Raw genomic sequence first — 72,089 nt, forward strand, 5'->3', positions numbered from 1 at the left:
AGCTTTAGCCTTCAGCTTGGTGTGTGTGTGTGTGTGTGTGTGTGTGTGTGTGTGTGTGTGTGTGTGTGTGTCATACTTCTAATGAAGGATGTGATACGGACCAAAGCAGCCAAACTCTTCTTATAGAGAATATGTTACTGACCTTCGCTCTATGTCCACATTTACTGTACTTGGTCTTTTATAATCAATGTTTTTAGGCCAAGGACCCCTTAACTGAAAGAGAGACGGAGCAGAGACCCCTACTACATACTGTATATTGTAAAAAATGAAGTTGCATATTAAACTGGGCCTACAATAACGTGTAGGGCGGCCTAAAGCCTTTATGTATATTATATTTGTATATACCTTTTTTTTGCATAGAATACTAAGCCTTCAAATAGCCTTCAAGATACAAAAATCATCTGACTCTTCAGTATGTGTAAAAGAAGATTTATAGATAATTGTATTCATTAAATAAAATACAGCCTGATATATTCATAAAAGCAAATTATATAAAAAAAGGTTTCATGTGTGGGGCAATTCACACTTCTTACACTTTTTAAATCATTTTAAAAATAATGTGGTTACATTCCTCCTGTTTAATCTGTAAAAGAAATGTGTTTTTTCTTTTATTTATTTATTTATTTTTTTAAGTCTGCACAGTTTTCATGTAAAAGGACCGTTGGTATTTATGGGAGATGCTGCAAATAATGCCTGAGATTTGGAGATAAAATAACCTTTGTTTGGATATTTGGTTGCCTCCCATATTTTTAATAAATAAAGAGCAATGTAATCTCTCTACAACCGAGAGTTAGATTGATATAAAAAATGTTGACATAATAATAGAAGCCAAAATTCGATGCACCATATAAGCCAATATATGAAGTTGTTTCTGTGTTTGTGTCCATTCTCAACTTTGTGATTATTTGTGACTTTGTAATATATGAGCATTTCTACATATTTCACAATTCAAACCTGTCATTCAAAAGTCTTTGAAGTTTGAAGCTATGTGTATGTAAACTACAAAAGTTGACTTTGACTCTGAAAATGGAGTTTACAAATCCATTCCTTCATTTATTGTTAATGCAAAACCTGAAATGTCCTCTTTGCCCGTCTTTATAGATATACACGGTTTGGCTTTGGAAAGAGCAAACACACTCTCCTCTGCTGTTATGGAACTATAAATACACATTTGATTCATTTTAGTCTGAATTTTATTAGAAAATCCATCCCCGTCTCTCACATACCCAATTTGATAAATTACTAGCAAACCCTTAGAAAAAGTCAAATCAACATGACACACCACCAACGTCAATTACACTGAAAGCAGTACATCTTTCTTTTCTCTGTTTCTCCTGTTCATGAAGGACTCAAATGCATGTTTACTGCGTGCAGTATAAATAAAATTCACCCTACGTGGTTGTGCCCGGTCACGGATGCTGGCGCACTCGTTTGGCCCTGGACGGCCTTAATTCCTTCTGTCAGCCAGTAATCAGGTCTGTTTCACATTAATCGGGCCATTAGTTTAGAGAGCAAATCTGCTCTCGGCGCTGCTGACAATGGACAGAGTGAGTGAGTAAGTGAGTGTGTGTGTGTGTGTGTGTGTGTGTGTGTGTGTGTGTGTGTTTGTGTGTGTGCACATGTGTGTGTATATTTATGTGTGTGTGTGTGTGTGTGTGTGTGTGTGTGTGTACATGTGTGTGTATATTTATGTGTGTGCGTGTGTATGTGTGTGTGTATGGTGTGTGTGTGTGTCTGTGTATGTGTGTGTGTTTGTGTATGTGCGTGTGTGTGTACATGTGTGTGTGCCTGGTGTGTCTGTGTGTCTGTGTGTTTGTGTATGTGTATGTGTATGTGTGTGTGTGTGTGTGTGTGTGTGTGTGTGTTTGTGTATGTGTATGTGTGCGTGCGTGTGCGTGCGTGTGCGCGCGTGTGCGTGCGTGTGTGTGTCTTCGTGTGTCTCTGTATGCCAAACCTGACCTGACAGGGCTAGCACAGAGGGGAGGAATGTGCGCGTGCAAACAGATAAACAGAGAAGTAGTTGGAAGGAAAAAGAAGGAGGGATGGGCGTTGTGAGCGCTGGCACAGCCGCACTCATCGGATCCGCTGGAGGAAATGAGGCTGACAGGTCAGAGTGTGCCCCGAAGATGTTCCCATTTTAACTCCATTCAAATCTGTAATCACTGCCCTCTGCATGAACCTGCTCCTCTTCACCGCGAAGAGAAAAAGAACTCAAAGATACAAACCTTCAAAAGGAAGTGGCCTGTATGTGCCTCGCCCCTGGTGGCCGCGCACTTGAAACCGCCTCCCGCATGTCGTGCTTCTTCCTTGTTCTGTCCTGTCTGCGCAGACCTGTTCAGCAGAAGCCCAGGGTTTGTTACAAATACAAGAGGACGCGGTTGACAAGTGTTAACAAGAAGATGCTGTCATCCACCTGCCCCGACGGAGCTGACGGAGATGTCACCGCGTGGTCCGATCAGCCCTGGGCCGCCACGGTCCAGCCAGCAGATAATTGGAAACACAGCGCAGGCAAAAAGTCATGCAAATACTTGGAAGAAGTATTGAGATCCTTTGCTCACATAAAAGTACTAGGTTACACTTTACTTGAAGGTATCTACATTAAAATGACATGACACTGTCATGAACATGTCATAAAACATTATAAACAGTCATAAATGTTTATGACATAACACTTCTGTCATTAAATGTCATTCAGTTTTTGTCATGACAAGTTAGGGTTAGGGTTAGAGTTAGAGTTCATGTGTCATGGCAGTGTCATGTGTTCATGACAGTGTCACCCCAAAGAGCTAATGTAACTGTTATACTTTTTTTTTTTTAATTTTTTTTTTTTATTTTTTTTTTAGTTTTAATACCGTGAGTTGTTTCTGTCTCCAAATTTTTGCTTTGATAAGCTAATTGTTTTATTTTCTATTGTTGCACATACACACTCTCATCAGGAGGAGAGAGAGGAGGAGGAGGAGGAGGAGGAGGAGGAGGAGGAGGAGGAGGAGGAGGAGCAGCAGCAGGAGAGAGGAGGAGGAGCAGCAGGAGCAGTAGGAGAGAAGAGGAAGAGCAGCAGGAGGAGAGAGGAGGAGGAGGAGAGAGGAAGAGCAGGAAACAAACAGGTAGAGGGGCAGTGTGCAGGGCTGGGTAGGCAATCATATTAGGCATATCAATCAATCAGATATTTACATATAGGATAAAATGCCAATAGTTCCACATACTAGATAATAACTTGACTGAAGTACAGATTGAAAAAAGGCCTCTCCATCTTAAAGTCCCGGGCTGAATTTCAGTCCCAGTACGGCCCTGGTTACAGGTAAAAGTCATGCATTAAAAATGTGACTTAAAGTGGCTATATGTAACTTTCAGGTTGTGATGATTTCAGCGTCCCCTTTGGACAAAAGCGGTAGTGTTTTTACCACACCTGCTGTCCTAAAGGTCTAGGAGTTAGTGTTACAGGGAGGTCATATAGATGGGATGAATGTTTTGCTCAGATAGAAAATCATTCATTTACAATAAGAGAATAAGATGCATCGTTGCATTTCAAGTGTTGCAGACAGTAACTCAGCCTACTTTGGATGTCTCGTGAGATAAACCGGGTATCACTGTCACTGTGTCACGAGCCAAAGCATTAAAGGTCCCATGACATGGTGCTCTTTGGATGCTTTTATATAGGCCTTAGTGGTCCCCTAATACTGTATCTGAAGTCTCTTTTATATAGGCCTTAGTGGTCCCCTAATACTGTATCTGAAGTCTCTTTTATATAGACCTTAGTGGTCCCCTAATACTTTATCTGAAGTGTCTTTTATATAGACCTTAGTGGTCCCCTAATACTTTATCTGAAGTCTCTTTTATATAGACCTTAGTGGTCCCCTAATACTGTATCTGAAGTCTCTTTTATATAGACCTTAGTGGTCCCCTAATACTTTATCTGAAGTGTCTTTTATATAGGCCTTAGTGGTCCCCTAATACTGTATCTGAAGTCTCTTTTATATAGGCCTTAGTGGTCCCCTAATACTGTATCTGAAGTCTCTTTTATATAGACCTTAGTGGTCCCCTAATACTTTATCTGAAGTGTCTTTTATATAGACCTTAGTGGTCCCCTAATACTGTATCTGAAGTCTCTTTTATATAGACCTTAGTGGTCCCCTAATACTGTATCTGAAGTCTCTTTTATATAGACCTTAGTGGTCCCCTAATACTGTATCTGAAGTCTCTTTTATATAGACCTTAGTGGTCCCCTAATACTGTATATGAAGTCTCTTTCCCGAAATTCAGCCTTGGTGCAGAATTACAGCCACTAGAGCCAGTCCCACAATGAGCTTTCCTTAGGATGTGCCATTTCTGTGTCTGCAGCTATTGAGGAGGAGAGAGGGGGGGCAAGGTTTTAGAAAGTGTAAAGGATCCAACCAGTTGTGTGTTTAATGGTCAGCTGGACTTGTAGGCCGTTATATTGTTGGCTAGTTTCATTTATAATAAAGCATCTGTCATGCCTGCTCCTGTGTCGAGTTATTGTGTTACGTTTTGTTCTCACTGTTGTAGGTTCTTTCCATGTCTGGTTCTATTTTGAAGGTTTCTGTTAGTGTTCTTGTTCCCTTCCTGTTTGTCTTTTTCCCTTTAATTGTGATTACATGTCCCCGCCCTAATGTGCTGCACCTGTGTCTCATTGTCTCACCTGTTTTGTGTATTTAAGGTCAGTCTTTCCCTTACCCCAGTGCGAGATCGTCTGCTTCCTTTGTGTTCAGCCTTCAAGCGTGTTCCTAGTGTCCTGTTTTGTAGTTTGTTGTTTCCCTGGATTTTGACCACTGCCTGTTTTTCGGATTACCCTGTTTGCCTGCCGATTTTGACACCTTTGCTTGTGAGTTTATTGAGTCTCCAATAAACTGTTTTTTTGGCATTTTACGTACCTGAGTTGTGCATCTGTGTGTCCATACATCTGTGTGCGTGATAGTACGATCTCGCCACAATATGGACACCGCCGACTCAAACAAGGTACAGAACGCGCTGCGATCTCAAGGACAGCGGCTTCACCAGTTTGAGGAAATGCTGTCCACCATTCAACAGGAGTTGAGTGGTATGGCGGAGCGTCAGCTGGGATTCCAGAAAGCCGTTGGCGATCGAGTTTCTCTTCTGACTACGCAGTTCCAAGCCATCCAGTCTGCTTCTACGTCATATGCTTCTCAAGGCTCCATGGGTCCGGCTTCTACCCCTGGGCCCACGGTGGTTGCTGGTTCTGCTGCTTCATCGGTTCAGCCGCCTGCCAGTTATTCTGATTTGCCTCATCTGTCCCGGCCGGAACGGTTCTCTGGTGAGTCCGGTGACTGTCGAGCCTTTTTAACGCAGTGTGGATTGCATTATGAGCTCCAGTCAGTCCATTATCCCACAGACAGAGCTAAAATAGCGTACCTGATTTCTCATCTGACTGGTCGGGCAGAGGCATGGGCTACGGCAGAGTGGATTCACACCTGTGCAACTCTTTTGCTGACTTTACCCAGGCATTTACACAGATCTTCCAGCATGTCACTCCGGGCAGAGAAGCGGCCCGGGTGCTGGTGAATCTCCGTCAAGGCGGGCGGAGGGTGGCGGACGTACGCGCATTGAATTTTCGCGCACGGTGGCAGCTGAGAGTGGATGGAATCAGACTGCTCTTTTGGATGCCTTCCTGTGTGGCCTGTCTAGTGCTTTAAAGGATCGCACCTGGCGGCTTTGGATCTGCCAGAGGACCTCGACGCTCTCATTGCTCTGGCCATCAAAATTGACAAACGGTTGATGGAGCATGAGAGAGAGAAGGCGCGCCTTCAAGAGTTCATCGCAGGGATTTTCCGGTGGGGGCTTCTCGGGCAAGACAGGATCTCCTTCACCGCCACCTCGACCCGGTGGCTTCTCCCGCAGCCGGCTGGGAGGGAGGAGCCCATGCAGCTGGGTAGAGCGCTCGCTTCCTCCTGAGGAGAGACAGAGGAGACTCCGAGAGGGAGCCTGCATCTATTGTGGGCAGCTGGGTCATTTCACCGGGCGGTGTCCAGTAAAAGAGAGAGCGCAGCAGGGCGGGAAGAGGATCCTGGTGAGCCATACTGTTGTTACTAACATTCCCTCTCGTCCATTGTTTTCTGTGACTGTTTCCTCCACGGAGATGTCCAGGTCTCTGGAGGTTATGGTGGATTCCGGGGCAGATGCCAGTCTCATGGACATTTCCCTGGTGAAGGAGTTGAGACTGGTTTTGATTCCCCTACCCACACCATTGAAGGCTACAGCGCTGGACGGCCGGTTACTCTGGCAGGTAACTCATCGCACACCTCCTGTGGCTCTGGTTTTTCCTGACCTGCATTCGGAGACTCTTTCGTTTTTGTTGGTTGATTCCTCTCTGTCCCCAGTTATTCTCGGGTTTCCCTGGCTCCGTGAACACAACCCTCACATCGACTGGACTTCGGGGGTTGTTACTGGGTGGGGGACGGAGTGTTCCAGTAGGTGTTTCCAGTCCAGACCAGCAGGTGCGTCGGTGGGGGTCGTTTCTGTGCCTACTCTGGCCAGGGTGGCTATGGACCCGGTACCCTCTCCGGCCGGCCCCGGGGAGGTGATTCCTGTTGTTCCCTTGGTGACCGCGGAGGTTGCTGCGGAGGGGGATTTTCCTGACCTATCCTCTGTTCCTTCCTGTTACATGGATTTGAGGGAGGTATTCAATAAGTCTCGGGCTTCTGCCTTACCGCCACACAGACCATATGACTGTCCCATTGACTTGCTTCCTGGGTCCGCACCGCCGAAAGGACGTCTGTACTCCTTGTCTTCACCTGAGACACGGGCCATGAAGGATTATATCGACTCGGCTCTGGAGGCCGGTATCATTAGGCCCTCGTCTTCACCAGCCGGGGCTGGATTCTTCTTCGTGGGAAAGAAGGACGGGTCGCTGCGCCCCTGCATTGACTATCGTGGACTCAATGACATTACAGTGAAGAACAGGTACCCCCTCCCATTGATTTCTTCTGCTTTTGAACATTTGCAAGGTGCTGCTATCTTTACCAAGCTTGATTTGAGGAATCTTATCACTTGGTTAGGATTAGGGAGGGGGACGAGTGGAAGACTGCTTTTAACACTCCTAGTGGACATTACGAATATTTAGTTATGCCTTTTGGTTTGACTAATGCTCCTGCTGTTTTTCAGGCTTTTGTTAACGACGTCCTCAGAGATATGCTGAATGTTTCTGTGTTTGTGTATCTGGATGACATTCTGATTTTCTCCCGTAACCCTGATGACCATGTCCAACATGTCCGTGCTGTTCTGCAGAGACTGCTTACCCATGACCTGTTTGTTAAGGCGGAAAAGTGTGAGTTCCATGTTTCCAGGGTGTCCTTTCTGGGATACGTTGTGGAAGAGGGGTGTATGCGATGGATCCCGAGAAGGTCAAGGCAGTTAAGGAGTGGCCGGTCCCCGCTACTCCCAAGGAGGTTCAACGGTTTTGGGGTTTGCTAATTTCTATCGGAAATTTGTGAGAATCTTCAGTTCTGTTGCTGCACCATTGCATAAACTGACCTCTTCCAGACCACCAGGTTCGAGTGGACTCCTCGCGCCGACACTGCCTTCCAGTCCCTGAAAGAAGCGTTACGTGATGGCTCTTGTTCTGACCATGCCTGATCCCTGCCGACAGTTTGTGGTGGAGGTGGATGCTTCCAATGTTGGGCTGGGGGCGGTTCTTTCCCAACGCCTTCCCTCGGATGGTAAGCTACATCCCTGTGCTTTCCTGTCCCATAAACTGTCTCCCGCAGAGAGGAACTACGATGTTGGCAACCGGGAGTTGCTGGCCGTAAAGTGGCGTTGGAGGAGGGCGACATTGGTTGGAGGGGGCGGAGCTCCCTTTCTTGGTCTGGACCGACCACAAGAACCTGGAGTATCTGCGGTCTGCAAAACGGCTGAACTCCGGCAAGCCAGGTGGGCGTTGTTCTTCGCTAGATTCAACTTTACACTGTCTTATCGTCCTGGTTCCAAGAACGTAAGGCCTGATGCCTTGTTCGTCTGTTTTTCCCCTGATTCCTTCCCCAAGTCGGAGGAGACCATTCTTCCTGCATCCTGCGTTATTGGTGCTGTTTCATGGGAGGTAGAAGTAGAGAGAGAGTAAAGGGTGCTACTGTTAACCTTACCTGTCCCGGTCGGCTGCCCACCGAACGGCTTTGTTTCCCTCCTGAGCTCAGGTCTACAGTGGTCCATTGGGCCCACTCCAGTATGTTGTCGTGTCATCCTGGAGTGAAGAGAACAGTTCATGTGGGGCGTCAACGGTTCTGGTGGCCCGGGTGTGGATACTGTGAAGGAGTACGTGGCAGCTTGTCCAGTGTGTGCCCAGAACAAGTCTTCTCATCGACCCCCTGCTGGATTGCTCCATCCGCTTCCTGTTCCCTCTCGACCGTGGTCTCACTTATCGCTGGACTTTGTCACAGGTTTGCCTCTCTCTGAGGGTAACACCACTATCCTCACCATTGTAGATAGGTTCTCCAAGATGGTTCATTTTGTTCTGTTGCCCAAGTTACCTTCTGCCAAAGAGTTGGCAGAGATTATGCTCTCCAATGTGTTCAGGCTTCATGGACTTTTCCCAAGGACGTGGTGTCAGATCGGGGACCCCAGTTCATCTCAGCGATTCTGGAAGGCGTTCTGCAGTCTCATTGGGGCCCCGCTGAGTCTGTCATCTGGCTATCATCCACAGTCCAACGGACAGACTGAAAAGCTGAACCAGGAGTTGGAGGTGGGTCTTCGCTGCCTGTCCTCCAGGGATCCTGCTAGCTGGAGCAAGCAACGGATTTGGGTGGAATACGCCCACAACACCCTGCCCTGCTTTTTTACCGGTCTTACTCCGTTCCAGTGTGTCTACGGATACCAACCCCCCATCTTTGATGCGCTACCGGGCGTGAGGTGGGGTTCCGGCAGCCCAAGCCTTGGTTCGCCGTTGTCGGAGGACGTGGACCAGGGGCGCTCAAGTTTTGCTTCATAAGTCGTCCGAGTACAAAAAGCTGCGGATCGTCGGAGATCCAAGGCTCCTACCTACACTCAAGGACAGAAAGTTTGGCGTACTCCGGGACCTTCCCCTCCCGCCGAGAGCCGTAAAGTTGGCACCCCGTTTTGTTGGTCCATTTCCTGTGAGGAAAGTCATTAATCCTGTTGCTGTGAGACTGACGCTTCCTAGGTCCATGAGAGTGCATCCTACCTTCCACGTAGCCGAGTTAAGCCGGTTCTGGCGAAGTCCGCTGGTTCCTGAGGCTCCGGCTCCTCCTCCTCCTCGCATCATCGATGGGGGTCCCGGTATACGGTTAAGAAACTTCTGGCTGTCAGGAAGCTCGGCAGGGGTCGTCAGTACCTTGTGGACTGGGAAGGTTATGGACCGCGGAGGAGATCGTGGGTGGCGTCCAGCAACATTTTGGATCCTGACCTCATTCGTGACTTTCATCGCGCCTCCATCCTGAGGGTCCTGGGCCGTCGGTGTCGGCCCTTGAGGGAGGGTTACTGTCATGCCCTGCTTTCGTCCAAGTTATTGTGTTACGTTTTGTTCTCACTGTTGTAGGTTCTTTCCATGTCTGGTTCTATTTTGAAGGTTTCTGTTAGTGTTCTTGTTCCTTTCCTGTTTGTCTTTTTCCCTTTAATTGTGATTACATGTCCCGCCCTAATGTGCCTGCACCGTGTCTCATTGTCTCACCTGTTTTGTGTATTTAAGGTCAGTCTTTCCCTTACCCCAGTGCGAAGATCGTCTGCTTCCTTTGTGTTCAGCCTTCAAGCGTGTTCCTAGTGTCCTGTTTTGTAGTTTGTTGTTTCCCTGGATTTTGACCACTGCCTGTTTTTCGGATTACCCTGTTTGCCTGCCGATTTTGACACCTTTGCTTGTGAGTTTATTGAGTCTCCAATAAACTGTTTTTTTGGCATTTTACGTACCTGAGTTGTGCATCTGTGTGTCCATACATCTGTGTGCGTGATAGCATCAGATTTTATAAACTACATGTGTTCTGTGTACAGAAATCTTAATGTGTAAAGTAACTAGTAACTAAAGCTGTAACAGATGAATGTAGTGGAGTAATTAAAGTAACTAGTAACTAAAGCTGTAACAGATGAATGTAGTGGAGTAAAAAGTACAATATTTCTCTCTGAATGTAGCAGAGTAGAAGTAGAAAGTGGCATGACAAGAAAAGACTCAAGTAAAGTACAAGTACCTCAACATTTGGATTTCAGTACAGTACTGGAGTAAATGTACTTAGTTACATTCCACCAATGCAAATACGTAGCATCGCAGTTTAACACAGCGCCGGTGAAAGTCTCTCAAGTGAAAGGGCAGCTTTGAGCGAGGCGGTATTTTCTGTCTGTCCACGTCTGGCAGAGAGCGGGGGGGGGGCTCCTTACCCTAATAGCTTAAGACACAGCCAGCATTTGCTTTCATGTCTCAGGGGGAGCGCTGACACAAACCATTTTCGTTCCTCTCTGGCCAACCCATCCATTTGCTGATCCACACATGTGCTCTTCTCTTGTTGATTTGTTTTCTCTTACTGAATGCATCGGAGTCAGAAAAGCAAGCGAGAAAAAAAGAGAAGCGCTTTAAAGATAAATAAAAGAGGCAGCGCTGTTAAGAGGTGGTTTCATATCATATATCTTATCCCAGGCTCAATGAAACATGATGTTCGGGAGGGGCACAGGGCTTCTTAATGAGGCAGCTCATTAATTCAAAAGCCACATAGTTTAGTTTGAATGTAGAGTACAACTGAGAAAAATAATATTTGTCAAAAGGTAGATTTGGAAGAAAAGCTGTGTAGCTAAGGATGAAAGGTTTTCAAATAGATCATTTTTGCCACATGCTGTGAAAATACTGATTCACTAATATTACATGTTTGGATTTGTGTGTGTTTGTGTGTGTGTGTGTGTGTGTGTGTGTGTGTCAGATGTTTGTTGGGTGACCATACAGATGTTCTTGTTAATGTTTTTTAATTTCATCTGTTGACTGTTGGAGCAGACGATGCAAGAACATTTTCCGTGTGAACAGACAATAAAGTTTTATCTTATCTTCTCTTTATTAAAAAAAAACGTTGGGTTTTCTTTCTCTTGCTAATTATGGATGTCAGCAGAATGTGCTCGATGAGGCACATTTTTTAGATTTTTACGTTTTCCTTCTCCAGCGTGGCCGGGAAGCGGCCCATGCCTCCAGGCAAACTGTGCTTTCCGGAAGCTCTTTTTCCTCATCCCGCCCTCCTCCAATCCTCCACCCCATCAGGATCACTCAGCGACGACCCCCCCCTCTCCCCCTGCCCCCTGGCCCCCTGCAACCCCCCCCCTTCACCAACGACATGGCATTTGCACTGCTGAGGAGAATGTGAGCTAATGAAAGTGTAAAGCCTGTGGTCACTAGAGTATAAAATTCACATTTGGCCAAGGACCGGCTGTGCAATCTGATATTATGAGCCCCGCCGCACACAGAGAGAGAGGAGAGCCGGGGCTTGAAATAGCACTCAAAAAAACACACGGGCGAGGCAAACACAGGAGACGGACGAACAGACCAAAGTGTGTTTTTGGTGAATTTGATTCCGTGTCATCGACGGCAGGACTCAGATTTAGCTCATTTTGAATTCAACTTTGTGGCGGAATAGTTGAAGATTCGCGGAGGCTGTGTGTGTGTGTGTGTGTGTGTGTGTGTGTGTGTGTGTGTGTGTGACATCCTGTAACGATGCGGAGTAGAAATAACACGCACAAAAAAAAAGGCGCCACAGTTGTGACAGAAACCCCCATCAAGTTGGCTCAGTCTTTGTCTAAAAAGAAAGAAGACGTGCAAGAGATGGGCAAAATGCAAGGTACTGTACGCCGCCATCTTGTTTTGTGTACACAGAGAGAGCAGCCGCTTGCCCTTATCAAATGGAGGTTTGCAAACAGAAAACAAGGTCAGAGGCGCGGCGCAAAGACGTGACGCAAACAGCCGCGAGAAAAACACAAACGATGAGCCTCTTTTCTGTTGTGACAAAGCAGGAAGCAGTGGAGATGGAGAGATTTCTGTACAATGAAGTAACGGAAAGGGAATCTAATTAGATCTCTGTTCTAATTAGACCTCAAACAGCTCTCGCCGCGAGAGATTCAGAGATTCATCTTTTACCGTCTCCTCACTCAAGCAGCCCAACTCGCTTTATTGTATTTTGTAGAAGTCAATCAAAAAAAGGCATACAAGTGATGTTAAGCAGCATAATTAAATGACGGCAGGGTGAGTTTTGTCAGTCTTTTGTCGAAACAGTGGCTCCACTTCACGCAGGTCAAAAGTTCACGCGCATTAAAAGCGGTTGACCTATTTTCTCAGCTGAAACTTGGGAATCCATCTTATCGGTTGGTCCTCTAGCCTCTGTCTGCTCGGATTAACCTCATCTCATGCTCAACTCAACTACTACTACTACTACTACTACTACTACTACTACTACTACTGAACAAGTACTAACCACTGTTGCATCTCAGTATGCCCTGATGTTCCTCCATGCACGTCTTGCATTGAGACATCGATTATATAACTTCACAATTCCTTTTTTTTAATTATTGGTCAGCATGCTTACAAATCATACTTTCATTTTTTTTTTTTAAGATAGTTTTATTGACGTTTTTTGGCAACATATGAAGAAACATATATAAAAATCAACCCCAAAAATACAAACAAAACAAACAAGCATGCACACACACACACACACACACACACACACACACACACACACACACACACACACACACACACACACACACACACACACACAAAGGCAAGGTGGGGAGGTACATGTATGCCCAATTTGTCTTAACCCCAAGCTAAGAAACCAAAACCCAGAAATGTCCAGTAGTATGCATACAAAAACCAAATAAAGACATAGACAAAATCAGAGCACATGCATGAATAAAAGTGGAATCAAAATGTATTCCCATTTATGCTAATACTTTGAATACTTAGTTAACATCCATTCCACAATTTCATTTTGATCTTATATTCCTTTTTAGGGTGAGTATGAAACTGTCCAGTTACTACAGACTACAGCTGTGATCGGGCCCAAAAACAATCCCACCCGACCCTACATTAACCCGCATAGTCAATGCCCAAGCCCGAGCCCAAACCACGGCAGCAGTTTTGGTCCGAACCCGATTACAAATATACGTATTACAAGCTGAGGTCTTTTCAATGCGGTAACAGACATTTGTGACACAATCTCCGCCTTTCCTGAATGTTAGCCACAGCCCCAAAAACTCTCATATTAAATAGGGATTATACACTGTGAGAAAATCAAAGATTACCACTACCTTTTCCGTAAAATTTACGTTACATACATTTCTGTTAATCCAAAAAAACGGAAAAATCTGTAAAAATCTGAGACAGTATATCCTTTTTACCTTTAAACAGACATTTCTGCTAATCCAAAAAAATCTAAATACGAAAAAAACCTGTGAAAAATTACTACAGAAAATTCCTTCATATTAACCCGGAATATTAGCTTGTATTTCTACAGACTTTTCTAACAGTGTATAACATTTGGTCACACACAGTGGTACACAGCCCATGCATGATTCATTACAGTGCACAGACTATACTAAGGTCTGCATTAAAAAAAAAAAAATATATATATATATATAATCAATAATTTCATAGAATCAAAGCTCTGTTGCAGACGTTACATATCAGCCTAAAAACAGGGATTGTGGCTAACACTAGCACACTCACACAGATCTGCATTCCTGTAATGTGCACTGTCCCTGTTAAATAACCCAGTAATTCAAATAAAAGCTACTGCGCCTACTATTACTAATGCACTAACTGCTTCTACTAATATTTGTATGTATATGTATATGTACCTTTACACGTATTCATGTTTCGGCAGACACTTTAAAGGGACACAGTACACGTAGGCTATCCATAGCCGCAGATGAAGGACGAGAGGAAGACAAGGCCGCAGGTGCATGGAGAAAAATATGATCAGCTACAATAATAAAATGCTTGAATGCTAAGATATCAGTACAGAACTACTATGTGTCAGAGACCTTGAATCTGCATATTTTATCATTTTCTTTCCCATAAATCAATGCTGTTGGTCCCTCTTTACGTCTGTCTGTGGGTTTTACAAAACATTTAAACAGTGGCGAGGCGATTTTGTCTGACTTTGTTTGCCAAAAATAGCTTAATGACATGTTTTCAAATGAGCTTTTTTCACATTTTGTCTTTTTCCTGCATGTTTATTTTTCTGTACTTTTCTATTTATTTAGCATGGACCTATGCCACATCAGTACCACAGCCTACGCTAGGTTTACTACACTTTGCTCACATTACTAAGATATTACACTTTTTTTGTAATAGAGTATTTTGAAATTGTGGTATTGTTAGCACCAAAGAAGGCTGGATGCCGAAACGCGTTGAGGTGATGTTTTTAATCTGATTCTATTTCGAATGAGCCAGATGTAATGAAGGCATTTTACCTTCCTCACAATGCCCTTGCTTTTTACCTCCCTCTGATTTTTTCTTGATGCCCACTGGATTTGTTCATGCTTTCCCTACCAAAGAGCAGCATCTTATTTTCAGATAGACTATAGTTCCATAAAAGCTCTCCCGTTCTTCGGTTTTTCACTGTGGTATTGTTACTTTTATTCAAAATACAATATCAAAAAAAGTATCACATTATTCTCTATTCTCTCAGTGCCTGGGGCCCTCTCTGCTAAACCTAACAATACAACTACTAGTACTTCCACTCTCAGCTCACTTTAACCAGACAGTATTTAGTCATGCAATCACATACACTCTCATCAGACACTATATATTTATGGTATTATTATTCTTATCATTCATATGGTCCAAACCTCGACTCTCCTAACATGATGCTGATCGTGGGAGGGGCACACAAACTTTGTAGTTTAGACTATGATGATGATGATGATGACTCATCATCAGTGTGTGTGCTCAGACGATGAGAGGCTGATAACAGATAGGGGCAGAAGTCGCCGAGGCACGCCGCTTGTTTTCCCCCCAACCGATGCGCATCTGTGTGCGGGGTGTGCATCGTGAAGGGCCGAGCTGGCAATTACAATCAGGCAGGAGCAGAAATTACAGCCATACCTATGTGATTGCACGCTATCACGTTTCAGCAGGGCCCTGATCGCCTCAGTCTGGAGCCTGTCTCATACACAAAGTACAAAGTGTATTATATGTTACAGAGTGTATTGTAGTACAGAGTGTATTATATTAAACTGACACACACTCAGCTGTACTGGAGGATGTGAAAGGAAAGTTCACTCAGGGTGTATGTAGGACACCGTGTGCCACAGAGAGCACCGGCCCGCCAGCTATAGGCCTCTCTCTCTCTCTCTCTCTCTCTCTCTCTCTCTCTCTCTCTCTCAATTCATTCAATTCAAGTAGCTTTATTGCCATGAATGTATCAAAACTATATTCTCAAATCATTGTGTAAAATTAATACAAGTAGCCTACAAATTCAAAAACAATATAATCATATCAAAACCAATGTAACAGTAATTACAATAATAATAAAAAGTGTCAATGTGTTCGATGCCTAATGTGTGTGTGCGCCTGTGTGTGTGTGTCTCTGTCTGTGTGTGTGTGTTTATATAAAACTAGTTTTAACTACAGCAAAATGTCTGATAAAGTAGAACAATTATATAGACAAACACCAAAATAAACCTAAACTTCATACAATCAACTTTAAATATAACCTCATAGGATCATATCTTAGAATTGTTTTAAAATGTCAGTAATTATTTAATTTGCATATTTAATCAAAAAGATATTGATATATAATGCTGCATCATGTATACAGTAATATATTTTACCCTCAGGAAAAGATTGGGAGTATATGACTATAAGAGTATAGTTTTATATATATATATATATATATATATATAGTTATTTATAGTTATATATATAGTTATATATAATGTTTACCCTTTTGAACCAGGTTTTTGTGAAATAAGCTCAAATAAGTAAACATACATGTGATGAAAAAAATTAAAATGTTGGTCACCGTTGCAATCTGATTAAAGCGGCGTATTGTAATAAACCTTAGTGGGTTTTTTCTTTTTTTAACTGTGGCCGTGAAAAACGTCCATAAATTACCTCAGTATTAACATTTACCAAGATACATTAATTGTCATTCTACTTCTCTGATTTGAGTGTTAATTTCCAAAATATTTTCTTCATTTTTTTTTTTTGAGGGATACTATATAATTTGGTAGTATATTAGTAGTTATTAGCCATTAAGCAGCTAAACCTCATAGACATAACACATGTCTGGGATTCTCACACACATTTAAACAGTTACAGCATTGCTTTTATAGCGTTATTACTAATTCTTTTCTTTCTTTACGGTTGGGTTTGCGTCCTCTTGTACACTAGGCATCATGGGATTGGAATGCAATTTGTAGGATTTCTGTCAACTTAAGCCTCATAAATAATTGCGAATAGAAGCGTAGATATAAATACATGTATTGACGATTTACCGAGCTCTTGTTGCTTTGACCTGAAACAGAGGAATAGAGCATGGAATTGACACTGGAGTTTCTTTTGTGCACTGTACATGCTTTGCACTTGAATGTCGCCTTGCATAAAACATATATTTTCGAGGCAAAGTAAAAACATTTTAGATTGGAAAAAAAGAAAGTTGATATCTGTGCTTTTCCCCCTGTGAGTGGAGATGTTGTGTGTGTGTGTGTGTGTGTGTGTGTGTGTGTGTGTGTGTGTGTGTGAGGGATCACCGGCAGGTCATTCAGAGAGAGAGAGAGAGAGACAGAGAGAGAGAGAGAGAGAGAGAGACGGATGCAGCGTCTGAGAAATAGACGGGACACTGGAAATCACACTCACATGCACACAAATGCAGTGGTGGATGAAGTACTCAGATCCTTTACTTAAGTTAAAGTACTAATACCACAATTCAGTTTCTACTGAAACATATATATATATATATATATATATATATATATATATATATATATATATATATATATATATATATATATATTCATACTGCCTGTTGTCAATGACAGAGGGAGAAAGTATAGAACAAGAAAATGATATGAAATAAGAACTGAATAAAGATGATAAAGCAGGATAAATTGAGACAAAGTAAAATAATTAAAAATCCATGAAGTGTTGAGTGTATTGCACATACCTAACAAATTACAATCCGCCAATTTTAAACCCTTAACCAATAAGAGGTTAGCAACTTAATTGCAGAGGGAATGAAAACATTGGATTAATACTTAATACTTGAGTAATATTCAAACTAAAAATGCTCCCATTGTAGAAAGAGTAAATGATCCAACCAGGTCGGTGTTTAATGGTCTAATCATCTCAGCTGGACTTGTAGGCCATTATATTGTTGGCTAGTTTGATTTAATTATAAATTAAACTAACATAAACTACATCTCTGCAAAAATCTTAATGTGTAAAGTAACTAGTAACTAAAGCTGTAACAGATGAATGTAGTGGAGTAACTATAGTAACTAGTAACTAAAGCTGGAACAGATGAATGTAGTGGAGTATAAAGTACAATATTTCTCTCTGAAATGTAGTGGAGTAGAAGTAGAAAGTGGCATGAAAAGAAAAGACTCAAGTAAAGAACAAGTACCTCAACATTTGGACTGAAGTACAGTAATTGAGTGAAAGTACTTAGTTACATTCCACCACTATCTCACCCCTTGATGTATTTGGGTAACATTGCAGCAGCGAGGCTTTGGAAAGGGTTTGAAAGGACTGTGTAGCGAAAGGAAATGCACTTTCACTGTGGAATGCGTATAGTATAGCATTTGAGCGAGAGAACAGCTCTGCCCTTTTCCATCACCGCTTTTAAGCCCACACTTGAATTGCAGGGCTGGAGAAGTATTTTCTTCTACACGGTCTGCGTGCCTTTCCATGTCCCGGCCTCGTACGGAGGAAAGTTCACACTTTGTACCAAAGACAGCCTCGAGGCTCCTGACCGTGTTGAGGGGAGAAGAAGGATTCAACTGGTGAACACCTTGGACTCCTTTAGATTGCCCCCCCCCCAGCGAGTCAGGGTTACAGTCTGAGTAAAGTGTTATAGGAGTTCTGATTGTGTGGAGTGTGGTGTGGAAGCAAAGCCAACAGCTTTCCATCCTCACGTAGAAATTCTCCAGGCACACAGTCGACTTTCAACATGCTCAGCAGCCAGTAATCTGAATCCAATGCAATCTAGTTGAATGTAATAGAATTGTACTATTCCACATGAGGGATATTTTAAGTCATAAAAAAATAAATAAAAATAAAGTGATGAATGATTTGTCTATTTTTACTAAATTGTATAAAAGTCACATGTAGATATATAATTCATCTTCGACGGTTAAGAGTCCTTTCTATCTCTTGTAGTGGAGAGTTGAAGTATATACATTTAAATGTTCAAATTATTTTTGATTGTAAACAAAACTTTAAATTCAAATATAAAAATTCAATGTCTCCATAAAAAAAAGCGTTTGAATGTGAATATTTAAATATTTTTGAACTGAGCATTTTTGTGAAATTCACAATTCCATTCCACTGTGGGACACTACATAAAATCTGTTCAACCGCAATCATATTTTAATATTAATATACATTTCTCCACGTGAAGAGAATTGTATTTGTTTCATATTTAAATGCTTTCACAATTATAATTTTTTTATATTATTATAAAAAATATATTATTCTTTCATTCATAAAAGTGTATAATTGAACTGTGTATTATAATTCAAATTTAAAATACTAAATTAAATTTCTCCATGGGAGTTGAACTGCGCACATTTTAATGTTTACACTTAAAATTAAAAATCTAATTCAGTGAATAAAAACCTTTACCAAACTTATATTCAAAAATGAATAAGGCTTATTTAATAAATGTCTCCATGTGAAGCGTCAATCTGCAGACATCTGAATGTTTAAATACTTTTTCAAGTTAAGTTGTATTCATTTATTCAAAATCTCTATCGAATGTCAAAGCAGCCAACATTGTGTTTTTGTTTCAATTTAAAATATGAAGTGCTTGCTTTATGAACTTTAGTCAGCTGTTCTGATACAAAATACGTGATCAATTGCTGCCTAGATTCAAACCTGTGCATTTTTTACTCTAAGATGTCTTTTTTTTTAGGTAAATATGTCAAAACTTCCGGCATTTCAGACACCCCATGCCACGGATTAATAATGACGGGAACAATTAGTGGGGCCGATAGTGTGGTTGGATGTGTGGGCCGTGCCGAAGCGTCGGGGGTGAGGCTTTCAGCTCTAGCGCTTTTTCCCGGCGCCCGGTTTGTACGGTAGACGGCACACTCGCTCCACATTAGATCAGCAGAGGCCTAATGGCTGCTCCTGGATGTGACACAACTGTGGCAGTGTGTGGGCAGAGCTGACCGAACATTCACCTCTCTGCAAAAAAAAAAAAGCTCTTTATTTATTTATTTCCACTCTCGGATTAAAACGTTTTTTTTTTTTTTGTGTGGAGCTAACCTACATAACAGCTTGGTGCAGCGGGCGAGCTCGGCGACCACGATGCAGATATGATAATGGCGGACGGGGGGCTCCCAAAACCGAAGACAATGGCTGCCCCAATCAGTCCCATCGGCCCATATCATTACCCAGATATCACACGGACCCTTGATTGAGCTGTATTGAGTTTAGCCACTGAAGCAAATCATGCTATATAATAACTTGGGTGCCCCAATCCAAACTAAATGAGTTCCCTATCATAAACCGGGATGCCAGACACAATTGGAGTCATCTTTCGTTTCCTGCTTTGTTGATTTTAAGCGCTCGGTCAGGTTGTCTTTGGTTTGTTTTGAAATTTGGATTGCACTACAGCTGTGCAGATGTGACCACCAGCGTCATTCATACAGGCAGAATGCATAAGACTAATTGCTAACTTGTACTGTCATTTATTCTGCTCTGAAAGGGTTTCATGTTGAAACGTTAACCTTATGTTACACTCTAAAAAACATCTGTGTGTTAACAGTTATGTATGACTGTATATTTTAACAGACATTGTCCATAGAACGTGATTCACAGTTGTGTATTTTTTATTTTTTTTTACATTTCGAATAGCATGATTTGTGCTCCGACAACTTTTAGCTGCCAAAGAGGGTTCTGGGATATTAAAGAAGTCCATGTTGTTTTTTTAGACGTTTGACGCTTTATTTTCAACATTTTGGGCGTTTTTTTTCCCCCGACGTATTTGTAGCTTTTTACGACCCCTTGTGACACTTCTTATGACGTTTTTGACACTCTTTACTAACCGAGCAGCTTTGTATGACAGAATTTAATACAGGCCTAACAGAAAATGTTCTGTATTTTAACTGTAGCTGCACACATCATTTCCAATTATTAATCACGGGGAAAAAACAGGGTAATGAGCTGATGTTATTTTTAGCTTTTTTGTTGAATTGTAAATGTCATACTTACACTTTATGTCCATACTTTGTTTTGTGTCAGAACTAGGAAAGTCTTTATTTGAAATGTGTCTGAATAATCCCATAATGGATGAGCCGTGTAAAGCGGCCAGACACAAAAATGAATTATTCATTCATTTATTCATTAATGCTTATAGTTATGTGCTTTTGACAGAGCTATTTGTAGTGCGTTAATACAAGGCAAATACTAATGTAAGTGTAAGTGTAGTATTCACAGGAAGTCCACCTGTTTTATATACTGTATGTGGCTGGATGCAGGAGCAGTCAGGTGTACAGCAAGTTCATCTGAAATGTTTATGCCTTCAAAATCTTTGGAGAAAAAGTTGAATATTTTGAAAAAGTAGAATTACACATTTTATATCACGTTTTATTATAGAATTTCGAATTTAGTAATCTTAAGGGGGTGTGATTTCAAATCACGCCACGGATACACACATTATATTTCACTAAGGGCATAACATGGGGCATTTGGCCTCTCCAGTTGCCCTCCTAGTTTCAGTGTGTTTTAGGATGGGGAAGGTTGGGAGAATTAAGCAAAGCTTGTGTTTGGGGTTAGTACTGTGCGTATATACTGTATATATAAATACATTTTATGTTTTATATATATATCCATGGGTGTATGTATGGCATGCCATTTAGGAAATTATATATATATATATATATATATATATATATATATATATATATATAAATATATTTATATATATATATGAAAGTCTGAATATTTTGAATGAACCTTGAATATATTGAACATTGAATATATTGAATGAATGTCTGAATATATTGAATGAACCTTGAATATATATATGAAAGTCTGAATATATTGAATGAAAGTCTGAATATATTTAATGAAAGTCTGAATATATTGAATGAACCTTTAATATATATATGAAAGTCTGAATATTTTGAATGAACTTTGAATATTTTGAATGAACATTGAATATATTGAATGAATTTCTCCTTAATCCTAACCGAAGTGTGACACTATGAGCAAATCACAATAAATCTAGTGTCAGCAATTTTGAGCAATGAAGAGATTATTATGGCGAATGCATGTACGGGCCAAAACACTGGTAACGGTAACTGTATCCAGTACTCTTCTCCCAATGAAGAAGTTTATTCACTTTTTCATCATGAAAGACTAAATGAAAGGAACCTCTCTGGTCAGGCAGGTCGCTTTCATCAGGCTCACTCAACACGCCTTTCATTCAATATATTCACTTTCATTCAATATATTCACTTTCATTCAATATATTCAGACTTTTATTCAATATATTCAGACGTTCATTCAATATATTCAGACTTTTATTCAATATATTCAGACGTTCATTCAATATATTCAGATTTTCATTCAATATATTCAGACGTTCATTCAATATATTCAGATTTTCATTCAATATATTCAGACGTTCATTCAATATATTCAGATTTTCATTCAATATATTCAGACGTTCATTCAATATATTCAGATTTTCATTCAATATATTCAGACTTTCATTCAATATATTCAGGCTTTCATTCAATATATTCAGATTTCCATTCAATATATTCAGACTTTCATATATATATATATATATATATATATATATATATATATATATATATATATATATATATATATATATATATATATATATTTCAAGGTTCATTCAACATATTCACTTTCATTCAATATATTCAAGGCAAGGTTCATTCAATATATTCAAACTTTACATATATATATATAATAATTTCCTAAACGGCATGCCATATGTATGTTATAAGAGATATATGTATTTGCAAACATTATTTGTAATCTTAAAACTATGCAAATACACAAATAGTTTCCTACAAAAATACTTCTACCCTAACCCACATTTAGCACCAGTTGCTCCTGACTTTCCTTCTGTCCTATTTTAAATGTTTATACTGTGTGTTTGTGTGTGTGTGTGTGTGTGTGTGTGTGTGCGTGCAAACATCCTTCTTTTTTTCTTGTAATATATACTGTGTATATATACACGTTTAGCTGCTGTTACCTGCTGTCAAAATAAGGAGACATTTAATTACATATTATTCACAGAAGTATGGTAATTATATATAATATATACATATAATTATTACACAATATAGCCCATATATAGAGATGACTTCTGGCTAGTTTGTTTTGGTTCGAAATAAGAGGCAGAGTCCGATTTGGTCCTGTACTCCTGCTAAATCGCTGGTCTAAGCTCATTTTACAGACCAACCTTGGTCTGTTTTTATTTCTGGACTTCCTTTAATCACTGCTGTGTGCTTTGATTTCTCTTATGTGGTTTTATATAACGCCTATAGTTCTTCTGTCAGACTCCAAAGCCATCGCTGGTCTAGCACTTGTATTTATCTGACAGCTACATAATGACAGGTGACTTTGCAGATTCATTAATTCATTAATTAATGTTCAATTTCATAAACAAAAGTTAAAAGACAACTACAATCATACAACATAATGCAGATATGTTGAAACGGGACCCCCCTGGCAAGCTATTTGAAGCTTGTGTATCGGGGCCCAGACACTAGAAAAATAATACACATTATGAATACTATCATATTGTTTGGATAAAAAATGATATACCTCCGCTGATAAAATCTGTTGCCTCCTTAGATTAAACCAACCAACTGGTTTTAAAGTAGTTCAAATTAACTTCAGCTATCCAAACGTCAAAAAGTTGCTTACACATTCACTCATTAGTCATATTAATTGTATAAACACACACACATATATATATATATATTGTAAAATAACAAACTATAAGGTGTCATTATTTTTCATACTCTGGGTTAGCTGATTATACATCTGTACTTCTATTTAACCCTCACCCTTTAGATTTTTAATGCAAGACAGTTTTTCTTTACAATGTTGTTGTGGATTTTTGGATTGTAAGTTTGGGGCAAAAAATAGGCCTACATGATATTATACCCAAAGTAATAAATACAAAGTATTCTTGGCCGTTTGTGTTGTGATGCGCTGCTCTGCTCACATTAAACACATAATTTTCATGCACGTTGTCATAGGGAAAAACTAGAGGATTAGGGCCACTTGTGAAAACTGTATTTGGGTCCTGAGTTGAATTCTGACTTTTCTTCCCAGAATTCTGACTTTATTCTTGGAATTCTGATTTTAAACTCAGAACTATGTATAATATAATAATAATAATTCTCACTACAGACAGCACTACAAAATGGCAAAGTCATTACATAGTGACATACACTAGTTAGATACTATGGACCATTGAACCTTTTCAACATATCAACCCTTAGAAAAGTGGATGCAGGAGATCGTTACATGATCCTGTTTAAAACAATCTAAAATAAAAAACTATGAGAGTTGGAGCGGCCATTCTTTTTGCAGCAGAAAGCTGATGTAAGGCTTCTGTCTTTCCTGTCATCACACTCATGATGATGTCATCACCTTAAATACCGGTCCAAAATGGCGTGACACCATTTTCTATTGCTGAGGAAACTATTGAAACGCCTTTACACTCTGCTCATAAAGATGAGCATATCTCAACTAACAAAAAAATTAACACGGTTCAAATAACTTCTGTTGAGAAATATTTAGTTCATGTTTCGACATTTAGAAATCCTTTGGATCAATACGTTTTGTGTGCTTATTCAGTCAAATTTGATTAAAACACATTTACATTTTTTATTCATGACACAATTTCACTGCTTTTTAAATTGTTATGGTTTATTGACTTACATAAGCATCTAGATTAGGTTGTACTGGTTTTAGGGATATAAAGCATTTTAAGCTATCCAAGAAATTACAATACAATAAGCACAAATACCAATCTGGGCCCTGGCGGCCCTTTTCTGTTGCCGAGTTCAAAGGGTTAAAACTAAAATTGTTAATGCAGAACGGAAGATGTGAGGACAATCATATATTGGACACGTGTTTTTTGTAAGTGAGAGAAACGCAGCACATAATGATGAGAGACGAACCCACCGTGGCCTGGTTTAGTTATTGCTGGACAGCATTAACGGGTGAAGGGTCAGCAGGGTGTGTCCCAGGCGGGGCTTTGGCCTCGGAGGTATTACCACTCTAATGCTCTCAGGGGAGATGGAGCACGCACGGGGGGGGGGATAGGGACAGTTTTCAGTTTTCATACGGGACACACATGCCTCTATCCCACTTCTACTTGTTTATGTGGGAAGAAAATAGTCCCTTGTGGGGAATCAGTACACCCTAAGATAGGGATCTTCAACGGGGGGTCCTCAGAGACATTGCAGGGGGGGGGCTCCAAATTATTGTTAACATTTTGAAAATGAATCCCAAATATTATGAGCAAATATAAATCTAATCTAATCCAAGCTAACTGGCCTATAGGTAAGGTAGCCATCCATAGATCCAGTTCATCTTAAGGATTTCCTGTACTACATGTATGTTTAACATTGAAACAGGATTAATAAAAATCATGGCAACAATTTTTTACTGTAGCTACAAAGTCCGGTTAATAAGCTGCCAGTACTTTTTCTGTTAATTTACGGATTTATTACTTAGAGTGTAGCGTCTTATGTAGGACTGTGTGTTCTCATTGATGGGCGCACTCAGTGTCCCAGTCAAACGCCACATGCAAATCCAGGACAAACGCAGATTACTCTATGAAGGACTTCAATAACTGGGTTTGTGTCCGGCGTCATGGCGGAGAAAAACATTTTGTAGGAGATCAGGATTGGAGGAATGTACAGCACAGGTATTTTTCTGAGTATGTTTGAAGAGGCATAGGCATCACAGAATGGAATAAACTGCTTTAACAGGGTTTTTTCTCAATCTAGCCTATGTCTATCCATCTGACAACTTTTAAAACAATGCCACATAACTGTTATATATCTCATATATGTGTGTGACAGGTTATTGTGATTGTTGGTTGCTCTATTTTGCATGTAGGGGTTTACACAATGAACATGTGTGTAGTTGCATTTGAGAGTAATATGATTCAGTAGCAAATGAATGCAAACTATTTTGATCTGCAATGCATTTGGTGCCAAAGCAATGTCTATAGTCATGTGAACAACTGACCTAATGTTTTTCTTTGATTAAGTTTATTTTGAAAATGTTAAAAATCTAAATAAAAGTTGAATAAGAACATGTGCATTTCAGTACAAGCAAGAAAACCAACAAAATAAAACCCTCAGCAAACACATCTTTCACAATGATGGTAAATGATTCAAATAAAGACTTCCATGTTCAAAAAGGAGTTCAAAAATATTTCTGTCCCTACCCCCTTTTTCTACTTTAGTTATATACAAACTATTTAATTTGTCACTTATTTATACCTGTACACTTACACATACATGTAAATACAGGCACATATACACATGCATACCCATATACACATTCATACACACATACATATACCCATTGTTGTTTTCTTTTACTTTTCTTTTCCATGTTATATCAAACCCAATCATAACCCATCCAAACTAGACATAATATACAAGCCCAAGAACAATGCAGTAATGTTCATATAAATTAGTCATATAGTTTGACGAAGTTCAATAGTCATTCGACGATTGTGCCAAAGCGAGTGAGGAACACTGAAATGAGTATGAAAGAGAGATAAATCAGTGATGTGAGAAGGTGTGAAAGCTTCCTGGCATCCTTCATCCCAACAGCTTCTCCAAAGCTGCAGGAAGAGTTCACGAGCAAAACTAAACTTCAGCGTGGCCGACATTTCGCCGTCTCATCATCCAGTAGACTGCCGGCCACGGCCGCCATGATGAACTCCGGATGAACCCGCCTGTATCTGTGGGAGCTGGGCAGATCGGGCCCTGTGATTGGACGAGGCAGCGCTCCAGATTACTGGAGCTGCCATGGCTGCCCCCGACGTGTCTGAATAACGTAATCGCTCCGCAGGCTTTTTAATTATCCTAAAATATCTGATGTGTCCCGCTGCCTGCCAGGGTCTGGGAGATAAAAGGCCCCAAAAACAGGGGGCTTGTGTCTGGTTTTTGGTTCTTATTTTACAGTAAATTGTGTATAATCACATATATATATACTGTATATATTAATAAGATTAATCTATGTAGGGATCTTGGTTATAAAAGCTGTATTGTGTCTGTCCTATTTTAGATTATGGTGCAGGGGGTGGGGGGGTCAAACTAAAGTGACAGTGCTATGCACCGTTTTCTGCCTATTTTCTAGAATAGATTAATCAACATGCCTGATTACAGACTTATTTACCCAAACACATTTACCAAGAAAATGTTCTATTGGGATTTTTAAATTAATTATTATTAAATAATTTTTAATTATTCTTGGGCAAGTTGGCTTGCAGAATTATTTGGCAAGGCAAGTTTTTAATCCCGGGCACTATGTCACCCTTGAAAGGCGAATTAAAAGCACTTTTTGTTCTATATTGTCTTTTATACCCCAATCTGAGACACGGGCGTTTCCTTCAAATATCTGCAGAATGTCCTGATTAGTTGTTTTTTTCTGTCTGATGAATGAATGTCTGTTAACATAGTCTTTCACCACGCTTAGTTTGTGTTGGATGCATCATAGCGACAGCATGGGACTGTGCTTCATGTTTGATACGTTCAAAGGCATAGTCTGAGCCTTTAGATGTGCCCAAGTTATGTGTTCTAGCTGTAATGTCTAAGGACTTGGATTGTGTTTGGATTTGCTTTCACATTGTTTGACATGTATGGACGTGTGCTATATCTGTTCTCCCGGCTCCCTAAGTGTCATGCAAGCCCATGCAGGCACTTTTTTTTATTGCATGATAAAAAAAATAAGATTCAAGATTCAAAATCCTTTATTATTATTATTATTATTATTATTATTATTATCATTATTATTATTATTAGTATATATACACCACAATGGGGGAATTCACACTGTTGCAGCAGCGAGGGATAGAGGGGAAAGTACAAGACACATAAAAAAAACAACAACATAACAAATAAATATAAGTATAGAGAATAATTAGTAAAATGTATTGCACATGTCACATTTTTATTGCAAGGTATATCAGTCCTGGTGTGTGTGTGTGTGTGTGCGTGCATGCGTGTGTGTGTGTGTGTTTTGTCCATGTGGTCTACTGGGAGCAGTGAATATGTAATGACAATGACGATTGATATTGTTGATTGATTGATTGATTGTATGTTGTGTATATTCAATTCAAACTTTGTATAATTCAAAATTAAGGTGACCAGATTTCTGAAATAAAAAGCAGATATTGCATATAGACAATAACATTTTATATTTTAATGAGATAAATCTCTCATTAAAATATTCAATTATATATATCATTAAAATATTACAAATTTTTGTCTACATGCAATAAAAAAAATCCCGTTCCATGAATTTTGACAGAGCACAGTGCGATTGAGACATCAACCGTAGGCTGTGTCTTTCTTGTAATGTAAAAATATTATTTTACTGTGTTTTGAACACCTTGTTATAAATTGGGACATTTCTACCAAAACCAGGGACTGTCCTGGAAAAAGAGAACATCTGGTCACCCTATCACAAATGTAATTGTACAAATAAAACTAATTGTTTGTTATGGCACAGAAGTATGACCTAACCTCTGTCAGAAGTATAAATAAAGTAATGATGCACGAAAAAATAAATATGTCCCCTCTGCTTTTACATATGAACACTATATACAGTATGTACCCTTCTCTAAATAATTAATTGTATTAGACAGAGATAATGTTGGGACCTGTATGATTTAATGCTTTCTTATTATATTTTTAATTACATAATTTTGATTTGTCAAATGTTACTCTCATTTTGAAAAATTAAATTGAATATGTTTAATTTAATTTATTCAAATACATGAATATAAAAATTGAACCAATGACTTATTTAATATTTAAAACAATGTGTCCAGGAAAATTTTAAATGGGTAATTGGTAAATTTAATTATGAGATATGATTATTGAGACACAAACACACACACACACACTCACAAACACACACACACACACACACACACACACACACACACACACATATATATATATATATATATATATATATATATATATATATATATATATATATATATATATAGGGATAGGGAAGGTGTATAATATAATAGGTTAATATTTATTATACAGTTTATGTAAAATACAACAAAAAAATCTTACTTTATTACAATATGATATGATGTTAATTATACATAGATTTAGCTAAACGTAACACATTATAATTTTATACATTTAAAATCTCATATATATTTGTATTAGAAAATGAGCCTTGTGTTGTGTTTTTAGGACACCGGAGCAGGGCCGAGAGTTATCCCGGGGGATTAAAGCTCAACCAACTTATCCCTAACCCAACCTGACCCCGCGGCCACACCAACACACTCGGCAGGGTTCACGCAGAGTTGAGCGATGCTGATGCAGATTTCTGCGAAAGGGCCTGTTGATGAAGATGATGGTGGTGATGATGATGATGATGATGCGGAGGAGGCGGGACAGTTGGGTGGAGGTATAGCAGCGCCCTCCTTCCTGCCACACTAACCCCTGTCTGAACCCGGGACATGTCTGTCCCACGGGTTTTTTCCTCACCCCCAAACTGTCACGTTTTCCGATCGTCGGTGACACTGAGTTTCTCCCCCCCCCGCCCCCCCGCAGCCGCCCAGTCTCCCAAATAGTGTTTTCCTTTTGCAAATGGATGCAGCGTTTCCCTTTTCTTTTTGTCGTCCCCTTTCCCTCCGAGCCAATAGTTCAGTCTGAAGAAAGAATAGGGAGAATTAAGACACATATGACATATATTTTGAATACAGAGTTGTGCTGCTACTAGTGAAAATAATAATAATACATTTATTTTAAATCTCTGTGTAGTTGAATCTTCCAAAATTCCATTTTCTGGGTTCATAAATGTTTCATAAATCATTTCATATTCATTCTTTTCTACATTTTTGTGTGCTTCTAAGATGTTTTTTGCCTTTATATTGTTGTTGAAGTGCAGATCAAATTTTCCCTTTGAGGGTCAATAAAGACCTCTGAACTCTGAACTGAAATATGTTTCAATGTTGTGAATGAAGTCAGAGATAACTATGTTGGGTTGTCATTTGCCTGCTCTATGTCAGTGAGATTTAAGATTCCTTTGTCATTGCATTTACATACAATGAGATTCAGGTGCACTACAGATTCCAGCTAAGCTTTTGGGGCAATGGAAGAATTCTGCAAAGGAAAATAAGAACAGCCAGGTTTAGCACGTCTTTTTTTCCTTCAGCAATTAGACTGTCGAATGAGAGGGAAAGTACAAAAACATAGGATCTGAAGGTATTTGGTTCTGGGCTATGCTAATGACAATCGTGTATGTGTGTGTGGGTGTGTTTATGTTTATTTATTTAATAGTGGATTGTAATGCTGTTCACATTCTCAGGGTTTATGTAGCCCACTACACATTGTAGTATGTGTGTGTGTGTGTGTGTGTGTGTATGCTGAGGGTACTGGAAGTGCTCTGTGTGTGCACACATATGTGGCTATGTGTCTGTGGGAGTGTATGTCAGAGTGATGGTGTTTGAAAATGCTCTCCCTGTGGAACTGTTTCTATTTGTGTGTGTGTGTGTGTGTTAGGTGGAAGAAATGGGGCAAATGGCATATGGGATTTTTATATTTCTTTATATCAACATTCATATTTGTATCTGTTTTTATGACTGTTTTGTGTATCTGCACCTTGACCCTATTTTGGGATAATAACGTTTACCTTGACTTACTGAGACGGTGCTCAAAAATATCCATTAAAGACACATTAAATTAGTTAATTAGTTAATTAGTAAAGTTAATTAAATAGGTTAACTATACCTATTCAAAGCATCTCGCGTTCACACACATGCAACTCACATACACTATGTCATGTGAAAAGGTTCAGAAGGTTACTTCAGACTCATAGACATACACTCCTGTGTAAAGTTCAATCAGAGTGTGTGACTGGGACTGGGTGTGTGGCAGCGCTGCACTGACGGCGGCGGCCAGAGTCGGTGGTGGCGCACTAACCCCACAGTGGAGCGGCGCTCCTGATTGGGCCGTTTAGCTCGGTTTCTCTTAAGCACGGTTCAGCACGAGGCAACAGCTGGCACAAGTTTATAGATGGGAGGCCGTTGGTGAGAAGGCAGAGGGGAGGCGCGGGCGGTTACAGGCAGTTTTCCCCCCCCTCCCTTTTATTCCCCCCCCTAGATAATCCCGACACCCTGACCCTGGAACCAAGCCTCCCAGCACAGTCGTGGCCCACAGCGGGGATTGAGCACAAGAAATTACAGCAGTGGAGTGGGATAAAGCTTCCCTAAATCTTCCACAACTGGTCACTCTGCCACACCAATCCTGCTTTTTGGTCAGTGGTGCCCTAAAAAAAAAAAATCTCTTTCTACTCATATGAGGGGATTTTCAAAAATGTTTCTTCCACAGATATTTCCCAGACGTGTGTTATGCAGGATGGTGAACTCCGTGGCCTTGTCTCCAGCGAGAATTTCCTCTTGTGACATATGTACATCTGACTTCTTTGTTGTTGATATTCATTTGGAATTATTATCCTTTAGATTTCAGTTTTTTAATCCTTAATTATCACATCACTCTTTTGAATCTTTGAATCCTTGAGTGTTAATTATTAAAATAATTATATGATCAACTGCACCCTGAAGTCTGGAACCCCATGAGTGGGTTTATGTGTTATAATTACACCCCCTAACTCCAAATACATACATAATAGTACAGATAAAAATCCGTTTTTTTAGAGTTCTTTTGAGCAGGGATTCTCAATTGGTGGGTTGCGGACAGCTGGTCAATAAATAAATAAATCATATTTAATACGCATCTGATTTCGGAATTGTTTTGACGTGCGGCAGTCAGAGCCGTGCAGCAGTCTGCCACGGCAACCATCATTTGACCAACGTTCACTTTAAGTTTGTGTTGATATCCGGAGGCAAGGTGGCGATGCGCAAACACGAGCCGGAATATTTCCAATTTGGATTTTCGTACATTGAGGATAACATTAATATCTAATTCTGTGGCCTTATTTGCTTTGTGCAGTTTTGATATTTCATTCATTTTAGTCACTTCTGTCCATGCAGTAGTCACGTTCCTCCTCAGTTTCTTATTAATGTGCTCTGAAATGCACTTTGCGCATGTAAATGTGTGCCTATGTTTTTTTTTTTTTAAAGGTGACTTATGTGTGTTTTTGAAGGCTATTTTTGAAAAATGTATTTGCTTGGTTTGATATTCTTACAAAGTGGGTCACAAATTACTGACCTGGGGAAAATGTGGGTCACAGGGTGAGACCAGTTTTTGGACCCCTGGTTCAGAGTGTCTTTTAGATTCCAAATGGACAGCAGCGACATAATACTGCCTAGTTTTACCCAGTACCCGTGGGTAGAAAACACACCCAGTAACACCAGTAACACTGCGTGGCTCAAAACAAGCCATTGGTACTGTCTGACGTCAATGCAGTGATTTGTAGTGTGTGTTATAATAATAAATAACATTTTGAGTGCATACAATAATGACAAGTTACCTCTGTACGTATGCAAAAATGTAATTATAATGTGTAAATTAAAATGAATGCACATCAAAAGTACCTCAAAAGCGTGGTGTATCAGTAAATTGCGATGTCATCTCATTTCATTGTCATAATGTAATGTATTTCATGCATTCATTAAATTGTGAAAGTGTTCTATTATTATTTATAATAAAATATATTATATTTGTTTAAGTTTAAGTTTATTTCATCTATCTAGCACTTTAAAAGCAAACACGTTTGCACCAAAGTGCTTCACAAAGACGAAAACATGTGTATACAAGCATACAACACACGTATATACATAGATACAGTGGACATAGATATGTCATAGTCATGATTAAACTCAACTAAAATCAGAATGCGTGATAAAAAACTGTCTCCAACTTAGTTTTTTAATTACTTTGCTACTTTAACCCTCTGAGGACGAAAGACACACCGGCGCGTCTAAACGATATTTGACAAAACTCCTGCTCAAAAAGTGATATTACATGATTTCATTTCAGACATTCATTTACTTTTTTAATCATATATAACCGAAAGAGTTTGGTGAACTCGTTTCAAGCACCAAAACAATTCGTACAACACATCATAAATTAAGGTTTGTTTTTATAAAGAGATTTGAGGAATTTCAAAAAGCCAACATCAACGTTTCAGCTTTAGCGCCAAATTATCTCTTTACACATTGCTCTGGGACAGATTTGGTCACACTGTACGGAAAGCTGAGTTTGTTCTGAACATTTTGATCTGGGGAAAATCAGTTATATGCAAATACCCTTAACATTTAAGAAGATGTATGAAAATGCCCTTAGACCTCTAAGGGTTGAAGTGTCATTTCATAATTAATATTTGCACAGCATTGGCTTGCAGTGGCAACTTAGTGCACATAACCAGCACAACAGGTGTTGCAAATGCAAAGCTGGAGTCTAAATCCTAAATTCCTCAAGGTATTCTTTAACAGAATTTCCTCAGGTTTCCTCCAGTTCGGATTTTATCACTTCTGCATTATATATGCAGGCTTGTTTTTTCATGCATCTTGTTTGTTCCCTGTGTGTTATTAGTAATGTGTGTGTGTGTGGTGGGGAGGAGGGGGGAGAGGGTATGGCTGTTTTTTCTCATCTTCTTTTTTATGTAATGCACTTTGTGCTTCCGTTTTGTGTATGAAAAAAACCTATATATATAGCTATATATCTAGACTATATAACTATATATATATATATATATATGTGTATATATATATATATATAGTTATATAGTCTAGACCTGCTCTATCTGTAAAGTGTCCCGAGATAACTCCCGTTGGGATTTGACACTATAACTAAAATTGAATTGAATTATATAAATAAAGTTTGATTTGATGATGATGAAGTCTGCCTGTGACTTATACAGGAATATTTAACGCTATATGTTTGACAGAAACAGTCCACTGTACCGGATCTTATTGCTGTGGCATGTACAGAATGCAGCACTTTGGTAACTCGTACTTGGATAACATGGATGGAGTTCATAATTCATCAGCAATTCACATTCTAGTATAATGTTCCAGTGTCAGATTGATAGATGAGTCTGCCAGAGACAAACTTCCCTGGTATTCAGCTCTTGTGGTTGGTGGGAACCGCGGACTCTGGGCACGGCACGGGAAACCTGATCGACAGCAGACTGCATGTGTGTGTAAATCTACAGAAAGACTCGCCGCCGCCGCTGCAGGCTTTATGGCTTACAGGCTGAGGCGTCATTAGGAGACGAAGACACCTTCAGGGCAAAAAACAACAGTTTTAAATTTGGAGTTTTTTGGGCTATTCTACTTCCATAGCAGTCTTCCTTCAGACAGGCGTTCAACTGGGGGAGTGTCACAGTGATATCTGTTGGTTCAAATATTTTGCCCTATTCACCTGTAGTGTCTTCAAAATGTATATTTCATAATCCATATCTTTAAAGGCTGTTTTCTCAAAACGTTTTTTTTTTTTTCTCAGACTCTGAGCCAGATATCTCCTCTTCAGTAGCACTTACATACTCCAAACTTTTCACTTTCATTCCTGTCTATATTCTGAAGGTTTCTACACAGGGCTTTGTTCAGATATCATTCATAGCCTGATTTACGTAACATTTCATACCTAAATATGTGGCGAATAGGGATTTTTTTTTTATGGCTGTTGACTAAGGCTGCACAATTAATCGCAATTTTATCGAGATTGCAATATGGACTAGTGCAATATCCAAATCGCAGGGGGGCGCAATATTTGTTAATGTCAAAATACGTGTCAAACCATTCTGAATGAAGTACTGTGGTGCTACAAATCCTGTCCTACAGACTAAAGGAAATCATCTTTGTTTGGTACAGGTTCATGCAAAATTCACACTACATGACTATAGCACATCTTTATTTGTGTTTCAGTGAAAATGAGAATGATAATCCAAAAAAAGTGATCATTCCCTCCAATATCGTGAATCATATGGCAATCGCAACATCAGTCAAAATAATCGCAATTTGACATTTTCCTCCTTGGCATATCGTGCAGCCCTACTGTTGACACCGCATTCTGATTTATGGAGTGATGAAAAGAGATATTCAAAGTTTCCTCAGTATAAACCATTGACTCTAATATGTCAACAAGATGAAATAAGAATTTTGAGCCTGGCTGTATCCAATGTTCACATTTCTGTTTCTGGAAATGTATTTAAATGAGCGCATACTTAGCAAGCTAATGCCTCATTTGCATATTTAAACATAACATTTCAGAAAACTTGTAATAGAAATAAATGTGTCTTAATGTAAGTTATCAAAGTCTCCTGGTGATATGTGTTCGTTTAAGTGTTTTTCTCTATTCACCTGCAGTGTGTTCAAAATAACGTTTGTGCTTTGTTGTTTTTTAAAAGAGTTTGTCACGTCTAGAAATTAATTCATCAGAAATGAATCGCCTAACTTTTACTCTTCTTTTTTAAAACTTTATTCAGATTTCTTTCCCTTTGGGTGCATGAATCATTTCTCCTAAAGCAGTTAATTTCATGGGCAATTTTAAACGACGTATTGGATGCAGATCTGACTGCAAGCTTTCAAAAACAAGACAAGTGTTTACTTGAATGTATTGGGTAAATGTTCAAAATAAATCGGAAAAAAAAAAATGATAAAAGTGTAAAGAAGTTATTTTGATATTTATGTTTCCACAAGCTCTTAAAAGAACTGTTCCTGTCCCAAGAAAAACAACTCTGACATCTGCGCCAGTGCACAGACATTTACAGAAAAAAAAACAAATCAGAGATCCTTCATGTGAGATTAACAGTCCAAATATGTCCCTGCTGCTTTCACTATACTACTCTCTCTCTCTGCTTACATTTGTCCTTGATATGAATAATAAATCAGAGCAATCGGACAAATGGAACGATTATTTTGGGACATTTCTACCACTGTATTTTTAGCCATGCAGCTTTTATTTCCACATGTGATTTAGTCCATAGGAAGCGAGCACTGTGGGCAGCTATTACAGGAGTTTGTACATCACAGAATGCTCGGAGATTACATGTGTATACCTTCAATTTCTAACGCTACAGGCAGAAGGCTTTCTCCTGCCAACGTTGTGTATTTTTTCCATCTGTTTCTTTTATTTCCGATCTTTGGGTCGGGCCAGTGGGACGGCAGATGGAGGCATCACAACAGACTCTGCATTAATACTTAATAGCATGAAACATCGCTCATGCACCCTTTTAAACGGTTCAAAAGACACTAAAATGGAATGATTTCATTTTGTTAGTACTTTGAACCCAGCCAGGCCGTGAATAGAATATTTATACACATGTGCAAAGAGATGCCCACTCTGACTTTTACACATGCTCTGCTGACTGACCTTCTAGTTTTTTTTATTTTACACATGCACTCTAAGAAATAAATCTGTAAAATAACACAAAACGTTATGGCAGCTCATTACACGAATTCATCCCTTTGTCCCATAATTGAACAAAACGGACATTTTATGTGTAACTACAGTGAAAAGACAGAAAGCTGCTGAGTTAGTTAACTTGTGAAAACGCAAAAAAAAATTCTAAAATGTGGCAAAGAAGCAAAAAAAAAAAAAATACTGCAAAGAAATGCCCAAAATGTCAGAAGAAATGACATAAACTTCAGAAAAACAATTCAAAAACGTGGTAAAAAGCAGCAAAGGTCGTAAAACAATCGTTACAACGTGGACTCCTTTAATCTCCCAAAACCAACTTCTGTGGTCGCCAAAAGTTGTCGGAGCACAAATAATTGCAATTACAATTGTAAAAAAATACCAAATCCAACTGTGAATCACGTTCTATGGATCATTTCTGTCACACTGAGCCACTTTCTAGTTATTTTCTTTTTGTTGTTGTTTCACATATTCACTGTTTATTCTCAGTTCTAATGAGTGCAAATCAAAGAAAAAAGCATTTGTGCATAAACCTCAGATGAATAGAAATATACCCAAAATAGCAACATAAAAAAAATCAATAAGCCATATGAAATGTGGCTCACTACTCCAACAAATGTCTCTGTGATGGAAAATTATCAAAGTGTCTCATTGGCCTCGTGGGCCCTGTCTAGTCCGGAACGTGTCAATCAGTCTGTGAATAAACACCAGGACAGTCTTACTGGAGTAACTGGGACACATCACTTTAGCCCAATGGTATTAGCATCATGGGAATGACAGCTCTGTGGAAACGGAATCAGAAAAAAAAGAAAAATGAAATCCATCTTTGATCATCTGCAGCGCTCAGCTCTGGGAATGACCAGTAGGGATGCTGTTGTCTGCTAAATCCAACACTCACACACACAAACACACATACACGCACACACACACATATGCACGCACGCATGCACACACACATGCACACACATACATGCACACACATGCACGCACGCACGCACACACACGCACACACACGCACACACACGCACACACACACACACGCACACACACACACACACTACATTTGTGTATTTAACTAAAGCATAAACATAGAAAAAGGGGGTATGACCAAAAAAGTTCCTTTTTGAATATTTGAATCATTTACTATGATTTTGAAAGATATGTTTGCTGAGGATTTTGTTGTTGTTGTTATTTTTCTTGCCTGTACTGAAAACTATTAATCTTTATTTATTTTTTTAACATGTTCAAAATAAACTAAATAAACTAGACCTTTAATCTCATCTTCCTTTCATCCAGTCCGGTCCCATTAGGTGCTAGGCAGAAGGGGGACACAGTGCAGTCCTGTGGAGCCTGGCTCTTCTGAAAAACTCATATTTTTAGCCTCTCGCTCTTCTGTCCACCTCTCTGTGCCTCTTCACTCCCGAGCCCCATAATGCCACTTCAATGCCGCAGTAGGGAGGAGGCAGAGCACCAATGTAAATACACAGGTCGACCTCGCTTTTCCTCCATGTGGCCGACGCCAGAGAAGAAAGTGTAGCACAAAAGGAGGGATGAAAAAGGTGAGACGTGTCATCCCGATTAGATTCAATAACAGAGACGGAGAGTGAAAAGAAACAACGGCCAAGGAGAAGGATGGAAAGGCAGTTTAAAGAGGATTGCTGGATGCTGTGCAGATGTCACTGAAATGGCAGCATGGGCATAAGTCAGGCATTAAAGAATGGCCGCGCTCTGAATGGCTCCTGTATGCTGGGGCCTGTGAGAGAGCGGGACAGGAGCAGCAGGTAGCCCGTGTGCCTCTCGGGCCCTTAATCCTCCACACTCGGGAGTGGGAAAGGCAGGAGGAATTTCATTTTTCACAGTTGTTACTATGGCGGTGGGAACCTGCTGCTGCTGCTCTTTTCTTTGAGTCATAAAGTATTCAGTCGGCGCTCCTCTCCTGTTTGACACTTTGTTTTTTCTCCCCCTGTGCCTGGACTGAAAGACTTGCTGTTTTTCACAGAACACAGCAAAGACCTCCGACTGTGATAGGCCCTTCCAAACGCTGGACCATCACGAGGAACGGTTCCTCAAGATGTAAAGTACAGTTTTATTATGCCAGCCAGTCCAAATCCTCCAGTCTAAAGGGACAACATACCGTTGGGTTGTTTGTAGAGCTGGGCAATAGATCAATATTATTATTACTAGATATTGTCTTAGATTTTGGATATCGTAATATGACACAAGTGTAGTCTTTTCCTGCTTTTAAAGGCTGCATTACAGTAAAGTGATGTCATATTTGACTTGAACCACTTAGACATTATATCCACATTATTGGTGATTATTTATCAAAACTTAAAATATTGATATCGACGTATAGGTCAAAAAATATTGTGATATTTGATTTTTTTTTCATATCGCCAAGCTCTAGTTGTTTGTTACTGCCTCCTATAACGGAATGGTTAATAAAGGAGCTGTACTCAACATTCAGAGGGTTAACCCTAACCCCTAACCCCTAACCCTTAACTCTGGTTGATTGGTATTTCTTTAAACCAATCACAATTGTCTTAGACGGCGTTAAGCGCAGAACGGCAGTACAGTGCCGTTACAAAATAGTCTCGGGAAGGATCTGGTTTTGGTGGAACATGTGCACATAGGGAGGCAAGCTCTGGAATTAAAATGGCTGTCAAGTGTGTGGTGAGAATTTTACTCAAAAAAAAGGATTAATACAATTTGATTGTCAGTTGTAGCTCACAAGATGATTCACGAATCGACCAGAGTTTAGAATACCAAAACAAAGAAAGCGGAAGGTGAGGGACATCAGGCCGAAAATGAGGGACATCCGGTGGATCCTCTAGCGGCACATGAACTATCCCAGAAAGGAAACGTTGTCGCTTAACATTAACATCAACACAAGTTTAGTTTGAATTCATTAATTCAGAAGAACTCCAATGACATTCTACCCAGTATGAATGTACTGTCAGTGATTAAGTCAAGGCAAAAAAGTCAGATTAGTTATTTACATGAGTAAGACCATACGAATGTGCTCTCAAATCTTGTGCGTCTTTTCATCCTGCTGCTGTCTGAGTAACAGGAAACACAAGGACTTGTTCTCCTCCCCTCAGAGCTACATAATCCTTGAAACCAACTATGAATTATAAGTTTGTTTTGGCAGTATACTTTCACTGTGCTGGAGATGTTTTGTTTTTTTTACTTTTATTTCAGTGCTACATGATGTTACGCTCTGCTTCTTGTCATTCACCTGACACCCACAAGAAGAAATGAAGGACAAGGAAAGGATACTGCGAAAACATTCAGTCTTGGAAACGTTAATGCTACATTCATGTACATGTGTTTTCTTCTGTTAAAAGCATGAATAGAAAATTTTTTGTATGAACTGGGGCGGACGAGAAATAAGTAATTCTGGATGAAATGCCTTGTTCACAGGCCCTTTGGCTGCACAGTGAGGTTTCCTGTACAGACAATTAAAAGTGTGTTATTGGAACACAGAATTTGATATTTTCATATTTGAGGATGTCTCTATTTACTGACTGATTCGTTATTTAATTTTTTTCCCCATGTAGACTTTAGAAGGCCAAGTGATGTTATCACTCAGAATAATTACCAGTGCAATTAAGCACACTTTGGATGTCTTGTTGCTAAGTGTGTTTTGAAGTATGCGGCGCATCCCTTAGGGGTTGTTAGAGCCAAGACTTGCCGAGTAGACAGAAACAAAGAGAAAAGGGAGCTCCTCACCCGCTGGCCCTGGTGTCTAGACACCATTTCGGGGGCTAATCGAAGAGATCAAACAGATTTAACACTTCACAGATACAGATCAAAGACCTAGCAGCCCATATTTGGCATGGGAAGGAGAGTAAAATCAATTTGGAGCAATGAGCTGATTATAGTTTGATACACCCATGTGAACAATAAAACAGAAAATGTAATTTGACGGTGCGAATGGAAAACAGTGATTAGTTATCATTTGCTTTTTGTCTACTCAGTGAAGTGCTTGAATTTCTGAATGGCGATGGAATTGCTTGATGTTGAATTGTTATAATGCCCCCCCTCTAGTGTGTGTGTGTGTGTGTGTGTGTGTGTGTGTGTGTGTGTGTGTGTGTGTGTGGTTGGACCCAAAGGCTTTGGTACCAATCAGGACGTCCAACCAGCCATAGCCCTTCATCAACCTTTACTGCTCCTGCAATCAACAGGCAAATCAGACGTGAATGTAAAAAAGAGCAATAACCAATCACTTTGTGTGTGTGGACTGCGCTGCTGACTGGAGTGTCATTTTTTATTTATTTTTTTACCTGTAAGCTATCAACCACGCTATCTCTCCCCTGACAACATTTAACACCTGGGAGGAGCATTTGTGCCACTTGGAAAGTGGAATCTAAGTTAGCCTAGCATGTTAGCACTGATTCCCAAAATAAGTTTTTGTGCATGTTATTTCAGCACGTGCAGAGTCAATAAGTGCCACGTGTTTGGTTGCGCATTTCCATTTTCTGCATAAAAAACCTGGGTGGAAACTCCAAATACATCAAATACATTCTTACGCTTGGCTAAGGCTTGGTAAAGTTTGCCTTTTTATTTAACAGTGACATTATGACTGTATTTTTTCTGGTGGGGACAGTCATAATTTACACGCCAGTGACAGGGCTTGAGTTGTTTTTATAAAGCTGGTCTGGCAGTGACATTTTTGGAAAAGTGACATTTTTGTTTCAGAAAAGGACAAACACTTTCCTCAAAGGTTGATGTTCTCAGCCATTCTGCCCCTTTCTTTGTCCACATTAAAGTTTTGTTGTCAAACCTTTCTTGCCGTCATACCTTTCTAAACCGGTATGAAGTCATTTTAATAGTAGTATCCCAATCACTGCTACAGTGCCTGTACTGTATGAGTATCTAACTGTGTGCATTCATTTAAAGTTTGTGTGCAATACATGTGTATTTAAACATATTTTGCATGAATTTATATGGACATGTTACGAAACTTTGGGTCCCTGGGCACCCTTCTTATATAGGAGCAAGACACCTAGACTGAAAAGTAGTCTCGCTTTGCCAGACTCTCCCCCAAAGCGTGCAGGAGAGTCTGGCTACTTCTCACAGCATTCGGGGATGGGAGGAAAACATGCTCTGGTTTATTGGCAGTTCTTTAAACCAATCACAATCGTCTTGGGCGGTGCTAAGCTCCGGAGAAAAACTGCATTACTGCTGCAAAATAGGCTCGGAAGGAACTTGTTTTGGTGGGACGTGTACGTTCAAAAGTAGTTTTAGTCGTGCACCAGAAAACTCAGATTGGACAGATAGTCTAGCTAGCTGTCTGGATTTACCCTGCAGAGATCTGAGGAGCAGTTAACCATAGTCCTCATGAATCCACCAGAGGTTAGAATGCCAACACAAAGGAAGCCCAAGGCAACGGATATCCAGCCTAAATGAGTGAAATCCGGCGGGTTTTCCGGCAGCAATAGAGCAATCCTGGCAGTGGAACGTCAAAGATATAGACTAGACTGAAAGAGACACAAAATTACTACAAATTACATGTTTTCTGTGTCTCTTTGTGGTTGTTTTGAATCACTTTGTGGCGGTTTCATGTCTCTCTGTAGTGTGTTGTGTCTCTTTGGAGTCTTATACATCTGCCATTGCTTTGCATCTCTTGTAGTCATGTGTCACTTTGTAGTCCTCGGATGGACTTTCCATCAAGAATTGTCACTTAAAACAGTAACTTCATACTGAGGCCTCCTGACCAAACTGGCCCCTGGGGCCTGTTCCCAATAGGCCCGTTCAGTACCTTTCAGTAATCCATCTATGTGTACTGTACCTATATGTGTGCAGGTAAATAACTTTGCAGGCTATTTACTGTATGAAACCCCAAATCTAACTTGTTTCTCTTTGAGCATGGGTACTCATTCCAGCCTGCCATTTTTCCAGCTTATAAACTCGATGCATGAAGACAAAGCAATGAAAACCGATAATCTTGTAATATTATTACACTCAAATCTCCCATTCATTCTCAGTAGTGTCTAAACCTAAAGTTTGCCTGTTTGGGGTTGTGTCTGTCACCAGGCCTTTAAATGATCCAATTACTGTGAGTCTGAAACATTTCCACTATTAAGACCACAGAACGGTAGGTGGGGTCTCCCCCCCCTCGACTCACATCGCCAACACTACCACCTCCGATCCACTCCTTCACATCTGCTAAGGCAGAAAAGGGGCCAGACGAGGCCTGCCGCCCCATAGAAATTTGGGCTGATATTGGAATTTCACTCAGTCAGATAAAATAAACCAGGCAAGCCTTAGATGCAGGATAAATAAGCAGTACACTTTGGCTTGGGGGGAAACCAGCGCTCTCCATCTTAGTGATGTAACTGATTGTTCCTTTTCCCCACTGATTAAAAGGAGGTTAAAATATACGGGGGTTATTACATTCAACCGGAAAAATACCCCTAATCCCTGGAAAATAATCAGCAAAACGATTTAGATTGGCAAAGACCCACACAAATAGGAAGAATTGTAGGGGCTCTGCACTTTTTGGTGTGGAAAAACACCGGCCCTGAGGGGCTGAAATCTAAAGCAAAGACTTACTATATGTCTAATAATTCACTACATTATGGTCCTATTCATATGGAAATAGTATTATGTAGAGACGTAATGAACTGTAATTAAGAAGCTAGTGCTGTTTAACTCATTCTGTGAAAATGAATGAAATCACCATTGTTTCATTGAAGTCAGCATTTACCAATTTCACATTTCCTGAGGAAGCATAGACTATATAAATAATGGTCATAGCATCAGTGACGTTACCCATTGATTTGTGGACTGCCGTTTGAGTGTTTGGACCGCTATCTTGTTTTTTTTAAACCGTGATTGACGATTTTTCCCTTAAGTTGCCAGTCCGCGCTAGCGCTAGCTAGCAAGATGCTACCAAACACTGAACAATTTTTTATGCAACTAAAATGTCCCATTTTACTTTGAAGTGAAACTATAGATAATTTCCAGCGGAGGTAGATGCGTTGTTAGCCAGCCCGCCCTAAAGCATGCCCTGCTTTATCGTCTATTTTCAAATAAATTAGACCATATTTTATGAAATGAACATCATGCTGTGTTGAATAAGACTTGAAACTAGCAATTGAGACCATAAACTCATTATGAAAATGTTTACTGAGGTAATAAATCAAGTGAGAAGTAGGGTCATTTTCTCATAGACTTCTATAGAAACAGACTTCTCTTTGGAGCCAGTGGAGTCGCCCCCTGCTGGAAATTAGATAGAACGCAGGTTTAAGAAGCTTTTGCATTGGCTTCACTTTTCAGAGCACATTCCATTAATTTTAATGTCCATGTGAAGGGGCAAATCAGAATTTGAGGTTTGCACTGAACATGTACTGTCTTGACAGATCTATAGCAAAGCCGTGTGAACATCTTAAAACTAACAAAACAAAACTAGTAATTATAATATAATGACTATAAAACTGCATATATTAATCATGCAAAATGCATTCAAAGTTTTGTATTTTGTTCACACAAGAGTGTGTAAATCCTCTCCACAACAGATCCACACAGACTGAACCCAAAATACTATAGGACACACTACAGGTAATATTCAGGAAAGCTGGGATGCTGATTATATACTACTTATTACTCAGAATATTCTAATATGAACTGCTTAGAGTAAGGTAGTATAGTTTTTTTATCCAAAGCATTTCAAATTTTGCCTCTCAATCACCTATTCACACACAGTCATAAGGCACTGGCCTAGGAGGAGCTGGGGATCGAACCGCCAATCCTGTGATCAGTGGACAATGTGCTCTAGCTCTTGAGTCTATTATGTGGGAAAAACTGAACAGAAATAGAAAGAATAGACTGTATTGGGACAACAAAAGCTAATCCCTAAAAAAAGTTGGTGCAGAATGGACTCAAATGTGCTACTCAGGCAACTCAGTTCACAAGATTTATTGTTTGAAGTACAATCAAAGCAACAGTGTCTAAATTGTCAATCCAACAGGCAGAGTTCAAGGCTGAATTCTACATGGCAGGTGTATCCAAATCACAGGAAAAAGGCAAAGGGTCAAAAAAACAGGCAAGGGTCTTAAAGGTGCCCTGCCACACGTATTTCATGACTTTGTGGTAATGTCTGAAGTTACCATGGACTCTGTAACCTTTTTTTGTTGAAAAGAGCGTGGTATAGAAAGCCTGCAGGAAGACTTAGCTCAATTTCTGCCAGTTCTCATTAATATTCAACAAGCTAAGCTGTTTGAATCTGACTGGCTAACAGCTAGCCAATGAGAGCCTGGCTGTGAATCCTTCACCCAGCCCAACTGGGCAAGCCCATGAATAGTAATGAGCTCAGGCAATATGATGTCAGACTGACCAGCTTTTGTGATTGGCCTGATTTCTTTGCTTATTATTAACAAATAGTTGTTTGAGCAGTGTGTGTAAAAATCAATAAAGAGGCAGACATACCCCCAAACCCCCACACACATATTATCTTCATGTGAAGTTCACAGCCAGTGCCAGTGTCTCCTTTCATCTTCCCCACAGTGAGATGAAGAGAGGAAGAGATGAGAAAGAGCGAGAGATGAAAAGAGCTGCCGAGTTAGATTGAAAGGCACTCAAGAGAGGTATTTCTGCTCATAGTTGCTCTGTTTGGGGGAAAAGAAGTTGCACTTCATTCTTCTATTCATGTGGCTTTATCCCTCTATAGAGCTTCCAGAGAGCCCATTAAACAAGGCACCACATTTAGGTACCACAGTACAGGTTTCTGAAAATTAGATTGCTGATGGCAAACTCAACACGAAAAGTCTATCTTTAATGCAGCTTCCTGCCATTCAAATTTATCATGGTCTCTCAATTTTCCAAGTACCTTTTTGGTGAATTGTATCATCTGGTTGAGTCATGTTTGTGGAGTACAAGGCCATGTAAAATAAATGTGGGCAGGATGTTTGATGCTCAACAAAGGATCCAGCAGCTGACTCAGGGACAATGTTCTCACAATGTACTCGTCCACAAACAGGATAATCATCTGGCTATTTATAATCTTCCACCATAACCCTCCAGTGTGTTCTACTGTATATACCCAAAGTAAGTCCTTCGGTATCTTCAGATAGACCCCAAAAGGTTTTTTGGACAACACGGAGGCTAAACATATTTTAGATAACTGTGGGCAGCACAGATTGCTGTGGCCTCATAGCAAGAAGGTTCTGGGTTTGAATCCAGGCCTTTCTGTGTGGAGTTTGCATGTTCTCCCCGTGTCTGTGTGGGTTTTCTCCGGGTTATCCGGTTTCCCCCACCTCTAAAAATATGTTCCCCTCCCTCCCCCTCCCTAACTAGCTGATGTGTGGTGAGCGTTCTGGCGTCTGGCTTCGTAAGGCGTTGTATGGCTGCCGTGCATCACCCAGGTGGGTGCTACACATTAGTGGTGTTAGAGAGCAGTCCCCACCCCGCCCTCCCCTCAAAAGCGCTTTGAGTGTCTATGATAAAGCGCTATACAAATGTAATAAAATAAAAATGAGAAATCTGTTGTTACTTCACTGCTGTAATAACAGCTGGACAGTTGTGTGTCTGTGGTTACTTCACATGTCTTTAATAACAGCAGGAAAGTTGAGTGTCTGTGATATTTTGTGTGTAAAATCTCAATCTCCAACGTAACCAGTACCATTTATAAATGCAGTAGTAGTAAAAGTACACAGTAACGTTTTTAGTTAAGTAAAGTTGCATATTAAGTGCTTTGGGGTCATTTCGGGGGATAGTGGTTCTGGAGCAGCAACACAGGAGGCCAAGCAATTGTCCCGGTCCAAACAGGCACATTTTGAAGGGGCACTGCCAGGCAGAGGGCAGGGTCTCGGGACACAAGTGATGATTGAGAGGTACTTCTTTTGTGTAAGTATCTTAGGTCTTAAGCTGCAGACACACCGACCAGACGGCCGACCCTCGGCAGAAAAGGCAGTGTGACTGATCAGTCTCCCCGAGTTGGTCAAAAAAGTGCCTCAGAACACACCTAAGAGATGAGACGTAATACGTCTCCATAGCAGCAGGCGGCGCTAATTTGTATTGTCGCCCAAAAAATGAAAACCGGCAGCTGATTGGAGGAACGCATCACGTGGGTCTTGTTTCTCTGGAAATTCAAAGCCAGACTGTCATGGCGGCTCGTTCAGAATACCATCTCATATCGTACTAAAATAGTTCACCGGAGAAATAGGCCGTGCAGTTGCTGAATCTGTCTTCATTTCAGATCAACAAAGGTCAGTTTAAAAGATTTTCGGCAGATTTTGAGAGACTCTCATCCCGCTCCCCGTTTCCGGGTTAGCACTCTACCAATCAGATGGTTCATTTGAGTCTGACTGCCGGCAATGCCCGTCCCGCCAGTTACACATGTCAAATCGGCCAAAATGAAGGCCGGCGGCCCCTCGGACGGACGACGGCACAGAACACACGGAACAGACTCGAGTCACTGTCCTCGCCAGACTGTCCAACGGCCGATTATCAGCTTGGTGTGTCAGCGCCTTTAGGTGTATATATATATATATATATATATATTTAGGTAATAAGTTATGACACATCAATGGCAGCTTGTCTACTTCTGTCTGTGTCTTCACCCCCTCTTATTCCCACAGAACAAACCACAACACAGCAGTCTAGCTGGGGACACATATATATTTTTCCAGCCAAACTTTTTTTCCCCCAAAAAAAACTGTCCCTGCGTTTTGTCGTCATGCCAGGATATTAGCCAATGTCACTTTCTATATTTGGCTGCCTCCACTGTCAGTAAGTTGTGAAATGGTAATAATTACTTTGTAATGCTAAAACGAATTAGGTGAGGCTATTAGCATCACTAGCAAATTAGACAGCCCATGCAAGTACTGTGTGTGCCTATCTGCAATCTGCCACCTACTGATTCATTCTGCTTTTAGCTTTGAGTGACACTGACAGTGATTTCGGTTGGATACATTACAGATAGTCCATCTGTGGTGTGTCTAATAAACCTACTTTGGAGGCCAAAAGTAGCCCCATGACACACTGTGTGTGTGGAAATGTGTGTGTGGGGATGTACATGTAGATATTTGATGTGTGTGTTACAGACTGTGCATATTTGTCTGCATGTGACCTGTTTCTCAATCTGTTAATGCATTTTGTTTAATGTTTTCATCTTTTCTTTTTTTCCACCAACCCATATATGAATACACACACTGAACGTACATGTTGCTGAATACCCAAACCAGCCCTGGGGATGGTGTGGCACATCTGGCTAACGAGCTCTGTCCTCGGCCGTAGCCGGACCCTTATTTTCCAAAACATTTTGCAAAACACTAAACACACTTGTAAACACACAGAAATTTATCATGATGTCATTTCCTTGCACTTTCAAAGCAAAGGCTTTCAAATGAGCACACCCATGAACCAATTGGTTAAACAGCCACCAGGTATGCAAACACATGATTGCTTAATTGTAGACACACCAATCAGGTTTAAGCACTATATAAAATGCAGCAGGTAAGTTCACCTGCCCTCAACCAAAATGGAAGGAGTCAGAAGAAGAAGACTGAGAGTGAGAGAGGGAATCCACAGAGGAGGAGAAAGAGGTAGAGGAAGAGGAAAAGGCCCAGCCAGAGGTAGAGGCCGAGGTGGAGGTAGAGGAAGAGGGAGAGGGAGAGGAAGACCTGAAGCCAGAGAATATGCTCAAAGAAGAAGAGGACCAAATTTATCAAATGAAAGTCGCGCAACACTAGTGGACCATGTTGTGAACCACGGATTGACGCTGAGGGAGGCTGGACTAAGTTCAGCCTCCCTCCCTCATCTTAAAGTTTTTTCCAGTTGCTAACACACTAAAATGACATGCATAGCACAATTATTTACAGTTTTCTTCCAGTTGCAGACACACAGAGAGCAAAACCTCTTCTCAAGTCTCAAAAACTCTTAACACATTTCTGCTTTACACACATTTTGCAATTCGAAATGGCACTTTTTAAATGCACTGAACACGGTTCTCTGCATAAGACACAACAATCTGAGATAAAGTCACATTTTTGCCATTTCAAAACACTGCCATTCAAAATGACACTACATGAGCTTATTGGCCAACATATGCACCACCAGGCCAAACACCTCAATGCTTAATTGTTACCACTTCAATCAGGAAGTAAGCACTATAAAAAGACCACATGTGAGCACCTCTTTTTTTTCTATATATTTTGTCTGCAATTTTCTTTTTCAGTTTACTGTTTCTTGTGAGCATATTTCTGTTCAGTCCTATGTAAATATATCTGCTGTGCATATCTTGCACTGACTTGTTTGGTGAAAAATAAAAACATAAATGTTTCAACAGCATGTGTGTAAATCTGCAAATATTTAGATAGATAGATAGATAAATAGATAGATTGATAGATAGATAGATAGATAGATACTTTATTCATCCCGAAGGAAATTTTAGGATCCAGTAGCTTACACAACCTTACAGTAACACAACAAACACATATACACACATATATCACACAAACATAAGAATAAAAATAAAAATCACGCACAGAAATGCAATGACCATGATAAGGTCTGTGCATGTGAACAATCTGACGAATTTTCTACAATTTGAACTATTTTAGTATTATGACATAGCATCCTAAAGATGAGAGTGCTTTTCATTATGCCCAACAGTGTGTAGTTGGTTAGACAAAAATCTGGTGATATGAATGAAGAGTGTGCCATGTGGTGCAAAAGTTTGATTTTGATAATGCTATATGTACTTTAGGTTGCAGTGCTTCATTTTGCAGGATATATGAGGTATTTTGCAGTTTGGGTGTGTGGTTTTGTGAATTGTGTTAAGTATTTTGATAAAACCACTCTAGTTTGCAAAATTGTGTTCAAGCAATTGGAAAAAACTGTAGTAGATATACAGCGGCATCTGTCATAAGGACATTTCGACAAGGAAACAGGTAAAAGAAAATCTGTCTACAGTTACAGTAATCAGCTGCTCATTGGATGCACCATATCAGCACTTTTGATACCCCTCCCTGTGACATTTGAGGATTGAGGGTCGAGAACGACAAGGAGGCCCCTTCCTCCTTGTCGTATTCACGCGAGGGTTTACGATCTCCGGCCCCAGGCTCAGGTACCCCTCATTGAGGCCATGGAGGACGCCTGTGACCAAGTCGACGCCGCAGCTGTGCAAGGATGGATTTGACATTCAAGACGGTTGTCTTGCCAATGAGGATATTACCTGTGATGTTGATGAAATTCTCTGGTCAGATCCTGCTAGGCGAAGAGATAATGTCTAGTATTTTCTGTACTTTTTCAGATCACTTTTTTGTTTGTTGTTGTTTTTTCTGTGATTGTAACCTGTACTGGATACTGTATTTTATGTTTGTCTGTTGTTTGTGGAGCTAACAGTGTTATGCACACTACTGTAGTAGCATGAAAACTGGGACATGTTTTGTTGTGATTCTCCATGTTGACATGTTGACTGATTTGGGTATGTGTAGAGAAATAAATGATATTTTCCTCATTCTGCAGAACTGGTCTTGTGTAGTGTGTGGTGAACCTATTGTAAATTTGCACTTTCTCTGTGTACTTCATTTACAGTACTCTAATCACTGAGAAGTAGAATTGCTAAAAGTGTTTTAGGTTAGCAACAGTAGTGTGTATCTGGTTCAAACAGAATTAAGTCAAATGAAACGTGTGTGTGTTTCAAATGGTAACAAAATAAGGTTTTTATAAATAAGTGTATAGTTTTTGCAAGAGTGTTCAGTTTTGCAAAGGGTCTGAGATGTTCTGCTAATTGTGTGTGTAGTTGTGCTAATTGTGTGTAGTGTTTCGAAAAAAACGGTCCCTGCTTTCAAAAAAACTGTAATGTTCGAACAGCCGGGCAGGAAGTAAAACGGCGAGAGCATCCAGTCAATTTACCAAAAGACGCCCCACCAATATCGTACACGTCTCCTCAATTGCATAATTGCAGGAGTGCAAAGTGGAAGGTAGATACTAGCTTAATAAACACAGGCTTGTTCTTTCAAGTACTTGTAGAGACAATAAAATCTGCAAGTTGGGCAGGCGAGACGGTCCGCTTCCAGACTCTCCGCTTCTCAGACGCTCCCGGTGTGGAATGACGCGGGGCAGAGGACGGAACAAAAGTGCGTGCCTGGTGGAAAATCGGGGTCAGTGGTGGGCTGTGCTCACCGGTCTTCCACATGGACCTTGGTGCTGGATGAATGATGCATCACAGCTGGCCTAGGTACAGCCAAGTAGGAGGGAATTGGTGGAATAAGAGGGAAGGGGAGGTTAATAGTGGTGCGAAGTGTGTCTGCATGTTTGTGTGTGTGTTTCCTGAGGGCGTTTTCACACCTAAAGTTTATTTGCTCTGTTGATGAGTTGATAAAACGTATAAATCTTTCAGTTTTTCCAGAGAAAAATCCAAGCGAACCAGAATGCATCACTACAAACTACACGAGAACGTTCCCTCCTCCTATTGGTCAGATGTGTCTGGGAGGGAGCAAAAAAGTACATGCAAGAAGAAGTATTTACTTTAGAAGAATAGTTCTGACTGTGGTCAAGCTAGCCGTCTCTTGCATCTCCATGGCCAATCATTATTATTACTACGTCTGCTCACAGAGCCTTTGCTCTGTTCTGCCGGCGTCTGTCTCCAACTTCAGCAGCGGCTGCTTTGACCACAGAGATTCGAGTGACAGCTAGCTTGACGGCAGTGTATTTCTATGAGAGAAACATTGCTATGCAATTCTCCGGCTAGCTGCTACTACTATTACTACTGCACAAGCTGCTACAGTTTGCGTCCTCTGATTCATTGCAAGGTTGCAAAATGGACCTGACTACAGGAGCCTTTATATGGGCTGAAATATGTGCCACCAGAAACTGAATTTGAATCATCTATATTTGAATTTGAATTGCTAAACTTGAATAATTGCATTGAAAAACTGAATTTGAATCACATAATTTGAAATTGTATTGTTTAATTTGAATCATTGCATTGAAAAATTGAATCTGAATAGTAGAATTTGAAATTTAATTTATTCGTTTGTAACTGAAGTCCAATAAAATTTGATCTTCACTGAAAATTCAACTCTCTATATATCCTCACATTCAGTTCTCACTATTCAGATTCAGATCAGCAAATTCAATTTCAAGTTACTGAGACAGACATCCGGGTACTTGGAGGATGAAGGAAGAGCAATCGAGCGCAGATCGATAGGTAGAGTTCAGTAGCGCAGATACACGGGACTCCTCTTCGGCCAGCACATACGTTTTGGAGCACAGCCTCGCCTTGATCCAGAGACTTAGATAATATAATCTACCTGTTCACAATGTTCAAAATGTAATGCCTGGTGTTAGTAGGACTAGGTTTATTAGTCACATTCTTCCACTTAAGTAAACTTAAAATGAACTATCGCTACTTACCTTTGCCTAGCCTGCTGCATGCAAAATAGTGTGACCATCCATATTTGAAAATACATGTTAATTAATTTGAACATTTGAATTGCATTGGTCTACTTTGTACATCAGCAAGCCCGCAAAACAATGTGATGTAAGAGCCAGTCCCCTGAGTTTTCTCCCATCCAGGAATGCTGCGTGGACTAGCCAGACCCTCCTCTGCAGCGCTGTGGAGGAGGGTCTGGCAATGCGAGACAAGAGCAGGTACAACATGGCATCAACATACACGCCACTTTCCTAAAGCCAAATGGCGTGTTATCTGTACGCATTTTATACAAGATGTTGCCACATTAAAACGCAAAATTAATTTTTATTTGAGTCTATTTTTAATCAACTCTAATATCTGATCGTGTGTCTCCTTTCTTAGAGCGTTTATATACATATTAAAGTTAGTTTTGTTTGTGATTTAAAAGTGTAGCTTTATCATCATGTGCAGTAACAAACAAAACAAAGAGACTAATTCATGTGTTTATAAAAAGAATATTTATTATAATCAGTTCACAGATCTGAGTCCAAACAGAAACTTCACCCTTCTGAACTAAGAGGTTCTGCTTCAAAGTTTAAACAGACTGAAATGTCCAGGCTCACTCCTCCACTATTCATTCATTTATTTCTGCATGTAGTTATTTATTTAACGAGACTTAAAATCATGTTTCGTCGTCCACAGTCCGAGTCCCGCCAGACTCCCTTTAGGAAACCTGTGATTTAAACTTCAGCAGGCTGTGACAGTCCGCTCCGCTGAGTCCTGGTTCTAGTTCTCCCGGGCTTCCCTTCCTCCAGCCGTCCCAGCAGTACGGCCCGGGCCTCCAGCAGCGTGGTGTCGGTTTTGGCTTCCAGGAAGCGGGCAGTGAGCTCCAGATCCTGCAGCCGCAAACGGACTCTGCTGCCCCGTTTTAGCTTCTCTCCGTCCGCCGGCAAACGCAGTGGAACTTCCAGCCGAAATCTACATACAGGTCGTCCTGGACTACGTGATAGATCCTGCCGATCACCACTCTGTCTTTGGCTGGTCCGATCTGGATCAGCGGGGTCCGGCGCAGCAGCGAGACGAAGCGGTGTTCCTGCCCGGGGAAAGAGACGCTGCCGCCGGCCATGGAACTCTCCACCTCCCGCTGCCGCCGGAGCTCAGATTGCAGGTCCAAGGCGCCATATATATCATAAAACACATTCTCACCTTATTATCTATATATCTATAGATCTATATCCCTATCTATTATAATCTATCCCTATCTATCCCTTGCAGTTTGGTTTTTGTCATTTCTTTCGTTCCAACATCCAAAAACAGTTTGGCATCTTTAGTGCTAATCCTGCGCCACTGAACTCTACCTATCGATCTGCGCTCGATTGCTCTTCCTTCATCCTCCAAGTACCCGGATGTCTGTCTCAGTAACTTGAAATTGAATTTGCTGATCTGAATCTGAATAGTGAGAACTGAATGTGAGGATATATAGAGAGTTGAATTTTCAGTGAAGATCAAATTTTATTGGATTTCAGTTACAAACGAATAAATTAAATTTCAAATTCTACTATTCAGATTCAATTTTTCAATGCAATGATTCAAATTAAACAATACAATTTCAAATTATGTGATTCAAATTCAGTTTTTCAATTTGCCATATTTCAGGTTTAGCAATTCAAATTCAAATATAAATGATTCAAATTCAGTTTCTAGTGGCACATATTTCAGCCCATACCTTTAGCTCAAACTTGCGGAGTACACCTGGTAGTTGGGTCGGATCGAGGTCGGATCACGTTCTTACTACAATGAAGTGTACCGAAGCGTACCGGAGTTCGTTTGTGACTTGGTCTCTGTCCGGTTGTTTTGGTCCGCACCCAAGTGCAATTGCTGTGTTCATACCTGCCAGACTAATCTCATAGTCAATAATCTCATTCATGTATGACACGCCAATTGGTATGCCATTTTGGCGTGTTATCAAGACGCATAATCGCTTTTTAGCTACATTACGTGTGAATTTCCGCCGTAGCGAGTAGTATAAAAGGACGTAAGTCCGCGGAAGGGCGTTGTTTGGGGTGGCGGATGTGTAAAACACAGGACTTTTTTTGGGGTTTATTTCTTTTTTTTTAAACCTTCCAAAATGTCTCTTTCCTAAACCCAACCGTTTATTGTTTTCCTAACGTGTGATGTTGATCACCGTCGTGTTTTGTCATTTTTTTGTGTACTAAAGCCTTTCCTAATGTTCTTTTCCTAAACCCAACCTTTTATTTATTTATTTTTTACATGCGTGTGACGTTCTTGCGATAGTACGGCATGTTCTCGCGATAACACGGCATGTGGCAGCGCCACGTGGTGTGTATGTTTACATCCGCTGTATACAGCGTAGACATACACGTGGATAGCTCAAAATGCGTACAGATAACACGCCATTTGGCTTTAGGAAAGTGGCGTGTATGTTGATGCCATGTTGTACCTGCTCTTGTCTCGCATTGCCAGACCCTCCTCCACAGCGCTGCAGAGGAGGGTCTGGCTAGTCCACGCAGCATTCCTGGATGGGAGAAAAACATGTTCTGGTTTATTGGCATTTCTTTAAACCAGTCATAATCATCTTGGGTGGAGCTAAGCACCAGATGGAGCAATGGTGCCTCTGCAAAATAGCCTTGGGAAGGAACTTGTTTTGGTGGAACGTATACGTTCAAAAGTAGTTTTAGTCATTCAACAGAAAACTCAGATTGGACAGATAGTCTAGCTAGCTGTCTGGATTTACCATGCAGAGATCTGAGGAGCAGTTAACCATAGTCCTCACAAATCCACCGGAGTTTAAAATGCCAGCACAAAGAAAGCCAAAGGCAACGGATATCCAGCCTAAATGAGTGAATTTCTGTGGAGTTTCTGTCAGCAACAGAGCAATCCCGGCAGTGGAACATCGTGGATATGGTCTAGGACCTCTGTAACCTCATAGCTGGCTATTTTGCCGTCTGGGAACAAGATCTAAACTGGAACCACATGACTGTTGGAACCCATCCTTGCAGAAGAGAGATAGAGATTTTGCAAGTCCATAGGTGATTACTACTGTCAGGTGGCAGACACATAATTCTTCACCAGCTTCAGTGAGCAGCATTTGTATTGTTGATCAATACACCATCATTTTCAGGGTCGGTACAGTAAGTATACATTACTAGCATGGCATGTATCTGTCTTTTTCAAATATTTCTTTAAATGTGTCAGCTGCCAATTTGATTGTTTCTCCCTGTACAGGGACTAGATAGCACTGTCGCAATGTCTTAACACATTGACTTACTTCTAGAGTATCTGAATATTTGTTCTACTAGCCAATGTTTTTTTGTTTTTTTTAATACGTATCTCCCAAACAGTAACCTATTCCATGTCTCCTTCAGCCAGATGTGTAGAAAACTTGATCAGGACTCCAACTGTAGAGATGTTAGGTCAATAAAGGAATGTCCCACTGTGAAAACAGCCATCTTGTTTGCTCCCCTCTTGTAGACATGGTTTGGAAATTGTGTGTGTGTGTGTGTGTGTGTGTATTGTTGGGGGATAATTTGCATTATCATAAACACAGCTCATCAAGCTGTCATGTTCATTAGTGCTTACTGCTGAGGATTTGCTGGTCTTAATTACAAGGTTGATCACATTCACCCATCTGTTTGCATTTGATATCTAATAACCTGAGGATGGGTATGATGTCCACAAGACTTGTGAATAAAGTGACATGACTTTTTAATTTTTGCCAATGAGATTTACATGGATATTTTTATTTGAAAAATACAGTACTTAAAGGGGTGATAGAATGATTATATAGGGTATTTCACACTGTTCCTTATGGTCTCCTAATGGGGTATGTAACATTGGTTGGGCTGAAAATGGCCTGGTTGATATTTTATGGGCCCTTATGCATCCCTGTGTTTTGGCCCTATTTGTAACAAGAGCTTTTCTTCCAAATATGGTATGGTCATGAATATTTAGATGAGCTGCGCGGTGATTGGTTGAGCGACTTGCCATACGCAGACATTAGAGACGCGCGCAGATTGGTTGAGCGAATCCCCAATACACATACATTAGAGAAGCGACAGAATCTCATATTCCAGACACTGCAATGTTTCATTACCAAATTCACTTCTGAGACTTTTTTAAGCGAGAAATCAACTATATAAAGCTCAAATATGGGCCGTTTTACAAAAATTGATGGCTAATTGCAAATTTGGTAAGACGTGTCGGACTTTAGGAGCTCCACACAGTCTGACGAGAAAGCGACAACCTGCTGGGCTCCATACCCAGGGCAAAGTCACCCTTTGTGGATACTGCACTACGGGGCTCCGCGGCCAGCTGCCGGCATAACTATATCTATAAATAATACATTTACGGTTTTGAATGTCCCAATGTCTTATAAAGCTAACCGTTGTGTCCGATTTGATTTTAAGGCATTTTTATGAACGCGAGGCGTCTTTGTATGACGAGCAGCTGCTTGCTATATGTCCCATTCATTACAATGGGGAAATACCACAGCTAGCTAGCTACATTTTCGCCATAACTAAATTATATTTACAGTTTGAATTTTCGTCACGCCACTTATACAACATCATTCCCCAATGTCTTATAAAGCTAACCGTTGTGTCCGATTTGATTTTAAGGCATTTTTATGAACGCGAGGCGTCTTTGTAGGACGAGCAGCTGCTTGCTATATGTCCCATTCATTACAATGGGGAAATACCTAGCTAGCTACATTGTCGTCATAACTAAATTATATTTACAGTTTGAATTTCGTCACGCCAATTTATACAACATCATTCCCCAATGTCTTATAAAGCTAACCGTTGTGTCCGATTTGATTTTAAGGCATTTTTATGAACGCTGGTAGGCGTCGGAAGACAAGCAGCCTGCTGCTATATGTCCCATTCATTACAATGGGGAAATACCGCAGCTAGCTAGCTACACTTTCGCCATAACTAAATTATATTTACTGTTTGAATTTCGCTACGCCACTTATACAACTCATTCCCCAATGTCTTATAAAGCTAACCGTTGTGTCCGGATTTGGTTTTTAAGGCATTTTTAGGAACAGCAGGCGTCTTTTGTAGGACAAACAGCTGCTTGCTATATGTCCCATTCATTACAATGGGGAAATACCGCAGCTAGCTAGCTACATTGTCGCCATAACTAAATTATATTTACAGTTTGAATTTCGTCAACGACCACTTATACAACATCATTCCCCAAAACCTGTGTCCTCGATTTGATTTTAAGGCATTTTTATGAACGCTAAGGCGTCTTTGTAGGACCAGCAGCTGCTTGCTATATGTCCCATTCATTACAATGGGGAAATACCGCAGCTTGCTCACTTTCGCATAACTAAAGTATATTTACAGTTTGAATTTCATTCCCCAGGATATTTAAAGTAGACTTGTAAAAACTGCGCGATTTCGATTTCAATTGAATGTATTTTTGTGAATGTCAGAGTTAGGAGGAGGCTAGCTAGCTCTCATTGATGGATCCATCTCACCGCGGATCTATCAATGAGACTTCGGACAAGAGGCGCTTATTTTCCCGATTGTTTGTTTAAATAACTCAACACACATACCCATTATAAGATTAACTGGAACCTGCGGGCTGCGGTAAAAGATTGCGGGCGTAACAAGCTCGCTGACACTGCGGTCAGGGCGGCGATGTAGCAACCCAGGAAGCACCAACACCGGCACTAAACTCCGACACACAGTCGGAGAAAATTTGCAATTAGCCATCCATTTTCGTAAAGCGGCCCATATTCAAGCTTTATATGGTTGATTTCTCGCATAAAAAAGTTTCAGAAGTGAATTTTGTAATGGAATAGCAGAGATCTGCGTGACCTAGCTAGATTCAGAAGACTACCTGATCTCAGGTCAGTTGTGTAGCCTATGTAAATGTTGGGCGTGACTGTTCTCTTAAGGTTCCGGATTTTGAGACGCTTGCACAAGCAACTCAGCTTTGTTGGGATTCGCCCGTTTTCAGAGGCAGTTTCAAAATATGAGATTTTCATAGTAAAGGGGTGTCAGTGGGATTTTGAGCTTCTATGTATGTCCTATTTACCCACCAAACTGTTGTTATTCAACTATGACAGGGTAAAATCGGTTTTGCATTCTATCACCCCTTTAATACTTCGTCTATATAGACGTTTGACTCATGTAGCCACGGGCCAAATTTAAAGTCCAAATTACATTATGAGGCACTTTTGGTTTTCTGCTTCAACATACGTATCTGCTCTGTAATGTACATTTGAGAGTATTTTGAGATTATATTTTAATATTTAGTTTTTTTATGTGCATTCAGTATGACAGAGAACATTTTACCCTATAGCTAACCGTGTTGTTACAACCAACAGTAGCTTTCTAGGTAATGTCTTTTGATTTACGAACATGCACACATGTCTGCACCAAGGGACTTGCTGAATGAGCTACCACACAAACATCCACGAGGGAAAGAATGTGCAGTAACACTTTACTTGAAGGTATCTACATAAGAGTGACATGGCACTGTCATGAACACATGACACTGTCATGACACATGAACCCTAACCCTAACACTAACTTGTCATGACAAAAACCGAATGACACTAACTAAAAGAAGCGTTATGTCATAAACGTTTATGACTTGTTTATAATGTTTATGACACGTTCATGGCAGTGTCATGTGACTCTTATGTAGATACCTTCAAGTAAAGTTTAACCAAATGTGCAATTCTAATGTCAGTTAGCTCATTAGCAATGTCTACATTGGTCAGTTTGGATGCTAATGTTGTGCTTCTTATTCTCCGGCTTGTAATCTACATTTATTAGCACACGTGTTTACGTTGTTTTAATAAAAACGTATCTGACTTATTATTGAAATGTGTTTGCAGTGGAATGCCAATACAAGAGTATATAAAGAAAGAAAATCAAATTTGGAATAATTTTTGAAACTGTGGTTTCAGTTGAACAAATGTAAAAAAAAAAAATGGAATACAAGGACTTAATTAATGAACTTTATAGGTGTTGGTAGTAGGGTTGTGCCGATGGCCGATATCATCGTCCATCGTGATGGCTGCCCGACATCACGATGGAGAGCAACCATCGTGATGTGTCTCCCCCCCCGGTCAAACACACTAATCCTAGTCGCAGGCGCTGGACGGGAAATTGACAAGTGCGTCGGTCTTAAACTAGCAAAGACACAAAGACAAGATTGGCTGTAGTGATACATTTTCTCTCTCTCCCTGTCAGCTGTAGCTCGCTCTACCTTCTAACGTTGGACACAGCGGTCTCGAGTGAGAGAGAAAAAAGCATTAAAAGTGGAGCGCTATCACACTTTCCTTTCTCCCCTCATTGGACTAAGTTTGCCGACACTACTGTCTGTGTGCGTGCATCAATAAGTAAGTCTGAGGTCCGGTAGGTACGGGACGATGTTATGCAGGATTTATGAATGTACGTTAGCAACAGGCTAATTCACGAGGGTGCTATTTTATGTGTGAGCTAATATTGCGCATCTGTTCATGTGCGCTGCAAGAGTTATGTTTCTGTTTATTGAATGCGTTATTCAGTGCAAACATAACCGTGAATGTAGTTTAAACTCAGTAATGATGGTATGTTAGGTTATTACTGTCGCTCTGTTGAAGGCAGACGTCCCACTGTACTGTCGTTACGCAGATCAGGACATCTGATTGATTTTACTGCAGTTAAGTGAAAGTAGGTCATGTTGTAAAACCTACCAGCAGGGCACCATTTACAGAGGGCATTTAAATGTATCTCTAATCGTTTCTATGTTAACTGTTGGCCCATAGTAGTAGGAAAAAATATGTATGTAAAGTTACCGCTAACCCCCGGCCCGACGACGATATCATCGTCCATCACGATGTTTTACTGTAACCATCGTCAACTGCCAATTTAGAGGACATCGCCCAACCCTAGTTGGTAGGCATATTTTGAACAGAGGCTAGGCTAATGTTTTCCCCCTGCCTTCACTTTTTAGCATCCTGGATCCAGTTCTGTACATGCACATGCATGAGATTAATGCCAATCTTCTAATTTCTTTCTCAATAAAGAAAATGGAATATGTATATTTCCCAAAAGGCTGGAATTTGTCCTTTACTTACTGAAAGAGTTCAAGTGTGTGCTGTATATGTCTTCAGCTCATCTCCAGCTATCCAACAATTTCAGCTCTTGCTGAGCAAAAACGCTTTGAGGCAATCTCATGAAATGTCAACAACCCTGCTCGTGCTGCATACCCACTGCACTCAAGCAGGAGTACTATGAGAGGGGTTATGGGGGCGGTGGGTAGAGGGTGGATGTCTTGAGAGAGTACAGAACCTGTTTTAATGGACATGCACTTGGCACCTTTTCCCCCAGAGAGGCTACAATGGCCACAGCCCAATCACTGTCTGCTGAGGCACTGGAGCCTGTTGGTTCATACAAGCCAATCCCCAATCTACCCCCTGCCTTCCCGCCTGCTCGCCTCTCCCACCCAGGCCTGCCTGTAGAAACATGCTGCCAAGCCAAACACTTGCTGATGAAAAACAAATACGACGCTGTCAGCCTCACTACCTCACTACCTCACAAGGCTGCAAATGACTCGGGGAATTTAACCTCGTAACTCATGTACCTCCCAAGCCCCGTCTCGGACAATTGTAGATGTCACTGTAGCGGGTTGGATATATTGTAAGCATATGAATCTTGTGTGTAATATAAACACCCCCCAGGAGGGCTCCCGTTTAACTGCTTAACAAATGTCACTGATCTGTTTGGGTTACAATTAGCATTGCATTAGCAGGCCAGCCGTATAGCCTTCAGGTGCTGGGCAGCTTTGGCGGCCTGTAGTAAAATGAAACAACCTTGTTTCTTTTTGAGTTAGTTTTCCACTTGTGCTCCGTTGTTTTTCATGATAACCCACGCTGAGACAATCTCATCTCATCTTCATAGAGAAAGGGATCAATGTGAGAGCCACTGGAGGGTGCATTAGAGGATCCACACCAACTGGGTCCCTCTCTCTGTTCATACTTTATCAAAGGCATCTAATTAGGCATATGGGTAGGGAAAGAACAATGGTGTATAGGCTGAAGGAGTCGCTTCTGGATGAGAGTCGGAGAGAAACAAGTGCTTTGCTGCTTCTCAGTAGGAGGGAGGGAAGACGGTGCATGTTACGGTTTGTGAGATAGTGAGATAATTTCATCCAAGGTTGATGCATAGGAGATGGGGGCCTGGTGGATCATTCAAAAGGATACGTTTTGAAAAATGAATAATACCTTCTTTTTTTTGTTAGAAACTTTCACACAACCTTTGTTTAACCCAGGAGGTTGCATAACAGGGAGGTCTGGTTCACGAAGAAAACTTGGCAAAGAGAAGTTGGGATTGTGGTACACAAAGGAGACATGAAAATTGACAAAAACCTTGACAAATTGAACTTGCTCAGATGTTCATGGAGCCATCCACATCCAATGGCAAAGACCATCCTTAAAAAGAGACAAGAGTTGCAATCTTCGCCCATATATGACCAAAGTTCCATACTTAGAAAGTTCTGTTTGCTCCGCTTTTTAGATAGACAATAGCATCTATTAGAAAACATTGGTTGCCGAAGGTGCCTTAAAGATACCCCATGGAGGTTTAGGTTAGCCTATTCTGTTTGTATCTTGTGCATGCAAAGAAGGACAATAGTGCGCACAGAGGTATATAAGGGAGTGTTGCCCTATTGTACATGTGTGCACACTAGTGACAAACACTTTTTACTTTATTCCTCTGATTGACAGTTGGTGGCAGTAATGTGACAAGAAATGTGGCAATGAGCCATCAAAGTGAAGGAAGAGGAAGGCAGTGTAGGTTTAATCTTCCAACAATTGGTCCTGTAAATAATTTGTACCTACATTTTACATAAACACAATCTGTTTGGTGAGAAACAATGAATGAACTTTGTTGGTTTTAAAAGAAAAAGGAAATCCAACGGGTACCTTTAATGATGGGCCAAGAGTTGCACAAGATTTATTCATGTATTTTGTATTGACATTTTCAAACATGTTTCACCACATAAAAAATGTGCCAACATTAACTCATTAAAGTACATTTTATTACATATTTGTTTCATTTGTTTTCATTCAAAATAGACAAATAATAGTCAATAAACACCAAACCAACTGCATTAAAAAATGCATACATATGCAGTTAAGCTGCAGCTAAGATTGGTGTTATCACAGCTCATGGTTGCTCGTTGTCATAGTACTGCAACATAAACTTTTCTTTCACCCTTACTGAACCTTAGCTTTCCAAAAGAAATAGATTCAGACCGTACAATGAAGGCTTAGGGTTTGTAGTGATAGGGAAAGCTCGGTATTGCATACAGAATGTCTCTGCAGGGAAAAGCTTTCAAATGCAGCGAATGGTGCCACATACGCTCAGAAGACATTTCGAGGTGAATCACCTCTTTTTTGCCAGTGAAAAAGATGTTGAATCCTTAGAGTTAGTTAAATAGCTACAGTAAGTAAAAACAGAATCAATGCATGTCATGTGCGCATGTTTCTCTGTATGTGTTTGTCCTAAAAAAAACTAAAATGTAAGCTAATATTCTTGAACACTGACGGGTTCTGTGATTAAAGAAAGTTGCGAACCTGAAATGTAAAACAACTGGCAGCAGCAGAGGCAAAAGCATAATGCATACTGTGCTAAAAGAAGCATAGGTCAGTTTTATTTGTTTTCTCCCTCCCTTGTTCTTGAGCCGTCACTTCACACGCGGTGACCGTTGCTCCCCATTCTTTCATGGTTCTGGCAGGAACACAAAAAGTCTTGTCCTGTGCACTTTGATATACACCCCCGATGCAAGATGTGCCGTACTAATGAACCATGGAGACTAACAGATTAATGTGGAAGGCAAACAGCATCCTGTTGAAAATCCCAAAAGGTCCCCCATCTGGCAGGCGAGCATTGTTTAGTCTCACTTCCAACTCCTTTTTTAGGAGGAAGCCATTTTGATGGAGAAAATGGATGATCCAAAGTCTGCCGGTCACACCAATTGGTACCGTGAAAAAACACCGCCTGTGTTTGACTAAGGAGGCCAATGTCAGCAAAGTCCCCCTAAGCAACCGTTAGCTAAATAAGCCTTGTCAGGTCTCGCTATCAAAGTCGAGGTCTATATAGGGAGATTTATACCCCTGCCATTGTTGTTGTTTGAATGCCCCGAGAGAGCCTCCCTTAAAGATGTGTGCAGTCTGACGGCTGCACAGGTCCATGCAGAGACTGAACAAACCCGGTGGACAGCAGGCCTGTCAGGGCTGTGTTTGAGGAGGGCTTGAATATAGTCTGTCTGTCACCACACAGCAAATGTGTTAATCTGAGAGAAAACAACACCTCTGAGGTCCTCCCCCCCCTGCGCTCTATTGACTCCATGTAGACTCAATAGTAAGTGTTCATCAAGTGCTGTTCGTTCACATCATTAGATAGCTTGCAGCAGTGATGGAAGCAGTAGTCAGATCCTTTACTTAAGTAAAAGTACTAATACCACACTGTGAAAGTCCTGCATTGAAAATGTTACTGGAGTAAAAGTATGTAAGGATCATCAGGAAAATGTACTTACAGTATTAAAAGTAAAAGTACTCAATGCAGAAAAATCCTCACAATTTAGAAAGATCCACACAGTTGTGTGTTTAATGGTCTAATCCTTTCAGCTGGACTTGTAGGCCGTTATATCGTTGGCTAGTTTACTTTATAATAAAACATCAGATTTTATAAACTACATATGTTTTGAGAAATCTTAATGTGTAAAGTAACTAATAACTAAAACTGTCAGATGAATGTAGTGGAGTATAAAGTACAATATTTCTCTCTGAAATGTAGCGGAGTAGAAGTAAAAAGTGGCATGAAAAGAAAAGACTAAAGTATAGTACAAGTAACTTAACATTTGTACTATGGTACAGTACTTGAGTAGATGTACTTGTGTTGTACCACTGTCCCTTTGTATTTAAAGCTTACATTCATTGGTGCACTGTATCTCACAACAACAGAATACAGCTGCACTTTAACCAGTTATCAATAATCAGTGCTTTAGTCTCCACGCCAATAGTTTCTCTCTCTAAACCACTTTGGGTTTTCTGGGTAAAACCATGGCCAGGAAACACAAAATTAAGTGTATTTTTAAGCAAAAAGGACGTTTTACATTCTTATTAAAAGTAAGTACAAGTACCTCAAATTTGTACAGTACTTGGGGGTGACCTCTAGCTCACCCAGTAGAGTGTGGGCCCCATGTAGGCTGAGTCCTCGGCAGTGGCCGGGGGTTAGAATCCGACCACGGGCCTTTGCTGCATGCCGTCCCCCCTCTCTCTCCCACTTTCCTGTCATCAAGCTGTCCTGTCAATCCTAACCCTGTCTAACCCTAACACTCCAGGATTTCGCTGCCTTTTTTTTGAGATTGTTGCGGCCCAAAACGCCTGATTTTGCGGAAGCTTTTGTAAAAAAAATTGATAAAAGATGCGATGTCTTTGGTATTTTTGTTACAATTAAGGTGTGAGAGACAGTGAAAACTGCAAAAAACGTTGTGATTTTTTTTTTGTGGGTATAATTCTTTAGAATTAAAAAGGAAACTTATTTTGGGGAGAATAAAACTACTCTGGGCTGAGTTTACTTAGTAACCTTACCAGAAACGCTCAGGATGCTGCAAATGTTGTTATAATATGAAAATGGCTGGTGGATTTAAGACAAAAAATAATAGTTTATTGAATGAATCAAATTTGAAAATATCTGTCAGTGACTTGTTGATCTTTACATTGTTAGTTAATTTCCTATCCTGGGCTGGGACACATATTCATATGGTTTGATGAAGTACTTATTGGACTTTAACTTATCATTGCACTTACAATAACAAGCATAGCTGTCCTCAATTTAGGTCATCGTGTACATCTCTGTTTTTTCCTGGATCCACCGTGTGTGTGTGTGTGTGCATACACACAAGGAGCTTTCAGCGACTTTAGAGTGAAAAATTGTTACAGCGTACATTGATTTTAAAATGTATACAGGTTGGCAGGACGGTCTGAAATGTTTTGCACGGTCTTTCGCTGTACGTTTTGGTGGTAAATGTGAAATGTTTCGAGTCACACACGTCTCGTCTTCATAACAGAAACAAGTAAATTAACCTCCGTTCTCACTACCGCTTGGTCATTGGCTCTCAGCATCACATACTGATGCAAAGTCTGGCAAGTGGGACTGCTGTGATTGGTTGAAGTCGCGGGAAACTCTGTTTATTGGTCAAATTTGCGGTAAAGTTGGGGTGATTGGTTAAAATTGCGAGTCGCGCCGAATTCACGGTGATTGGTTGAATTTGCGCGAATTGTTGCAATCGCGATTTATCTTAAAGTCACTGTTGCTAAGTCACCGAAATTGTTGAAAAATCATTGGTTCCATGGGAACGGTGGGTGGTGATGGCGCAGTGGATATGACACATGCCGTTGGTGTCCCAAGCAAGACACTTAACCCATAGTTGCTCCAGAGATGTGCGGCCTCTGACATATGTAGCAATGTAAGTCACTTTGGATAAAAGCGTCAGCTAAAATGACATGTAATGTAAAAACCACACAGTGACTTATGACGCCTGTGAACAATGGTGAAAGGCATGGCGGCCCAAGGGACAATTTGCATGAGGATTAAGCAGTTTCTCTGTGGAGTAAACAAGTAAAAAATAATAGAAATTGACGATGTGAATGATTCCTGTGAAGGTATGATACTTGAAACAACACTATGAACCACTCTGAGCCAGCTTTTTAACAGCTACAGATTGTGGATCTAATTGATATTCTTGTGGAGCTGTTAACGGATTTGGAGGACAAAAGTAAAATGTTCCTCCACAGAGCTGTATAAATTCATAGCAGCGCCTCGCTGTTATTGTAGGAAGAGTTGGAGTCGTAACACACTTTATAGAGCTAAAAGCCTGCTCCCAAAACCCAAAGACTGTGAAGCGAGCTCACTGGAGATAAAATCTCAGCATATGGTGCTATGGTTATGAAACTACTAATAGCTCAAGGGACACCCTCCTACTCTAAGAACACAAGTTTCTAAGAGATGATAAAAACAATTTCAAACAGTTTAGTGAGTTATTTTGCTGTAAAATGAATATGAAAGTCATGACTAAACAAGCCCAAGGCTTTAGTGTTAGTCAGAAGGTTTTCTTTTTGTTTCCTAGTGAGTGAAGTGGGTGACTCACGCTTCCATATCAGAAAATTAAAGTAAAAAAAAAAAAAGAATAGCCAAAAAAACATCCGATTTGAGTTCAACTTAAAGCTGCAATAAGTGATCATTTGGGCCACTAGGGGGGAGCAAAACAATCTAGAATACAACAGTGACACATTATCAACATATGAACTCGGTATGGCACGTGTTAGCGAACAGTTGCCTATTTACACATCCAGCAGATACACAGCAACATTTCAAACAGGAGAGACTTCGTTTGCAGATATGCAAAGATATTTATTGTACAACTGTATGATATTGGATGTACAAAGTCTTTTGGAGATTGGACTCCATCGAATTAATAATCTTCTTAAAGGGGTAGGAAATAGGAACATAACCCCCCCGATGGAGCCCAGACACTGGTGGCGGCGGCGAAGAGACCAGAGACCGGACCGAAGAGGCAACGGAGCGGGCAGCTGGGAGAAACACAACTACCGGAGGCGGGAGGGGAGGAGGAGGGTCGAGCGCTTTGCCTGAAACGACAGCTGACAGCACAAGGAGAGAACAGATTAAAAGCAGAGTTGTGAGGCTGTGATTGGCCCTTGAATCTCGTGGCCAAGTCTGATTGGTTTAACTGACAGCTTCACTTCTTGAACAGCTGATTTTATTTAAGAATGAGTAGTGATTGGGTTAATGACATATTCCCGAAAGAATTTGTGCTGAGCTTAATTAGAATTAATTTGGAGTCATCCATCTGGAAACTTGGAGAATGCAAGGCCAAAATTCGCTGTCATTTTAGTTCTGGTCCCCACTTGGGGTGTCACAATTTTGATTTTAAATAAAAAATCAATTGAAATGAGCTTTAGATCTTGACTATCAAAATCTAAAGCAAGATTGTTGATTCCCCCAATATTTTTTTTCTTTCCGTCCGTGCTTCCAAAGACAAAAACAACTGACACAGTGAGCTTACTGGCTGGTAGCCTGCAGCTGCAGTTTTCCAGACACCATGACCACTGCCGGAGTCGGAGATAACGGACAAACTGGAAAATCCTCCTGCTTCCCTTAGGTGTGTGGCAACATTTTGCCTTCCTTGTGAGTGAGTTACAACAGTAACAGAGGAAAAATATGTGGGCTTTGACGGGACTCCATGGTGCATTCAGTTGCACCTCGTTAAACTAATATTGCATTCAATTGCACCTGGGAAACTCTGATATAGTCAAATTGTTGTTGTAAAGTACCTTTCTGCCAGCTCTTATTGTGGCATTGCCGTCACTGCTGAAAAACGTTTAAATTGAAAATTGAGTCGAATCGTGACCTTAAAATCGAAAGTTAAATCGAATCGTGGATTTGGAGAATCGTGACACCAGTAGTTTCCACCAAGTTCACCTCTTCTTCTTTACCTACCAAATGCCCCACGATGTCGTTTGCAGTGTGTTTTTCACTGTACAAAGCTGCCTGCTGCTGCTAGAACTGAGGTCGATGAGAGCCATGAGAGTGAACCAATACAAAACCGTAAAACCAAAACAATGACCTAAAAGATGCTAAACGCTCCGTAGAGCTCAGAGGAACTGCACAATTGGTCATAATTTAATAAAAGTAGTGTAGCTTGAAATAACAAACTCATGAATTAATTATTTCAAACTCAAGACAAAAATTGATTGGTTCACGGAAGAGGTTGAATGAATGGTAGAAACTATTATTAATTATTAATGCATTCTGAAAGTGTACATAGAAAACCCTAATGAAAAGGTATTCTACAGTTATTTCAATATTATTTTTCTTTCTAAATGCATTACTTATGCAGTCAGTTGAATACCAAAACTGTGCACTTATCCATAATCCTAATTGTTTTGATATTCAATCTGGATGAAGCATCTCTGTAACAGAATTTGAAGAACAGGAAGACGAGTGATGTTCTACAGTCGTTTAACAACTTAAAGTGCCCATATTATGAAAAAAAACACTTTTTATGGGATTTGGGGTGTTCTTTTGTGTCTCTGGTGCTTCCACACGCATACAAACTTTGAAAAAAATCCATCCATGGTGTTTTGAGAGAGTAACGGTTTCTGAATGTGTCCTGCCTTCAGTCTCCTAGTGAGCTGTTCAAAATCGGTTCGGCTTGTGATGTCACAAGCCGAAACGAGCTGGCTAACCGCAACCGTTAGCTCGTAGCGTTAGTGCTAGCATGCTACCTCGTTCTCAATAGCAAAGCACTGCTACAACACACACGCAAGTTCACCATAATCTACAAAATAACTACTTACATGTGCGCCCTCATTTAGAAGTCTCCCAGCTAATCCTGCCTTGTAACCAGGGCTGGACTGGGACAAAAAATTGGCCCTGGCATTTTTGGCCCAGGCGGCCCACACCCACCGTGATTGGTCAGACACATTCCCTGCAGACAGTCCTCTTAAAATATGCGTGCATGCTATGATATGAGTTGCCTAGTGTTCAGCGTTCATGTGATCGTTTTGGATCCTTCAATAGGTGTGTCAAGACTTATCTGTTGGTCTTACACTTAAATAATTAATTCATTCTTAGAGTTATGATTTGTATATTTATGGTATTTTTATTAGTTTTTATTATTGATATTGTATTGTCATTATTGATATTATTACTGTTTTGCTTAATATTGGCTTAGCAACTTTAAAAACTGTTTACTGTTAATTTTTAACTATTTTTAACTATTGTAAGATTCATATTTTGTCACTTTGGACATAAGTGTCTGCTAAATACTATAACCATAACTATAACCCTTCCCAAAAGCTACAATAAAGCTGAAAGTAGTATAGTATATGCCCTGGAAAAGAGCACCAATGCAAGAGAAGCTATTTAAGCCATTCAAGGAACACTGATGCTTGTATCAACACTGATTTTATAGATCCCACAGACTCTTCAGCTACCCAACAGGCTAACCGTCAGCATTTTCAATGTAAGCTTAAACAGTTAGGTTACCTGACAGCCACTAACTTTAATGTTACAGCCAAACTGCTTGTTATCGTTATGACGTGCGCACGTACGAACACACACACACACACACACACACACACACACACACACACACACACAGCCTCCCTCCCTTCATGAGAGTCCCTGTTAATTTGCCTACTCCTTACCACATTGTCATCTACTCTCTCTTCCATCTTTTCCTCACTCGCTCCCATGGCCCTGTCGTGGTCACTCGGCTTCTTCATGATCATGTTGTTTCTGCTTCTCTGCCAGCCACCTCTCCTCCTCCTCCTCCTCCTCCTTCCTCTACTTCAGGTAAAGCTGATGTTGAAGCAGCTACTACAGCCCCAAACATGTCCGAAATTTTTGAGGAATCCGCCTGTAGATTCTCAATCTTTTTCTCCTGTAATTTCTCTGCATCTCCCTTGCACTTTGGTGGTCGTTTGTCCATTTTAACGTGAATGCTAAACGTCGAGCATAATATTACAGCTTCGTGTCTCAGGGCCGGGAGGCGTGGCCATAGTGGGATTCGTAAATTTGCGGCCCGGAGTGGGGAAGGGGGATCCTGGATTTGATTGGGTCAGGCCAGTGCCAATAAAGAAAATTAACCAATGGGCCGCATTGAGTTCTTTAAGGGCCGGCCCGGCCAAAAAATAAAAAAAGGCCTATTTATATCGGCGGTTCGGCCCAAAAGTCCGTCGGCCCACCGGGAAAATGCCCGGTATGCCAGATGGCCAGTCCAGCCCTGCTTGTAACTGACTGAAGTTGGAGAAACAGCCTTTCTTTTACTGTCTATGGAGCTAGCTAGCTCACATCTGAACTACATCTGAGCTACTGAGCATGTGCGAGTGCAATCAAAGATAGTACAGAAGAAGAAGAAGAAAAGAGGTCTCACTCTGTAGCTAAAACAGAGACCAGGTGAAAAGAGGATCTGCAGCAGTGAGAGAGAGCTGTGCAGTACAACTAAAATATGGTGTTTTTTGAAAATTAAACCATGTAAACCTATTCTGGTACAACCTTAAAATACAGTTATGAACCTGAAAATGAGCATAATATGGGCGCTTTAAGTGACAATTTCCTTTGATATAGTAGGCCTAATATACATTTAACCAAAAAATAAGCAATATCATAAACAGCCCATATGTTTACTCACATAATAATCCCCCATAATAGTTAAAAATACAATTCCAATTTAACTAGACTTGTATAACAGACAAATTTAAATAAAGTGTTAAGTAAATTTAACACTCTTATTAATATCAGAATTTTAATTTGCATCTTAAAAAATAAAAATCATATTATTCTTTACTTATCATGGATGATGCTAGCTATCAAAGCTATGTGATCCTTTAAACATTGTATAGACTCTCCGTCAACCATGCACTTGTCCTTGTTGTTTGGTTCGCCTGTTTATAAAGCATACAGTAGCCTATAAATTATTCCCCAATTCTGCGTTACGTTGTTTTAGCCAACTACATTCCAATTTATTACTAGTTTTACACTTCTTTCTGCAATTCATGATAAAAAAAAACTTTATTTACATGAAAATATACCCAATTTGTGAGTAAAATGAGCAACATGTTTATGGATTATCACAGATTTTGACCATTTTATTTTGGCGTTATATGGAACCATCCGTTATTTTTGGGAAATTTCGTTGAAAGAAACCCATATTTTTTATATAAATGTTGAAAATGGGTCAAATGTGACCCAAAGACAACAGGAGGGTTAATAAATACTTTATATAATATAATAAGAAACATTGTTAGACCAACAACACAAAACTGTAATCCGTTCTTAATGAAAGCGGTTGATCAGTGACACATTTCTAAACTTTATAATCACTGGGAGCCAACCTAGAGAGAGCATAGAGCTGTTTGATCACACCAGTGCTGAATAGAAAGCCTTCCCATATATGCCCAGATCCAGACCTGTGAGAATACTCCTCGCTGACCGGACCAGATGCTCCATGTTCCCACCTGGAGAGAGCAGACGACGGGACACCGCTGCCCCCCCGGCCGGGACAGAATCTGTGTCCTTTGATCTGCAGATGCTCCGATGTCCCCGCTGCAACTAACACCTGAGCTCTCCCCTCTTCACCCTGGGCTGACTGGCTACGGTCAAGTTTTTATTTGGTTGGTATCCTCCACATTTGTATGATACACAAACAGAGATAATTAACAAGAGGAAGTTATGAGATCACATGAGGGGGAGGCACCGTTGCTCTGTCCGGTGCTTAGCACCGCCCTAGACGATTGTGATTGGTTTAAAGAAATGCCAATAAACCAGAGCACGTTTTTCTTTCATCCCATGTGGAGGAAGGTCTGGCAATGCGAGACTTTATTCACATCAACAACAATAATTAAAGCAGCGGCGGCGCCAGGGAGGGGCTAGGGTGTGCTGTAGCTACCCCTAGGTTTGCCATAGCACCCCCTTAGCACCCCCAAGAAATTGCTGTGGTTGATTTATAAATAAATAAAAAATCGTTAATGGGTAAATAATTTATATTTGAAAAATGAATAAATACATTTATAAAGCAAACCGATTATTTTTAGGCTAAAAAAACACAGGTGATCGTATTCGGCCAAAGGGTGCAGCACACATTGAACTTTTGACCTTAATTCCGCAGTAACGTATTCAGAAAGAAGAAGAAGAGCTCAGTATTTGGAGCCGTTAGGATTAGAGAAGTGAGTCTAACGCTAAAAAATGGATAGATTTTTACTCCCTCAACATCAAGGTGTGGAGACTTTATCAAAACCTGTAAATGAGACAGAGATATGGTGAACCTGTCACCAACCGGGACGAAGAAAAGCAGCCGGAGGAAGATGAGCTGACCACGGCCGTGATTGCTGCTGAGGATGCTTAATGTCACCCTGCTGTACATGACATTAGACCAGGGGACCGCACAGCCAGGCCACAGTGGGGGAGTCAGCTGATAGGCCACAGTGGGTGATCTGATAGGGGTCCATGCAAGAACTTTACTCTTATCGTAGAATAGCATTACAGTAAACAAGTTACAAGTGTAAAAAAGTTTACAGAAATGTGAATAAATGGATCACCGAATCTAAAGTTATACAGCGCACTGGACATCGGTTTATTTTTAGCCCAGAAAACATATTATTATGTTATATTAATAACATATTAATATATTATTTAGATATATTAAGTCAATATGACTACAGTATTTTGACCATACGTGCAAGTGTGAAAACTGTGTGAGGATACATGCGCGTGTGTTTTTATGTGTGTGCTTGGCTATGGGTGGTGTATTTGGCCTGCTGCATTAATCTTTGTGTATGAGAGCTGCAGTAATGATTGTTTGAACCCGGCTTGTTGGCAGGTATTTGAAATATGTTTGGTGGGCTAGTCAGAGTTCTATGGTGCTGTTGTATCGGCAACTTTAAATCAATCTCTCTCGTTCGCTCGCTCGCTTAGTAAACCGCGGCGGAGGTAGGTGGGCATCTGCGCGAGTGTGTGTGACGTTAGCCTAATTGTGTCAAGGGAAACTCAAAATTTCAGAGCACCCTCACTGAAACGTCCATTAACCCCAAAGCACCAGCAAAAGAACATCTCTGGTGCCGCCACTGAATTAAAGTATTAATTAAATTTAAATTAATTAAATTGTGTGTTCATCCATCTGCCTAGTAAGCTACGTGTATTTAGCATTTCAGGCCATAGCACGGGTTTCCACATGCAGTCAGTGAGGTCTGGTTTTTGCTCTACTCTCTGTACAGGAACAGTGGTAACCTCACGGGCCAGATAGCTTGTTACACAGAACCATCCAAAGGCTGTCAATGGAAACTGTTTGGGAAAGGTGCAGTTCGCTGGTAGTTCAGATCAAAACATGGCCGATTTTA

The 72,089-nt window shown here is 40.4% G+C and overlaps 1 long non-coding RNA gene across 1 annotated transcript; it reads left to right on the top strand.

Annotated features, from left to right (window-relative positions):
- The first annotated feature begins 11,368 nt into the window (after positions 1-11,368).
- Positions 11,369-29,390, top strand: LOC120569269. The gene is made up of 2 exons (XR_005640854.1): positions 11,369-11,783; positions 28,639-29,390. It is a non-coding gene; the product is annotated as an uncharacterized LOC120569269 (long non-coding RNA).
- The last annotated feature ends 42,699 nt before the right edge of the window (positions 29,391-72,089 follow it).

The sequence above is a fragment of the Perca fluviatilis genome, chromosome 12, assembly GCF_010015445.1.
Source record: "Perca fluviatilis chromosome 12, GENO_Pfluv_1.0, whole genome shotgun sequence".
NCBI lineage: Eukaryota > Metazoa > Chordata > Actinopteri > Perciformes > Percidae > Perca > Perca fluviatilis.